The sequence below is a fragment of the Mercenaria mercenaria genome, unplaced genomic scaffold (genome assembly GCF_021730395.1).
Source record: "Mercenaria mercenaria strain notata unplaced genomic scaffold, MADL_Memer_1 contig_4574, whole genome shotgun sequence".
NCBI classification, from domain to species: domain Eukaryota; kingdom Metazoa; phylum Mollusca; class Bivalvia; order Venerida; family Veneridae; genus Mercenaria; species Mercenaria mercenaria.
This window is the reverse complement of record NW_026462814.1, coordinates 4,192-76,280: the sequence shown is the minus strand read 5'-3', so window position 1 is coordinate 76,280 and position 72,089 is coordinate 4,192. Positions and strand designations below refer to the sequence as shown.

Below are 72,089 nucleotides of genomic sequence, written 5' to 3'. Positions count from 1 at the left end.
TTGAAATTATTTTCGCCTTGGATTTCAGAGTCATTTTGTAAATTAAGGTAATGGGCCCACAATTATTTCTAAAAAATTCTTATTCGATTGTGTACAATACCGAAATCGCATGTAAATCATTATATGTTATAATGGTCTCATTACCTTAAAACTAACTGGTTTGCTGGTTTGCAGTCTCATGGAAGACAGAAATTATACCTGGCGGAAAATAAACCTCATTTCCATGCCTAGACTAGAGCAAATTTCACCTGGAATAAATCTTAATTAGCGTTGGCCCTCTATTTTTAACGGGAATCGAGTGCCTAACCATTAGTTAATATACGAAAGCCTTTGTCACGCTCTCCTTTACACTGACAAGGGCCAGTATTGCATAATTAACAGTTGAATACTATTTATTAATCCATCATTTCGACGTACTTATTTTTCGTACTTGAAATTTTGAGATGCTTTAGTCAAAATTGTTCAGACTCGTTATGATAAAAATGAAATAAAATTATTTTATACATGAAACATTGCAGGCTTCTAATTACCGTTGAAGATATATGAAGGATATCAAGCGTTATGTATGTAGTTTCTTATTTTATTACTTTTCTGAATTCACTTGATATTGGCTAGCAACTTCTTACAACATGTCAATTATGTAGCTATCTAAAATTTAAGAAAACATCTTTAAAGAGCAAAACACTTCTCCAAAAAGCAATACCGACCAAGTATGCTTTACTTATATCCTGTTAAGGGGTATCTGACTTTGATCACCAAAAACTTAAAAATGAATAGACACTCTTCAGTTTTTACATTAATTCAAAAATTGGATTGAAGGTAAATGAACTATAGACACATCATATCTAAACGTTTAAGATAAAAGATCATTAAACAAACACGAATAGTAGCTGATTATGTTATTACAAATATCTACTTATTTGGGTAAAATTATCGATGAAACGTCAAGGGTTATGTAAATGTTATGACACAAATCGCTGTGTAGGTAAATTTAGAGACAGATCTGCAAATAAAATAAAAGTTATTGAATAAATTTATGGGATGATCCTTTAGAAATACTGACCGAACATTGGATTGCTCCTGATATCGAATTAGTTATGTTATGTGAAATATGCTTTAAGTTATCACCATGTAGAGATGTTTGAAACATTTCGGAAACATGCCTTATCGTTTGCTACGCTTTAGATTAACGTAATGTAATGCATGGGTTTAAAACGTAGCTGTCGAGTAATGTAGTTATCTATCAGATTCCATGCTAATATTTATTTTTAGCTCACCTGAGCAATGCTCAGGTGAGTTTTTCTGATCGCTCGATGTCCGGCGTCCGTCGTCCGTCGTCTGTCGTCTGTCACCATTTAGTTTGTGTATGCGATAGAGGCTGTATTTTTCAGTTAATCTTCATGAATATTGGTCAGAATGATAACCTTGATAAAGTCTAGGCCGAGTTCGAAAATGGGTCATCTCGGGTCAAAAACTAGGTCACTAGGTCAAATCAAAGAAAAACCGTATGTATGCGATAGAGGCTGTATTTTTCAATTAATCTTCATGAATATGGGTCAGAATGATAACCTAGATGAAATCTAGACCGGGTTCGAAAATGGGTCATCTCGGGTCAAAAACTAGGTCACTAGGTCAAATCAAAGAAAAACCTTGTGTATGCGATAGAGGCTGTATTTTTCAATTGATCTTCATGAATATTGGTGAGAATGATTGCATTGATGAAATCTAGGCCGAGTTCGAAAATGGGTCATCTCGGGTCAAAAACTAGGTCACTAGGTCAAATCAAAGAAAAACCTTGTGTATGCGATAGAGGCTGTATTTTTCAATTATTCTTCATGAATATTGGTCAGAATGATAACCTTGATGAAATCTAGGCCGAGTTTGAAAATGGGTTATCTTGGTTCAAAAACTAGGTCACTAGGTGCAATCAAAGAAAAACCTTGTGTATGCGATAGAGGCTGTATTTTTCATTTAATCTTCATGAATATTGGTCAGAATGATAACCTTGATAAAATCTAGGCCGAGTTCAAAAATGGGTCATCTCGGGTCAAAAACTAGGTCACTAGGTCAAATCAAAGAAAAACCTTGTGTATGCGATAGAGGCGGTATTTTTCAATTGATCTTCATGAATTTTGGTCAGAATGATTACCTTGATGAAATCTAGGCCGAGTTCGAAAATGGGTCATCTGGGGTCAAAAATCAGGTCACTAGGACAAATCAAATAAAAACCTTTTGTATGCGATAGAGGCTGTATTTTTCAATTGATCTTCATGAATTTTGATCTGAATGATTACCTTGATAAAATTTAGATCAAGTTCGGAAATGGGTCATCTCGGGTCGAAAACTAGGTCACTAGGTCAAATCAAAGAAAAACCTTGTATATGAGATAGAGGCTGTATTTTTCAATTATTCTTCATGAATATTGGTCAGAATGATAACCTTGATGAAATCTAGGCCGAGTTCGAAAATGGGTCATCTCGGGTCAAAAACTAGGTCACAAGGTCAAATCAAAGAAAAACCTTGTGTATGCGATAGAGGCTGTACTTTTCAATTAATCTTCATGAATATTGGTCAGAATGATAACCTTGATAAAATCTAGGCCGAGTTCGAAAATGGGTCATCTCGGGCCAAAAACTAGGTCACTAGGTCAAATAAAAAGAAACCTTGTGTATGCGATAGAGGCTGTATTTTTCAATTGATCTTCATGAATATTGGTTAGAATGATTGCTTTGATGAAATCTAGGCCGAGTTTGAAAATGGGTCATCTCGGGTCAAAAACTAGGTCACTAGGTGCAATCAAAGAAAAACCTTGTGTATGCGATAGAGGCTGTATTTTTCAATTATTCTTCATGAATATTGGTCAGAATGATAATCTTGATAAAATCTAGGCCGAGTTCGAAAATGGGTCATCTCGGGTCAAAAACTAGGTCACTAGGTCAAATCAAAGAAAAAACTTGTGTATGCGATAGAGGCGGTATTTTTCAATTGATCTTCATGAATTTTGGTCAGAATGATAACCTTGATAAAATTTAGACCGATTTTGAAAATGGGTCATCTCGGGTCAAAAACTAGGTCACTAGGTCAAATCAAAGAAAAACCTTGTGTATGCGATAGAGGCTGTATTTTTCAATTGATCTTCATGAATTTTGGTCAGAATGATTACCTTGATGAAATTTAGACCAAGTTTGAAAATGGGTCATCTGGGGTCAAAAACTAGGTCAAATTAAAGAAAAATCTTGTGTATGCAATAGAGGCTGTATTTTTCAACTGATCTTCATGAAATTTAGCCAGAATGATTACCTTGATAAAATCTAGATCGAGTTCGAAAATGGGTCATCTGGGGTCAAAAACTAGGTCACTAGGTCAAATCGAAGAAAAACATTTTGTATGCAATAGAGGATGTATTTTTCAATTGATCTTCATGAAATTTGGTCAGAGTGATTGCCTTGATGAAATCTAGGTCGATTTTGAATATGGATTATCTGAGGTCAAAAACTAGGTCACTAGGTCAAATTAAATAAAAATCTTGTGTATGCGATAGAGACTGTTTTTTTCAATTGATTTTTATGAAATTTGGTCAGGATGATTACCTTAATGAAATCTAGGTCGAATTTGAATATGGGTCATCTGAGGTCAAAAACTAGGTCACTTGGTCAAATCAAAGAAAAAACTTGTGTATGTGATAGAGGCTGTATTTTTCAATTGATCTTCATGAATTTTGGTCAGAATGATTGCCTTGATAAAATCTAGGTCGAGTTTGAACATGGGTCATCTAGGGTCAAAAACTAGGTCATATCTAAGAAAATGCTTGTTTTATCGCAAGAGACCAATTTTTTGGTCCAATCTTAATGAAAATTGGTCAGAATATTTGTTTCCATGAAATCACTAGGTCAAACATGTTTTACACTGTTATGGTGTGTTTCTTAGGTGAGCGACCTAGGGCCATCTTGGCTCTCTTGTTTTATATATTTTGTAACTAATTATTGACTCACTGTCAATAAAAAATAGGACAAAGTGAAACATTAACAGCCACATTGAAAGAACGCAGTCGCCCATATAGCACTCCACATGGAAATATGTGTATGTACAACTGTATAGACGCACACAGTAACTGAGCACATGTACACAGTAACACAAACGAACTCATTAATAACAAAGAAGTAATAACATACACAGAACATACATGGAAAAGGACTACAGCTGGTTACCGCATTCGACTGTCAACATTTATGTCAAGTAATATTAAAAATCCCTTCATGGATGGCAGAGTTATTGGACGGAAAGGAAGAAAGCCCTGATGAAATTTGACCTCCAATTGTTACCTTGACCTTTGAGGTAATTGTCCGGGTTTTTCACATGACAGGTCGTCTCATCATGCAGAACATTTGTGCCAAGTAATATTATAATCCCTAGGTTGATGACAGAGTTTATGGACCGGACACGAAATTGCGGACGGACAGGTGAAATGACGGAATGACGGGACGGATGGAAAACAGCCGAAACTGGTTTTCAATCAGTAGGGGAATAATAATAAAATTACTTCCCGACAGTTAAAATTCTAATACATGAAACTGTAGCCACAGGAACAAATAAAATATGCTCATGTAAAGACATATAAATCAAAACCCATGAAACTGTAAAGTTAACATAATTGCTCGATGACTTTACAGAATCCTGACCTTCAAGGGAAACACCATTAATGGCACGACGAAGCAGGGCAGGGGAAAGATTTTAAACCAGTCCGTCTCAGTAGGGGTATTTAAGAGCTACCTACATCGAGTCCTCCACATGTCCGTCCTTGCACAAACAAAGAGGCCAACTCTAAAGGGCTGAGCATTAAACATACATTATGTCTCAGGACAATACGGTCATAGCTTCATGTAAAAGAACGTTTGATAATTTTAGTAAACAAAAGCTGGAAATATCTATTCCCTAGAATTCTACGATTTTTTGTAGATCACATCTCCATAAAAATCATGTTATGAATTACCTTGTTGCAGAAAAGTTTTTAGATTACTTTTGCATTTAATCATAAATTCCGAGTTACGGTGATAACATTTTATCAAACGGTTTTCGAAGTTTATGAAGACTTTAGCCCTGCCGAAGAACGTGTCTGCCGTACGGATATACTCGCATGGAAAATCTATCATGCACGTGCCCGTAGAAACGAGATCCGTGTCACATTTGATCCAGTACTTTATTGTCCGTTTTGGTGTAAAGCTTTCCTACACTGTATGAAGCAGTTTGAACACATTATTATCAAATAAGTTTAAGGTTTAGCAGTATATCACAAAACAACAGATTTTTTTAGTAAATGAACAGCATCTTGACACACATCTTATCTGTCCAATACATGTTTTACTGTTCCCTCCCATAGAGTATGATACTTAAAATATTCTAAATGAGTTGTCCCCCCTTTAAATAAGAATGCCATTTGTAAAGAAATGAATGTAAACAATTGTCAAATAGGATGTTTTACCTAGTTATGTAAAGTTTAAACACTCGCACGATGTTGCAAATGCATCAAAACGAAGACATGTAACAGCTTTTAAAAAATGGTGAGTTTTTAAAGGCGATGAACTGTCCAGAAGTGTGGCCCCTTCGTGCAGTCCTATTCCGGAATTTAATACATATATCAGTAAATTGACAATGGTTTTGTAGAATAATATACTTGTTTTATACGCTGTTGAATTTTCATGTAAAACAATGCTTTCTTTCTATGATTTGATGACGTTCGAACTTTTTTCTCCGAAACATGGACCTATACCTTAATGCACGAGAAAATGGATATATCCGCTTTATTTTATTATTATTATTATTTTTTTTTTTTTTGGTATTTTGTTACTTGTTGATAATCTTGAAATATGATTGTGATATAGAAAAAAGGGGTTTGAATTTAAATTATTATTTCCTCGATTTATTTAAAGTCTTAGAACATTTTACATGTGTTTATGACAAGACTCACATCGACACTGTATTATAAATTACAGAAAAACATTATGAAATCAAACTAGATCAAACAGATCTAGTTAACAGCTGTGGTATTGTTGGGAAAAGTAATTTGATAATATGTAAGCAGACGTTTCGCTTAGTTCGAATTCCACCTGGGATTTCCTACAGTTTTTGTTTCTTATGGATAACACGACTTCATCAAAGAGATTCCATCTTATCAGTATTCGTAGACAATCAGTGCCCACTCGGCGAGGGAGCTATAATAATTCAAAGCAAAAAAGCAAAAGTTTTGTATTGCTTGATGACAATTCTAAAGCGACTGGACGTAAAGGAAAACGAAGAAAGCAAGGTACGTATATCTTTAAAGTTTTGCTAAGATAAGATTCTGTTTGATTCAATAGATTGGAAGCGGTGATTTATTTGAATAATTCATTGAGATAAAAATGAAATAATTGTTTTCTAGTATTAAATCACACTCTTTGTCGTAAGTTGTATAGATTAAGAAGGTCAGCAGCTTTTAAAGATAAAGATTTCTTTACCAGATACACTTTACCAAGAAACGATCTAGGTATAGATAAATTAGCTTCTGAGACATATTATCCCACGCCAAAGTAGTTTATTCTTCTAAGCTAAAAGTTCTATGTTACATTCTTCACTATCTAACACCCGCTCTCTACCTCGTGTTGTTCAGTTACTAGTTTCACTTTCTGTAATACATTTTCCTTCTGATTAATTTGATTAAACGCCTATTTTATATAATGAGGTATTCAATGGTATTGACCATTTAATTAAAAAAAAATATCAATAATGAAATTTAAAAAACGCACATAAAATCAAAAACTAACGAATGAGATATTGTGTATTATAGATCTGCTTTCCATATAATTTTATTGTTTTGAGTGCTTTTGTATTTTACATATATTGCATTCAATCACTATTTCTAGTGTTATGCAGTCTCTTCTGCGGTCACATCTTTCATTAGGCCCCTACTGTTTGAAAACCAGTTTCTGGGACTATTGGAATACGCTTTCCGTCCGTCCGTCCGTCCGTCCGTCCGTCATTCCGCCACTCCGTCGGTCCGTAATTTATCATCTGGTCCATAAATTTGTCATTCATTAAGGGGTTTTAATATTACATGGCACAAACGTTTTTTATGATGAAACGACGTGTCAGGACACATACCTTAAAGGGCAAGGTAACACTTTGCTGGTCAAAGGTCAACAGGGTTTTTTTCCTGTCCGGTCTGTAACAATCCATATTACTTGGCATAACTGTACCACATAATAAGACGCTGTGTCATGCACAACATTTAGACCCCAAGCTTAAAAGTCAAGGCCACATTTGACATTCAAATCTTTACTTGCCATGAAAAGGTTCTGTTTCGTGTCCGGTCCAGAACTTTGCCATCCATAAAGGAATTACAATTTTACTCAGCATAAATATTTTCGATATTTAGGCCTTGTGTCATGTGCAAACCCAGAACCCTAGCTCTGAGATCAAAGGTCAATGTGTTTTGTTTTTCTGTACAGCTCAAAATTTTATCATGCAAAACAGGATTTAAATAATATTTAGCTCAAATATTCCACTGGATGATATGACGTGTCATGTGCAATCTCCGTTCTCACACTTAGAGGTCAAAAGTAACTCGACAATCCTTAAAGGGATATTTATATTACTTGACAAAAATATACCCACAAAGAGACGACGTGTCATGTACAACACCCAGACCCCTATATCAAAGGTCAATGTAATACTTTTACTCTGCCGTCCGTAAAGGGATTTAAATTATACTTGGCACAAATGTACCTCATACTTGACCACAAGTTTTAAAATGAAATGTTATCATGTTTGAAAAATACTATTTTTGTATTTATATATGCTATAAGCAATCAACAGCTGAAGTTTCTAATAGATGCATATTTCAATCCAAATGTTGTATATGTATTGTGTACATTGTCCGATATCAGATCATTAAGTCCTGCAGCAGTAGAGAAAACTAGTCTCCTTCTTGTAGGGGACTTTGTATTGCATGGCGTTACTTCATTCACTTGTTTAAACTGACCTGTTACTTTGAAGCATGTTTGGCTTTGAAGTGGCATTCCGTGGTAGTTTAAACTTCCCAGTGATGTTTTAACACATAGATTTCCAAGTAGGTGCTGAACTGTTTTCCTTTATTTGTTTGTATGTCCTTGCCGTTTAATATTTCTTCTTGTACTTTTAGTGTAATTACCAATATTTGCACATCCATAGTTACACTGTCGGTTGTTTTCGTTTCGGAGAGGCCGTGTTTTCCTTATAGGACCTCTGGTCATGTGTATACATATACTGATGTGGGAAAACATTAAAAAATGCTGCTCTGACACAAAACAAAACTAGAGCTTAGATATTAAGAACTTAGCATTATTTAAATAACTTAATATTATATCAAATTTATTCAAATCATGACCCTGGTGTTACTGACCTCCAGATTTGGCTAAAAAAATCTGTCTTTGAAATTGAAGTTTGGTCATATTATGAACATTAGAATATGAAATTTTGTTTCTAAAATATTTAAAAAATTCCAAATCAAGAAAAAAGATGACCTCGTCGGGAATCGAACCCCGGACGTCAAAATATAGATATTTATAATCGAGACAGTTTACCTGGAGTAAAAGCGTGACAAACGCTTTCCGATTTTCATCGTAAAAAGAAGTAAAAACAGCAAATTATCATGAGTTTTTGTAACATAAAGTTTATCAGTAATTAAGTTTAAAGCCTTCTTAAGAAATATAACATTTATTTCAAGATATCTAAAAAAAAATTGGTTGTCGAACGATCTAGAGGCATGCCGCTTTAAAAGGAACACTTCCCTTTTTAGAAATATTTTCTTTTCGAAAACTACGATAGCACAGGCTTATATATTCTTTTTAGTGTAGATTTATAAACTGAATAAAACTGTGTCTATAAGTAGTCTACTAGACCAGCAAATAGACTGATAATAAAAACCTGGTTTAATATTTTTTCTTTTATTTTGTTTAATAGTAACAAATGCCAGTAGATTTTCACTTAGAAATGATAGTTATATCACCAGTCTTATGTCATCTTAAATGCTATGAGAGAATTAATTGGAACCTATAGCTATTAAATTAGCCCTAGATAATTCGGTATATCATGCTAGTGGTCAAGCATTATGTAGCTGGCCATTGATATGTTTAATTAATGGATTTTCAGTAGTTATGCAGTTTATTTACATGTAGATATTTTTCTCGGAAATAACGTTACATGGAATGATAGATAATTGTCTTTCATAAAAACCGACCTAACTCTAGATACTAAAAAAGGATTTTGATTGTGTAATAATTGCATTTTCGTTAAAAGGTTTACAATGGATAAGTTTCTATGCCAATTTAACACCATTCTTGGAAAAAAAGACTGATCTTGCGATATTTGCAAGACACATTGTAGCATTTTAGACATGTGTCCTAAATTTTATGATTTTATCAATCTTATTTTGAATAACCATGCAGTTAATCTGATTACGCATACAAAGAAATTACCTTTTATAAAACATATATATTTCTAATTAAAAAAAATATAATAGGATCTTGAAATCTCATTTGCAGCTACAAAAGCTTTTTCAATTATCATGTACAGTGTACCAGTTAGATAATTCACGCATTATACATCATTATATGTCATAATTTTTCATCCTAATATTTTATCCTTTTTATCGTAATTTATTGATCTGGGTCTACTAGTAACTAAGTTATTTGAAGGTTCTTCAGAGGCGAGAATCCACAGAGTGGACATTATTTTATGATGGACAAACGACTGGCCAAAATACATTATGTCTCCCCTTACTCTGCAAAATTAAAGACATTATTTCGGTAAGGTTTAAGATATTGACAAAACAACAAAACGTCTATTTAGTTGATTATATAGGTCAGTATCGACTCAAGTTATACGATTTCCTTTGATCATAGCAAACTTTATTTAAATAGATTGATTTTCATTATACCGTTAAAACCGATGTATTTGTCATTCATAAGTTGTTATACATTTAGTAAAAATGAACAAAAGCATAAAACAATAAAACAGAGATAATTTGACAACCGTGTATACGATACCATCGCTTTTAATTATTTGATTATTTAGAAGGAAACATTAGCTTAAGAGTTATTGTTATTGATCAAAGCCATAACCGTTTTTTACGAGTTGTCAAAAAATAACCACCGAATACTTACTGTAGTTAAACAATAGAATTTCAATAACGCCGCGCCACATTGTCTCAAACGTCGTTAATTTTGATCATCATACCATGGTGGATAGATAGCCTTCACTTATTGTTCTTTGTTAGCTTGTTTAGCGCAAAGTTTGCAATGGTTTTATTTCAGTACACGAACACGAATCTCACAGGTAAAAAACTTTCAGCAGATGTAATTCAGTTAGTATATTTATTAAAATATTATGTATTCAGAAAGATCGTCCATGTATTTTGATGTTTATGATCAATTTAATCCAAAAATGTATAATACACATTTAAAAAACTAATATTCGCTCATGTTCGGTTATTTATGGTGGTACAGGCCTGAAACAGATCGCATGTAAAAAATTACAATAATAACGTGCTTATTGCCACTATGATTTACTTCCAGAGTAAGTTCTTGCTTTCTTTTTCAGTTTGTTTATTAGATATTGGTAATTCTAAAAACCTCTATGATGGTGCAGCGTTTTGTTCCTCGGGCATCTTCGGTATTCGGGGGCTCCCTGATGGTTACAGCTCGACCTGAACATTCTTGTATGACACATCGCCAATACGTTTTTACTACTTTATCCTTACGACGTTTGTCCTTATTAAAAATATATCCATCAAACACAAGTTGTAACTTTCCTTTTTGTGAAGTAACGAACTCCATCACTATGGACGAAGATGAAAGTGTTCGTGAAAATCGACGTGAGTCTCCGTAAATCTCCGAGAGCCATATCTCGGACAGCGCTAAAATTAGAAATTAGCGGTCTCGCGAGAGCGCTAATTCACGTCCACGCATTAATTAGATATTTCACCAAAAATTGCGTTTGCGCTAAATATTTGCCGCGCTAATAAATGTACGCCTACAGTAACTAAGTTATTTGAAGGTTCTTCAGTGGCGAGAAGCCACAGAGTGGACATTATTTTATGATGGACAAACGACTGGCCAAAATACAGTATGTCTCCACACAAAATGGAGGCATAATTATTAAACACACTTTATAAACACTTTGAACTTAATTACTGTGAGATTGCAATGTTATATAAGTTCAACTTCTATATATATTTTTGATATATTAACCTGCTATTCAGAATTTTAACGGCTTCAATTGTTTCTAGATGATTCAATGTGATTTTTTTACACGGTAATTGTCTGCTAATCTAGTTAGTGCAGAAGACGTCTAATCTAATAATATAAATTTCATGTATTTGCAACTTTTCATGTACTAGCTAAATACTACCACCATCATTACTTCGAAAGGTCCACACCCAAACACACACCAACACCAACACCACTACCTATCCCCTGCAAATTATTTTAATATATTTTTAGATAACTTATAAGATTCATGCAATATTGGCAAATAAAACATAATGATCTCGATGCCACTGTAACGTATCCTGACTATATTGAGTTGTCCTCATTTTCCCCTCATCGATGTGGGTTCGAGCCTCGCTCGGGGCGTTGAATTGATCATGTGAAGAATCAATCCATCTGGCTTACGGAATGTCGGTGGCTCTACCCAGGTGCCCGCTCGTGATGAAATAATGCACGGAGGGGCACTTGGGGTCTTCCTCCACCAACAAAGCTGGAAGTCGCTATATGACCTATAATTGTGTCGGTGCGACGTTAAACCCAATAGAAAACAACAATTTTTCCGCTTTTGAGAAGTTCACATTTCAAAATTGATATGTTTTCCTTATTTCACAATGCAGAAAAATGAATTCCTTGCATAATTCATTAGATTGTTTGAATGTGCAGTACATCACTGATCTTTATCAATTAGGCTGCCGTCAAGATTTTACACGTATTGATTATACACTTATTTAACACCCCGAATATCCTCGATGTGAAATTTCGGATAGCACTAGACTATAATATTGGACATAGGATATAGACTGCTTGTTTTCAGAATTTTACAAATAAAATTAAAAAATGATATATCATAGTATTGGAAAAGTCTAGCAGCTTGCATGATAATCAAGATCTGGTTTGCATATGTTGTCAGTAGGTCCATGGTCAAGCTCATCGTTACTTTATTTTTGATATAGCACATTCCCAAATTACAAGCGTCACTGCGTCACTCTCAATGCGCTCATCACCCGCCCGCTTAGCTCAATAGGGAGAGCGCCGATTTCATAGAAGACATTGTGTCTGAAATCATTCGTCCTCCACCTCTGGTTCGTGCGGGGACATTGGCCGCTACCTGCAGAAAACAGGTTTGTACTCATACTGATTCCAGAAACACTGGTTAGGTTAACTGCCCGCCGTTACATAACCGAAGTACTGTTGAGCAACGGCGTTAAACCCATAGCAAACAAACAAACAAACTGCGCTAATCACTGTTATAAATAACACACATTCATGATACAGAGATCAAAGTTGAAATCTATTGCACTTAGAATTAATGATTGCCTGTATTGCATTTGTATATGCTAATTTCTAAGAAAATGATTTATTTCATACTAACTGATGAAATACTGTGTTTTATCAGTGAGATATAATCCATATCACTCACTGTAAATGCCGATCTACTTGTACATTGTGTATAAATTTTAAATTGTAATCGCACTTAGTTATTTATAGTATATTTCTCGATTCAAATTATTTTACTTAATGAGATTTTCATAACGTTATGCAGCAAAAAATAAAATAAAATGGAACTTTATGTTGCGTGCGTCTTTCTAACGTCACAACACGTCTGACGTTATGTCTGTTTACGCGTGTCTGTTTTCGCGCTGAGATAAAAATTTGTTGCAAATGCACATCTCGATGTTATTAAGCATAAAGTAAAAAGAAAATTTGTTTGTTTTATACAGTCAATGCAGGTTTATACCGTCAATGCAATGATGACTTTTACCATAAGAATATCTAACATACAATAAGAATAACGACATATACAATAACAATGGTAAGACTTAGAATATGAATGACACGACATTGAATAACAATATCAAAGATACAATAACAATAACGAAATATAGAATAACAATAATGAATTTTAGAATATGAATGACAAGACATTGAATAACAATAACAAACATACAATAATGATAACATACATATATAATTTAGCAATGTTTGACATGCCATAGGTTAGGTGTTTGGTACGTTTTGTTGGTATCTACTTTAATTGCACATGAATGCAATCTCCCTGTATAATTTATGAGACTTTTTTGTCAATATTTTAGTAAGTAAAGAACCATGTATGGAAGTTTATGTAATAAACGTGGTTTATAAGAAATGTATAGACGCGACGAATCTACTTTCGTTTCGTAATCTCATTTAAAGGCTAGCGCGTAACGAATACACACATGTACTTCCGTTTACCTTGGTGCAACCTTCGGAGCCTCGTTTTCATTAATGTAACGTGTGACAACAAGTGCTTTAATGAATACACAAATTTTACTTCTGTTTAGCGTTGGAAAACATCAACTTCTGGAGCCTCGTTTTCAGAAATGCATCATCTGACGAATACACAAAACTTCAACGCTCGTTATAATAAATGCATCACGTGATAAAAATCGCGCCGAAGCATGTGTCAGCCGCCGAAAAACAGTTCTTTGTTTCTAGTCTTTGTTTAGATCAACACTGCCGAGTAACAGCGTGCTTATTATACATTTTTAACTAATTTTAATATCCATTTCCGATTTTGAAGGATTTATTTAGTCTAAAACATTCCGAAATTTAATCGAGTAGATTTTGTGACAGTTCTGGATATTACTTGTCTGTTTTTTACAATTAAATTGGATATTATAATTCTTTTAATCAAAGATTATGGAAAGTCCTCAATCAAGTGCGAAAATTAGAGGAAATCGTAAACAATATGACATGAACTGTGTAGATAATTGGGGAGTAAAGGAATTTAGAGAGGCTTTGTGTAAGCGTGAAATTCGCATGCCGTCGTCCTTGAATAAGACAGCTCTTAAAGCCATATACAAAGAAAACGAAAGTGTTAATCACCCGGACGAGCGTGTGTCAGTGTCTAGAAGCAGGTCGCCTTCACATGAAAACATCACTTCGTCTCGGCCACAAAATGCCAAATTTCCCCCAGAATTTTCTTTCTGTTTGTCCACTCTGGCAAATACGATGTCTGTATTTACGGAGACTGTTAAATCTTTTGGACTGGCCTATTCTTCAAGACTGCCTTCCGATGCCTTAGGGAATAGTACTGGAGATGGAATGCCAACACTGGAAGACATTTGTCAGTCTCAAGATAGGGAAATCCTACAAAACGTGCAAATCGAAAACGCAATAGATAATCTACATCACATTGCATCTAGAACTCCCGGAGGGTATTCCTGCCAGTAAACTTACTAATATCTATATAGTTTCGGACTCACTAAGACGCCAAATTCAAGCAGGGCGTGACGTAAACCTGGCCTCGCTCCTTATCCCAGGTTACGACGGTGATATTAAAGACAACAAAAACGACCCAAGATTGTGCAAAATGTTAAATATAGAACAGTTTCGCTGCGCTTTTGGCAAGTTTAGGAGGATTATGTGCCATAAATGGCCCGAGAGAAGAACAGAACTCGAGGAATACGAGATAGATTTCGGAAGGATCCATGCTTTCTACGGTGAAAAAAATTATGACTATCACTTAGATTTCTCAAGCAAATCTGCCGAGGCTGTTAAAACTCGCATTCGAATTAACTGGGCAATAAGGGACGTGGAGAATTTCCAGCTCGTCCTTGAAGGATTACGTGCAAAACAATGCAACTTTTGCACTTCTACTCTACACGCATCAGAATTCTGTCCAAATAATCTAACCCATAATCAGCTTAGCCTCCAAGCTTCCAATATTGTTGCACCTTCACAAAGACACCACCCCTACGCTACTTCCAAGAACCGAGATACGGACAGGCAATGAAGAAAGATTTCATTCTTCAACGGTTCAAAAATCTGCAACAATTATAACAACGAAAGAGGGTGATTTTTTAAAAAACTGTCAAAGGCTTCATGTTTGCTCCACATGCAAACAATCATGCCATGAAAAATCTACATGCAAAAAGTTCGAAATCAGTCACAGAAAGAAAAGCAACGCGCAAAAAGAATGACTATTTAAGGCTACGACGCCTTTAGATATCATGGTTTTATGATATGAATTAAGGAACCATGTAGACAGGAATTGTGTACAATATTTATGCAACGGATTAGAACATGGTTTCGACACTATGCTAAACTCTACCTGAAGATAATAAGATTTGCAATAATCTCCTTTCTGCTTTAAAACAACCCGCGGAGGTTGACCGTCTCTTAGAAACCGAACTGAATAATGAATTTATAAATGGTCCCGACCAATCACCGCCATTTGAAAAGTACAGAATTTCTCCATTTGGAATTGCGGAACGTAAATATTCAGGTAAAAAACGACTAATTGTAGATTTGTCAGCACCACATAACTCGCAATGTCCTAGTACAAACAGTCTGAATGACAAAGAAATGTGCAGCCTAAGCTACGTCAAGATTGATGACGCAATAAAGTCAATAAAACGCCACGGCAGATGTGCGATATTATGTAAAACGAATATATGCAATGCGTTTAAGCTCTTACCAATTAAGCCAGAACAAATGCCGTATTTCTTGGTTAAGTGGAACAGACAATATTATGTTTATACCTGTCTAGTGTTCGGAAGCCGTTCATCCCCAAAACTATTTGACAATCTTTCGAAAGCGATATGCTGGATCGCTAAAAATAATTACGGCATAGAATCGATTTTTCACTTGCTAGATGATTTTCAGACCGTCCAGGTGCCAACCTCTGATGGAGATCGAACCATGGCACTGATTACTCTCATATTTAATAAACTAGAAGACAGTAGGTCCAACTACACAACTCGAGTATTTAGGAATTATTTTGGACTCTGAGAAATTACAAGCAAGGCTTCCTGATGATAAAGTTCAGAGAATTATTGAGTTTATCACAACCTTTTTGCAGAAAAAAACAGTCACTAAACGAGAAGTGTTGAAACTTTTAGGTCATTTGCAATTTGCATCAAGAGTGATACTGTCAGGAAGGAGTTTCGTGTCGTATCTTATTAACGTTTCAACTACCGCAAAGGAACTTCATCATTATGTACATCTTAGTAAAGACTGTAAAGAAGACCTATCAATGTGGTTGAAATTTCTTAAAAATTGGAACGGTATTTCCATGTTTTACGAAGATGTTTGCTCTTCTTCAGAAGATATGGGGCTTTTTACTGACGATAGTTCAACTAAAGGTTTTTCGGGTTACTATAAAAAGAAATGGTTCTGTAACAAATGGCCTGAACAAATTCCAGTAATGGCTTCTATGGCATTCCGCGAATTGTATCCTATTGTAACTGCGGCAGTGGTGTGGAGTAAACATTGGCAATGTAAAAAAGTTATGTTTTTATTGCGACCAAAAAACTTCGGTAAATATTCTTAACAAAGGGCGATCAAAATGCATTATGAAACTAATGAGGAAATTAACGTGGCTTGCTGCCATCAACAGTTTTACTTTCAAATCAAAACACATACCAGGAAAAATAAATGCAATCGCGGACTCTCTTTCCCGATTTCAGATGGACAGGTTTCGAGCAGCGGAACTTGATGCAAGCACGCACCCAGAGCCATGTCCATGCATTGCTCAAGTATTGTGGAATTATAAGCAGCAGTAAAAACTGTAGTTTCCTATAATACCCCGAGTTTTATATAAGACAAACGAAACTGCTTTCATGTATTCTAACGCAGCACAATAGGACCGAGAAAGTAACATGTTCCATGTTAAATAATTTACTAATGCCCAGCATTGCTTACTATTTTAGGGATACAATCAAAACTGTGTGGCATTCATTTAGGTCAGACCTCTCAAATAGAAGCTTAAACCTTGTGAAAATATTAATGCCACACAGATACACTTTCTTATAATCTTGTTTGCATTGTTTAGCTGCATATATATATATATATATATATATATATATATATATATATATATATATATATATATATATATAGTGGGAAAAAAGATTGAAGGAAATGCCTTTTTTTATATTGCATGGTTTAATTCAGTAAAATATATAAGTTAAAAATCTCAACCGGTTTCACCATTTATATGGATCTTCAGGAGAATGTTTATAACGTCGTCGTCAGCAACCTGCGAAATCAAGAATGTGGTATATGTAATACGCTGCTCTGGTTGTAAAGAAGATTATATAGGAGAAACCATCAATCTAAGAAACAGAGTAACACTACATAATCAACATATAAGACAAGCAGACGCGGCAATACTTCCAGTAAGCAGACATATAGCAAACTGTGCAAAAAACTGTACACCGAAATTCAACATATTCCCATTTTACAAGCCGAAAGAAAATAATAATACCCTTCGGAAGATGAAAGAAACATACTTCATCAATCTATTTAATCTCTGAATGCGAAATAATTATTACTACCGTGTACTTGTATAAATATTTGCAGAATCTACAAGGACGGAATTTATGCATTATTTTATATTTTTTCAATGATGCTAACGACAATTTAACAAATATTCTTCATTTCGTAAGCGACGTCAGTATTGGTAACGTCGATGCCTGACGACGACGTCATAAACATTCTCCTGAAGATCCATATTAATTGTGAAACCGGTTGAGATTTTTAACTTATATATTTTACTGAATTAAACCATGTAATATCAAAAAAGGCATTTCCTTCAATCTTTTTTTCCCGCTATATTATCCGTATTGTTCAACAACAGTACATTTTGTATATATATATTATCATTTATTATTATGCTAAATAATCCGTTCGTGTCACATTATCATTGCAGCAAATATGATATTGTAGTCTATCTCAGACAAATTATATATTAAATAACTCAGTTCAGCATGCTTCCACAGGTCAGCAACAGCGGTTATGGAAGATAGATAGCCACGTCATCACTATTAGGTCACAACGGTGTAAAGAGTCCACAATCACGTCATCACCCAGACCTACCACTAGGTCACGACGGTGTAACAGTCCGCAGCAATGTCATCACCTAGACCTACCACTAGGTCACAACGGTGTGATAGTCAGCAACCACGTCATAGCCCAGTCCTACCACGTAGGTCGCAACGGTGTGACAGTTTTCAGTCATGTCACTACCAGGACTATAATCATAGGTCACAACGATGTGACAGTCCGCAAACACGTCATAACCCAGGCCTACCATGTAGGTCGCAACGGTGTGACAGTTTTCAGTCACGTCACTACCCAGACCTATAACCATAGGTCACAACGGTGTGACAGTACGCAACAACGTCATAACCCAGGCTTACCACGTAAGTCGCAACGGTGTGACAATTTTAAGTCATGTCATAACCCAAACCTATAACTATAGGTCACAACGGTGTGACAGTCCGCAACCACGTCATAAACCAGGCCTACCACGTAGGTCGCAACGGTGTGACAGTCCTCACCACGTTATAACCCAGGCCTACAACGTAGGTCGCAACGGTGTGACAATTTTAAGTCAGGTCATAACCCAAACCTATAACTATAGGTCACAACGGTGTGACAGTCCGCAACCACGTCACGACCCAGGCCTACCACGTAGGTCACAACGGTGTGACAGTCGGCAACCACGTTATAACCCAGGCCAACAACGTAGGTCGCAACGGTGTGACAGTTTTCAGTCATGTCACTACCCAGACCTATAATCATAGGTCACAATGTCATAACCCAGGCCTGCCACGTAGGCCGCAACGGTATGTCGGATCGCAACCAGGTCATAACTCAGGCCTACCACGTAGGTCGCAATGGTGTGACAGTTTTCAGTCTTGTCACTACCCAGACTTATATCCATAGGTCACAACGGTATGACAATCAGCAACCATGTCATAATCTAGGCCTACCAGGTAGGTCGCAACGGTGTGACAATTTTCAGTAATGTCACAACCTAGACCTATAACTATAGGTCACAACGACGTAACAGTCCACAACCACGTCATAACCCAGGCCTACGATGTAGGTCGCAACGGTATGACAATTCGCAACCAGATCATAACACAGGCCTACCAGGTAGGTCGCAACGGTGTTACAGTTTTCAGTCATGTCACTACCCAGACCTATAACTATAGGTTACAACGGTGTGACAGTCGGCAACCACGTCATAACCCAGGCCTACCACGTAGGTCGCAACGGTGTGACAGTCTGCAACGACGTTATAACCCAGGCCTACAACGTAGGTCACAACGGTGTGACAGTTTTCAGTCATGTCACTACCCAGACCTATAACCATAGGTCACATCGGTATGGCAGTCCGTAACCACGTTATAACCCAGGCCTACCACGTAGGTCGCAACGGTATGACAGTCCGCAACCAGGTCATAACCCAGGCCTACCATGTAGGTCGCAACGGTGTGACAGTTTCAGTCATGTTACTACCAAGACCTATAACCATAGGTCACAACGGTATGACAGTCGGCAACTACGTCATAACTTAGGCCTACCACGTAGGTCGCAACGTTGTGGCAGTTTTCAGTCATGTCACTACCCAGACCTATAACCATAGGTCACAACGGTGTGACAATCAGCAACCATGTCATAACCAAGGCCTACCAGGTAGGTCGCAACGGTGTGACAATTTTCAGTCATATCATAACCCAGACCTATAACCATAGGTCACATGGGTGTGACAGTCCGCAACCACGTCATAACCCAGGCCTACCACGTAGGTCACAACGGTGTGACAATTTTCGGTCATGTCTTAACCCAGACCTATAACCATGGGACACAACGGTATGAAAATCCTTAGCCGCGTCACAACCCAAACCTCAAGTAGGTTGTAATGGTTTGACAGTTTTTCAAACAAGTCGTGATGTAAGACCTACCATGTAGGTTGTAATTGTTTTTATTATTTTCTATCATTAATGTATTAATTTTCGTTTTTGTATATAGAATACATATCTTTTGACTTAAGTATTGCTCAACAAGGATTCCCACATTCTTTCTTGGGAATAAACATAAGATTTTATGGAACAAGCTATTGCACCAAAATCCTTATGTTCTTTTGGGCGTTAGACTTTAATCTCAATCCTCTACTCACAAGAAAGTAGGAGGCATACTGGCTCACTTTCTACACCAGACTTTACCTGATTTAAGTTCATCTATGTATATACTTTGAAATATGTCATTATTCTTATCTAGCCACACTTTTCAGTCTGATGTTTGTTAAGGCCAGTTATGCCAAAATAAAAGAATATTTAAACCAAGTAACAACTTTGTATTATTCACTGATATAGACATTGAGTATAAATGGAAGTTTATGTAATAAACGTGGTTTATAAGAAATGTATATTAGGAAACGAATCTACTTCCGTTTCCTAATCTCATTTAAAGGCTAGCGCGTAACGAATACACACATGTACTTCCGTTTACCTTAGTGTAACCTTCGGAACCTCGTTTTCATAAATGTATCGTGTGACAACAAGTGCTTCTATGAATACACAAATTTTACTTCCGTTTAGCGTTCGAAAACATTAACTTCCGGAGCCTCGTTTTCAGAAATGCATCATCTGACGAATACACAAAATCACGTGATCAAATCCAGCCACTGAAACATAAGCTCTTTGTTCAAAATCGCGCCGAAGCATGTGTCAGCTGTCGAAACACAGTTCTTTGTTTCTAGTCCGTGTTTAGAAACGGGCAAGAAAGAAGGAGGCATACTGGCTCACTTTCTACACCAGATTTTATCTGATTTAAGTTCATCTATGTATATACTTTGAAATATGCCATTATTCTTATCTGGTCACACTTTTCAGTCTGGTGTTTGTTAAGGCCAGTTATGCCAAAAATAAAAGAATATTTAAACCAAGTAACAACTTTTTATTATTTACTGATATAGATAGACATTGAGTATTGATGAAAAGAGGTAGTTGAAATATATACATCTGCATAAATGAAATATATGCATCTATGGATCTAGGATCTTTGAGTTTTGAATACAAGAGAGTCAAAATTTAAAAATTACAAAAATTAATGGGTTGCATCTATTTCAAACTACTTCATGTAACAATATGTACCCTACAAATTTGTATTTTTATTTTTATTAACATAGATTTCAGTCAAATGGTTCTTTAAAATATCGTATATATAGGTTGCAATAACAGAAGCTTTATTTTGCCCTCAATGTAATTTGTAATTACTTTCATCAATGATAATATAGTATAGAATTATGTGATTTAATTTTATTCACTAATGTCATAATTCTCAGTATAGAAAATCTAAAATTCAACATTTTGGTTTGAAAGTTTTATGTAAAACATCACTGAAGTTAAAATTGTAACTTTCTTGATTTACGTAATGAACATTATGGAGCATTTCTGTAAATTATCATACGTTATCAACGGCATTGGTCTTGTGGAAAAAATGTCCTCGCCAATATTGTTTGCAAATTTAAATCGGTTCTTATCTTTTTCTTTAAAGTGTTTACTTTCAGAGAAGTTTCCGTCTCATTTAGAAACCATAAGACATGCTGATAAATTTACAGACCATTTGAAGTAAATTGGCTGAGCAGTATATTTGTCATATTTTGGTATATTTCAGGAGACTTTCGGTGGCTATAACCCTACACTTAAAAACAACAACAGTGTCGAAGACTTCCGGTAAGTATCCGGTGTTGTACAGTTTCCTCAATTAGCTCGGATCATCTTCGAAGCATCAGTCGTTCGGAATCTATATTACATTTCTTCTCGTTGTCAAATTATCAAAGAGTCAAGGTTTTGCAATTTTGCAATTTTTAAGCTTGCGAACTTGTTCGCTTGACTATTATTACCACAAATTGAAAGTCGCTAATATCAGCTTAGACTGACAACCCAAAATTATTTAATGCGCAGTGCAAATACATGTATTTCCGTCATGTATTATAACATAGTTTCACAATAAATTTGTTGAAAGATTATTAAACTTACCTGTTTCAATAAATCTTTTTTAACCATTAAAAAGGTCGGTGTGACGACACTCTGCTTGTTAATTCATTTTTGCATAGACTGTTACATAATCCATGCAACCAAATTTATTTCTAAACTTTCGTATTGTCCATTTTAAGTAGAAGTATTGCGTTATGTTCATGTCATGCACTTGAAATCTTGCAATTAGAGTTTTGACAACAACTTTATTTAGGAATCTAAAATATATAACATGTTTCATGGTGTTAGGATTAAACACTAACAGACATTAAAACAATGTCTCTTTATACCCCTTTATTCAGCATAGAATGTTCTTTCATTTAAAAACGGTCACGTAAATGTAATCACGTGATAAGAAAGATTGCGAAGATACTTTGTTTCCATTTAGATTATACACCAAAATAACTTTAAAAAGTAATGGAGTTTTCCCCAGGCATAAGCTATTTTTTTATTTCTTTAAATTATCAAGGTTTTAATCCATGTTCTATTTTAGACTATTTGCGACTCGTGATAAAAGCCGTACCGCACGTACATTTCTTCTACCTTACTATGCTACGCATATACATAAATATTTATACGAATTTATTGGTTTTGCATTCAATCCATCATAATTTACTAGAACTTGATAAAAAACAAATGCAAGTCTTTTCAACCTGAATAATATTTATACATAGTATTGAGGATGGCATTTCTAAGTATAGATGTTGAGTTTGTTACTTCTATTTTTTCTCTGATACTATGTCCCTTATAACTTTTTAAAGCGAAATATTATTACAAAAATCATACATATATTTACTTTCGCCTAATTTATCAATGTCAAAATATGCAGAAACCATATCAAAATTCAAGAGTAACAGCCGAGAGTTTATACATAGACGGAAGCTTAATTTTGCAGAGCAGAGTATTGTTTTCAGATTCTTTACTTCTTTTTAGTACCTATGTTCCTGGGTTTTTTTTTCTAACACCTCATTTTTGTTTGCAATGTTCCAAACCAGTAGGAGGTCTTGTTTTTGCTATGCAATACTGCTCTTGCCGCATCCCTCATGTTAGCAATTGCATTGTCCTTTGGATAGTTTTCTAAACATTGTTTTTACAACAAAAATATAAAAGCATATCTGTATGCAAGTCTATATTAAAGTCCACGACTCAGTTTAGCTTTTATGTGTTGACTTTTTAATCATGGTGGAGGCCAAGGATAAGGTTATAAAGGCATCATAAACCAGTGTAAATCTACCAGTGGGGTGTTTGCCACTGAAAGTTACAAAACGGTGCCCCACTGTTTTCCTTTCATTGTTCATTTTTTCCTCGTTGCTTATTCGTTTTACTTTGTATACATTTTGAATATGTTTATGTACACATATCCTTACATACACTGCTATGGGGTTGCGATTTATCGGGTTGCGTGCTCGTGACCTGACTTTTCCAGTTAGATATTAATCTTTGTTGTTGTTTTTTAGATTCCAAGGTGTTGTTAGTCTTACAAATTGTTTTATCCCCAATGAAGGAAACAACGTGTTTCTTCGCCATCTTTATTCTGTAATATCCTTATACTACCTTTCTCCAATTAATTAAGATGATTCCTCGCAACAATACCCTAAGCTTATAAACAACGACTGACTTCATTTTGTTTTGTTTTAGATGGTTTCACCCGTGTATTTCCCGTAAAGAGGCCACTCTATTGTTCGATGATCAACCGGAAAGACAGTATCTTGTTAGGCGAAGTGAATCATTTCCCGGGGACTATGTGCTGTCATATGCAAGTGACGGATTGAAACATATCAGGATTTCTATGGAAAGAGGGAAGTATTACGTTATTGGAGAGACGCCTAGATTTGATAGTCTCCAACAAATAGTAGCTGTAAGTATATGTTCATGTACAATAAACTATCATTACACATGTCATAACTTGTTGCTGACTTTGTTACTGTAACTTACAAAATATTATTCACAGTGAAACATAATATACTATCTTGCCGTTTTGAGCTCCTGTACTTTTGTTTAAAACTTGCTATATGCTTGTATCTTTGTATGTAATCTGTTTGTGTTAAGGAAGTAATTCTGGTTTTCTGTAAATTATATTTAAAATCATCCTCCTCTTTGAATTATCTTCAAATAATTTTTACGATTTTACTGCCAAGCTATCAAATTAAATGTGCAACTAATTTTGTATTACTAAATGAGGCACACTTTAGCTATTACAAAACGATTTCCGTAATTGATTCACAATTAAGTTCCTACTAGAATGGAAAACAAAACAGAACAAATATTACTTGCAATGAAATTGACCAGTTTAGATTATATTTATTTCTTAATGTGTTATATCAGTAATGTCAAGAGAAATGACGGAAAAGTTATGGTCCTCTTAAATGTATAAGTTATTCCGTGAGGATTAGGAATCAATTTCAAAATTCACAAAATTCACTTACATTTAGGACTGAAACTTTTCAGTATGGGATGTATGATATATTTGATGGCTCTTGTATATTAGCGAAATCTCAATCAGATATCAAGTACTACCACGTCCTTAGACAGTTTTACAGAAGATGGCGCGTACCTTGTGTTTCATGATTTCTTTTAAACATATCTAAAACAGTTAAGAGAAGTTTTGAAGCAGCTTTTACTTATTTTCTAAAAGTTAATCACTCGCCTGCTTTGAATGTACATTTATACAAATATGAAAGTTATTTTTTATCTCGATTAGGTTATGGCTGTTAGTTCCCTTTAAATAAAAATAGTATCGAATTTCCTCAGACATGGTTTCACCCAATTTTAAGGGGGCCTTCTTGGTCGAGTGTTTAAGTTCGCTCAAATCACTTGCTTTACACCGATGTGAGTTTTAGCTTTACTCGGAGCGTTGAATTCTTCATATGAAGAGGCCGTCCAGCTGGCTTACGGAAGGTCGATGGTTCTTCCCAGGTGCTCGCCAGTGGTGAAAAAATGCACGGAGGAGCACCTGGGGCATTCCTCCACCATCAAAGCTACAAAGTCGCCATATGACCTATTATTGTGTCGTTGTGACGACATACTCGTTTCAATTCCCTGTTATGTTACAGTTGTACCGGCAATTAATATTTTTCCATAAACATATGTCGTTCTGAGTCCATAAGGAACATTTTACTTATAACAATACGACACTTAAAATCTACTAAGGCAACAGGGCAACAGGGCAGCATAATAAGTTTTTTCTCTTAGGTTTATGGGATGGAATGGGAGTAACAGAAAAGCAGAAAATTTGGACGACTAGTTTTATGTTGATATGAGATAAGAGATATTCCAAAAATTATATTTATTAATCTCACGGCATTGCCGTTGTGTTTCAGGCATCTTACAAAAGGGGTCCTTTAAATTGGCCATAAGCTTCATGATTTCATTTCTGATTGCAATCTAGGTCGCAAAAATAGATTAATGGTTTGCTCTTTGATCAAACAAACTATACTGTTTTCCTCCTGTAGATACCGGATTATACCCAGAAACATGCCACGGTTATCATTCTATATATTTTTCTAATAAATAGAGTTAAATAATTACATACTCGTTTCAATTCCCTGTTAAGTTACAGTTGTACCGGCAACGTCAATATTTTTCCATTAACTGACGCCTTAATTTTATATCGGGTGTGTGGCCTCATTTAATGTGTGTCTCTGCATGAATTATTTTATTCAGCTCGGTATCCTTTGTTAATCTTATTCAGACTATTGAACAAGTTCATACTATTTGCATAACATTTATACGTGTAGATACGTATGTAAGAAAAGAATATCTTTGCACTAAGACATATTCAGTCGTTCTTCGCGTAAGGAGTTGGTGCTTCCGAAGCCGCGCACTATTTCCAGGGCGGCAAAACTCGTGCATATTTCCCGATACAAAGCTAATAACCTATACTAATTATTATTGATATTGTAGCTAAAAACGTAACGAAACTCTTCATCTGTATTTGTTTTTAAATACAGAAATATTCATATACGGACTCGAAAGATTATTATGCCATGATAATATTTTTCAGTGTTTTACGTCAATTCGTGTACATACGTTTCATGTATTCTTTTTTTTTTTATTTATCTATACAGTAACTGATTACATTTTACACTTGCAGCAGAAATGTAATGATTTCAGTCCAATATACAGAGACGACGATATCCATAATCTACCGTAAGTATGAGTTGTTCACACAGATATGCGGAATAAATCAAGTATAGGTTATTGTCTGTTAGGGTTATTTTTCGGCATTTCAGAACACTTTGAAAAACAAATGTATGAAGTCAGAATTTTGAACATTGGAAAACCTTTACAATAAAATCAAAACATCATACTAGTGTGTCCCACCAAGTCTAGTACTTATATTTTGAATCAAAATTTAACCGGAGGTTAGTTTAAGGATAACATGGTGTAATAGCCATATTTCATATCTTGTAACTGGATGGTAATATTTAAATGAAATTTAATCACTTTAAAGACATTCAAAATTAAAAACTTTTCACCGAGAGATTTTTCGAATTTTATCATTCTTTGATTATGAGAATCTGAACTTGAGTTTTGAGAAAATTTTGCGGTAGAAAGCTGCATTATATGATTCTGATACAAATATCAAAAAGAACTCTAGAATTCCCCGTAGGTGAAAGGAGAAAATCTTTTTTTTTTCTAGTTTTTAGGGGAGATAACTCATGAAAAACCAAAATTATCATGGGAGGTAATCTAACGGAAATTTTTGAGAACTTCTGTCACTATATAACTTGTCAATAAGCACCTTATTTCTATCGTTTGACATTTTTAAAGTTTACATTATCAAGTTGTATGTACGCTTTTGGTGAAATTTAGGCCTATTACACAATGTTATCCTTAACAGCCGGTTAAAGTGTCGAACAAACGGGCCCTGACTAGTTCATGGTGTGCACTTATCCTCTATTTTAACCCCCACGAAGTTTCAAAGTCGCAGAAAAGTGTAAATAAAGTTATCCCCAGCAAGGCTCCCATCAGAAGATACATCATGTTCTTACGACTTTTAGGCGTAACAGAAATAGAGGAGGATAGAATTCTGTTAAGAAAATTCCCTAGTGGTTGTGCCGGGATTCCCAGCCAGGTCGTTTGGTTGGACGTTCAATGCTCTAACCACAGAGCCAAAGAGTCAACTCCTTGACGCAGTTGTCAGATGTTAGTGACCGTAATAATGTAAATCACAAAAATGCTCCTCTTGTTTATCTATATAGAAAACAAACAAAAATAAACACAAAGCATGTTCCCAACGGCTTTAAAGTAAAACTTATAAATGATATTTTATTCATGTTTATCTATTTCTTCTGCTTATGATTCCTCGCGCAGACAATGTTGTTACCACCTTCATTGATAAAGCTGTGATAACAAACAAAACACAAATACGACAGCGGTGGTGCGTTAGGGAGACATATTGATTTTCTCCAGTCTGTGTGTCTGTATGTGTGTCTGTGTGTCTGTCTGCCACAAAGCTTCTCCGCGCTATTGGTCGAACATTCTCAACAGATCTTCACCAAACTTGCACAAAATGTGTCTGACCATAAGACCTCGGTCAAGTTCGATAACTAGCCAGATCGGTCCTGACATTTCGGAATTATGGCCCTTGAATTACCGCAAAAAACTTATAGCGCATGCGCATTCCTGGCCCCAAAAGGTACCCTATACCGCTTAATATTAGTAGTATAGGGTCACTTTTGGGACCAGGAATGCGCATGCGCTCTGAGTAGTATAAGACTCCTTTTGGCTTAACGAATGTGCTTGCGCTCTAGTAGGACAAGTCCGATAATGAGCCAACTCGGCCAAGCCAAATTGGCCCAGGCACTTTGGAGTTATTGCCCTTGAATTACCGAAAATCGAACTTTTTTACTCTGGTCCGCACTCTAAGTGGAACATTTCTTATCAGGACTTCACCAAACTTGAACAAAATGTGTTTGATCATAAGTCCTTGACCAAGCTAGATAAGTAGCCAAATCGGCCCAGGCAGTTTGGAATTATGGCCCTTGAATTACCGAAAATCAGCATTTTAACCCTTGTCCGCACTCTAAGTCAAATATTTGTCATCCGATCTTCACTAAACTTTAACAAAATGTGTTTGACCTTAAGTCCTCGGACAAGTTGGATAAGCAGCCAAATCGGCCCAGGCACTTCGGAATAATGGCCCTTGAATAACCGAAAATATGGCTTTTTTCTCTTGTCCGCGCTCTAAGTCAAACATTTCTCGTCCGATTTTCACCAAACTTTAACAAAATTTGTCTGATCATAGGTCCTCAGTCAAGTTCGATAATTAGCCAAATCGGCTTAGGCATTTCGAAATTATGGCCCTTGAATTACCCAAACTTAGCCTTTTTACTCTTCAAAGGTATATTTTAAGTAAGTAAACGATATATTAAGACTGACTTACTATTTAGATGATTAGGCAGTTTTGGGAGACATGCGCTTTTCCTAAAAGCAGCTCTAGATTTAAATTTAAAGTTATACAAATGTATAAAAAATCTTGTCATTGTCTTTTCTCAAAGAGCTTTAGATTTTTACGGTATGTTTCAGATGGTTTCACGGAGTAATGTCCCATGCAGAAGCCTATCATCTGTTAAATGGCCAACCTGAAGGAAGGTTTCTTCTTAGGCAAAGTGAGAACTATCTCGATAGATATGTGTTATCGTTTGTATGTACCGGATTGAAACATATCAGATTTTTTATAAAAGATGGGAAATATTATACTGATGACGTTACTAGTTTTACCAGTTTACAGCAACTAGTGAAGGTAAGCAGCTATAAATTATAAGCCGATTGTATTACATGTACTAGTAATAATGTCAAAACCTTTAACTAATTTCAACTTAAATTTTCATTGATGACATATCATCTTTAGTTACTTACACAATAAAGGAAGTAATAAACTCTGGAAATTAGGTTATATTTAAGGGCAGGTTTCTTTAGATTTTAATTTTATATGAAATATAATCAATTAAACGAAATATTAGTATCATTTCTTTATTCACATACATGTATTACGTTAAAAAGCACCTCAAGAAGGATTTTATGAATAATTGAAATAAAATTTACGAATGAATGTAATCAAGTACCCCATCCATCTACAGTCTACAGATACATTGTGAATATATTTTTGCTTTACGAATCCCCTATGAATGATTTTGCTTGTTTCTGACGTTGTGATTCACACGTTTGGTGTTCAACCACTTTTTATCTTCAGTGCCGAGCAGTTTGTTAGAAATATTTTACAGCACGTAGCTGCCTTCATGCAAATACGCAAGCATGCGGAATTAAATTTGCTAATCCATTTGGTTGCAATAAGGAGCTTATATCTTGCAACGGAGATTGCTTCATGTTAACTCCGGTTATAACGAACTCATCGGGACAAGCAAAATGCGTTCGTTATACCCGAGTTTGTTATAAATATAAAGCGAACGTGTTCCTTATATGCATTATTTGAATGTAAACTAATTAAATTGTTAGTTGATTTACAGTGCATTGAAATTCACCAGTTGTCTTTAAAGTTTTATAACAATTTAAGTATAGTTTTGCATCTTATTGCGTTATCCAACTATTTGATTGCTTATTTTATTATAATCCTGAACATGTGAAATATTACAATCATACTTCGTCTATGCTAACGGTTTTGAAAGGCAAATGTCTATGGTTAAATTTTAAGACAATGTCAAAAATGATATCATGATGCTTTACAAAAAGGCACAAATACATTCACAAGCTTAAAAGCTTTTGAATATGACAAACTCCTTTTAACAACTATCGTATATATATATATATATATATATATATATATATATATATATATATATATACTTATAGACATATCTCTTGAATGATATATCCGATCATAATGATAATTTGAATGTGTGTTACCATAACCATCTGTTTGAATAGATACTTAAACACATAAAAAAGGACAAATGAACAAAAAATAGCACGTGCAGTATTACGCGCATATCTAGCAAAATAATATATTTCATTCAAAAAAATAATTAAGAAACAATAAGGTTGTTTGTAATGATTATGCTGCAAGTACACGCCCGAATGCACCATTTAAAACTCTCAAATTAAAAAAAAATTCATGAGGAGTATACCCTGAGCCTCTGCCTCCTTACTACCTCTGCGTTCTATGAAAAATGCCCCCAGCTACGTGCCTTACGTATGTGTATAAATTTGGATAGAAATCCCATGTTCTGAATTTTGACACCTATGTTCTGAATTTTGACAACATGAACTTTTTGGCAAAGATGGTAAAATGCTAAACATACCTGACCATTACTTGCTGGAAATCTTAAGATATCTTTTTTCTCATATTCGACTCAAACATTTATGCTAAAGTACACAAATAGTAGAACAATACAGCATAAGGTCCACAGTCACGGCCACAATACGTATTACTTACATCAGAATTCCAGAAGCAATACCTACAAAATATGCCAAGATATTTTGGGGACCTTTTTCTGTGTTTCATTTTCTCACAACTACTTATTCCACACCAAAAAGCTTATCTTGGAATTAGTTCAACCACAAAAGTTAAAATGACAGACCTACTACTCTTTTTATTTTGATAAATTTCATCTTCAGTGTGCCATTACGTTCAAACATTTTCGTCTTCTAGGACGTTTTCTATAATTATAAAATGTGTTCATATCTTGGATATGTTGGAAGACAAAGAATTTAGGAATGAGATATCTTCTTATCTCTATGAGATAAATACAATGCTGGCTGCGTCAGAACAGCAAACATATGTCAAGTGGCAATAGTTTAAAATTTAGAAGGTAACTGTCAGAAGTAGAACGTGAATACAAATATGAAACAGCGTATTCTTTTATAGCGTAGCGCAAAAGTTTGATGGCGGTCTGCATTTATGACAGGACAAGTCATTATACTGACTAGCTTAATGGAATACAGTAAAATTTCTTTGTGTTTCTACGCAGTACATCAAAACTGCATTCTTTTCGTATTATTATCTAAAAAAGTGAATCGTTTATGTTACACTTGTGAAACTTACACATAGATAGCAACAGTGCGTGGAGAGCGTGACTATTTTCGACTTTTCCATCCGCCTTCAACCCATCTTCTGCTGCGTATCTATTACTTAAAATATGGTATAACTTCATAACATATATGATGCCAAATACAATGAGTCAAGTCTGCCTTCTTTACTTGCCCTTGCAACACATTAACACATTGACACATTTGTCTGCATATTATTGGTTATTGGTTTTGATATAGTTTATCCAAGATGATCTGTAACGTCAATATTATAAATATTATCAAACTGACACCACCTAATATCATGGAGGGTCCTCAACAAACCCAACGGTTGATTTTTGAACACTTTGGTACTTTTGTACTGTTACATAAAATCCGCAATTTGTTTATAAAGTTAACGTAGTTGGATGTGTCTGAACTCAGATAAGCTAACTCGTCATTTGAGGATAATTCGTTGAAATAATGTTAATATATAAACTCGTCAATATTTATATTGTTAAGGGTTTGAAGAGCAATGGTTCTAGTATACATCTTTATATATTTAGGTACCGGTGTTATATGTACTTAACAATATAAAGCTTAAATTCATATTTACTTGTTTGCAGAACTGTTCAAACAACTTGCAAAGTTCAACTACTGGTGAATGGCAGTTGACAATGCCACTTAATAAAAACGGGAGTCCCAATGGACAAGGTAACTTGCAAATGTATCTAGATTTAGTATTCAACAACCATCTATAATGTGACACGATAACAGTTTTTCCTTACTGAATTCTAATTTCGTTTTGTTGAATGTTTAAAATCGCCAAGCGGTATTACTTCAGTATTTTCAAAATGGCCTTGTCATTATATCGAGGATAATCGTATTGACCTTTTTGAACTTGATTAATCACTGACCATTTTATGAAGTAACTGTATAATATTTATGATTTCAATTATGTTGATCCAAAAAGTGAAAGAAATCATAGTTCTTTTTACAGGAACGATATGTTAGATATAGTTTAATTAAAAGTACATTTTCAATGATGACGTGAAACGACTTTGATTAAAACTAAGCTGAGTAACATGACTGTCTGACTTTTGTTCTTTTAAGTTTAAAACATAATAAAAGTTACCATCTTTTTATTGATTCAGAAAATAATACCCGTCTTCTAAGTTCCTTTTCCGCTAGCGCAATGTGAATTCAGAAAAGTCGCTCCATTATGAAATGTCTAATAATATCATTATAATACATACAACACCTCCTATAGATGCGTTCTGTTCGTACCTCACTACACCTGCACGTTGTGTAAAAGACAAGATGTTGTGTAAAGCTAAAGTTTTCATTACATATGCCGTTTTATATAAATAAGGAAGTAACTCGTATTTTAAATAATATCTAATATTAAAGAAATTACCATATGTAAAGAAATGTTACACTTTGTTCGCTCTACATGTTTGTTTCATGTTACAACATTTACAGAGTCCCTCGGGATTCTACAGATGTTGTTTACCGGAATAAAACTTGCGTTAACCCCTACTGTCCAGTCAAAATAGGTATTACATAAGTTGTTTAATTTGTCTTTGAGGAATGAATCGAAAACTGCGAAGGTGTATCCAAAAGAAAAGGTGTAAGCTATTGACTGTTTTTTTTCTTCGGTAGAAATCACGCTATTAAAGGCTATACATGAGAATAAGAAAACGAATTATTTCAGTTATTCTAAAATTAAGTTATCGCATATTTAATAATTATTTAATCAGTTGGCCTTGGTATATCTTTTATTCATTCAAATTGTTGTCGTTGTGAATCTATTATTTCTCGCCTTGAAACGAAACTTTCACAACAAAAATGAAATAGAGTTAGATGTGCGTTTTAAATGAAAAAGAAGACCATTAAGTCATACAAAGAGACTTTTGTTAGGCCAACAATTAAAAAGCATATAAAACAAGCAACGTTTTCTGCGAAAGAAGTGTTATCTATTTGCCATGCCCTTTGGTTTTCTTGGCTGGGGATCAAAACTTAGAAAAGTGGAACAACACAAAATCGTATCAAGGAAACATTGTTTCATACTGAAGAAATGTGCAAAAAAAATCGATTCTATTATCTTTCCTTGTTTATTGAGATCAACGCTATACCTTGTTGTCTCCCTTCGACCGTCTAGCTAAATATCGATCACTATCGGATATTTTTAGCGAGTGTTGCAGATCGTTATGGTTCGGCTATCCCCGCTTATCGTATCACGGGAGGTGCCGATCATAAAAAACAAGGATTATAGATTAGAGATCTACTGTAAAAACGTACTGGGAAGGGTGATTTATTTTACACCAATTTTAAATACTGGTAAAACAACAACAGCAAATATAGTCATCAACTTGGTTTAATTCTGTTTTTCAAGAACGGAAGAAAGAAGACACTACGTTATTTAGTAATAGGCGAGCATAACATACATGTAGATGAAACTACTATTATCTTAAAAAAAAAGCAGGAAAAAGTTATAATTTTTAAAAGTACTTACAAGCTTGACAATTTCATTTTCAGTTATTATAAATAGATGTGAAATGCGTTTTTTTATCATTACATTCAGTGGAGTGAAAAGTTAAGTAATTAATCAATTTATTGCGGAGTCGAAATTTAAGTAATAAATCAATTGATTGCATTTAATCATATTTAACTTGTCAAAATTAATTTTGCTATGTAATGGACATTTGAAAAACATATTGTCACACACTAATGAAAAATGAACAGAAAAACAAACTAGCAAACATACAGGGTATCTTTTTATGACACCAGAGCCTGTTAATTGGAAGTGTGACCTATTTGCCCCCGAGCCAGTCATTGTGTTATAAAATATGTGCGAATTATGACTTCTCAAGGTTTCTCAAAGGGACTGACTTGAACTGATTTAATAAATGTCAGATTTTTAAAATAAAAAGTGAAAACCTAAGAACAAAACAAGCTCATCATAGCAAAAAGTATTTTAGGAAAGATTTAGGATAATGTGACACTAAAGTAGTGTAAAGGTTATTCATAATAATTATCACGAATATTTTTACTAAATGAACAAGGGATTACAGGTTTTTCTTATTTTTTAGCGCGTGCTATACCTTCTTGAGATTAGCTGTGCATACATTAAGTTCAATTCAATTTCGATTTATTGCATAAATATAATGCCTACAGCAAGTGAAAGCATTATATAATATGGAGCAGAGAGAGTACATAATAATTTTCAGGAGGGACAATAAACCAAAGAGCTATAAACATGTTTTTTATACTTCTTTGACTAAACTAATAAATCAATAAACGACAATTTTTCACAATGTTGTCACAAAAATTTTATAGTATGATATTTTCACTCTAAGGCGAACCTTCGAACCTTTCAAACGTGTTTTTAATAACGAACAATTAACCTGTAATTCAGGAAAAAATACTGTTAATCAAATACAAGTAAAAACACAATCACTGTCACATTATATTATGTATCTAACAACATTTGTACTTGAAATTAAAAAAAAAATATTTATTGTGTATTTAAGTCTCGTTCATTAAACATGCTCTTACGCAATCACAGAGAAGATTATTATCTGTGTAATAAAAAGACCTGATCGTCCCTAATCCCCTAATAAAAAGGTGTCGATAAGCAATAAACTTGCAAAAAGCTGTTAATTGGCAATAAGCAACTATCGAAAAATGCTTTTATATGGCTGTTTTAGAGGCTCCGAAAACAATTTATTCAAAATGTTGCATCATATAAATTCTTTATAACATATTTATGGTTAAAACTTAAACTTAGGGGTATTAGTATAATTAAGCGAATCTTAAAAATACTAGACAGTGGCTATATCTTTCTTTCAATTATAATTGATCACATACCGCTCCATTTGCACAATATCTTTGTCGTTAAACCAGATTAAAGAAATAATCATTTGAAATTATAGATAATTTACATACTCCAGCTTCTTTTCTAAATGTGTATAGCAAACAGTAAAATATAGACCATTTATATACTTTAGCTTCTTTTCTAATTGTGTAAATTTAACTCATAAAATTGTTATGACTTTTCTCTCTCTCTCTCTCTCTCTCTCTCTCTCTCTCTCTCTCTCTCTCTCTACCTTTCTTTCTTTTATATTGATGCATGCAGTAAGAATTACCAATTGAAAATAATACTCTGCTCTGTTAATCAGCTCTTTCTGTATCATCGGCAGCTAAACTTCGGGCGAGTTCGTGCGTTTCCGCACGTTTTCGGAAATACCACGGACACATGCAAATAAAGAAATAATACAAAAATCACCAACTTTTAAACGTCTAGGGAAGCAAGAAGACATTAAAATAATTTCAAAATAAAAACATATATAAAAAATTTATTGTCTGTAGAATACTTCAATAGGATAATAAATATTCTCAAATTATGAATAAAGTGGCTACAGGGGAAAGAATAAGATACGTATCACAGGTTTTTGCTTATTTCTTCAGTAACTATATGCCGTAAACAGAGACTGATAGTGATGTTTTTTAATCGCCAAGGGAAGCATTAATTCTTCATTTTAGATATATAATTTTTATATCTTTGTAAAGAGAAAAGAATGACGAACACTTCAATAGGATAATAGATATTGTGTGTTCATTCTAATTAAAACAATATTTGTTCAAACTTTCTTTCCTTCTTTGTTTCTATTGGAAAATATCAACCAGATAAAAATCGATATCGCATAGCCAAGTGATTTAAAGGGGGATAATTTTACCGATAAGACGGCAAATTTTACCTAATTGTTGATCATGAACGAACAATTGAACTTTATATAGATTCTGTGTGATTTTAAATGCGTCCTTATGTAAGCTAGGATTTTCTCTACCAGAGGGACAAGCGAGCGTTTACGAGTTTTTTTCATCCATGCTGTTGTGAAGGATATGAAACCAGTTGTCGTTCACAGGCAGGCAGATCAGATCATTGTTCTTGCCTATCACGTTTAAAATAAAGTTCCATGACAAAAAGTTCGGGTTTTTCCGGGTATAACTTATATAGTTTATGACGTCACAATAGTGTTACTGTGTGCCTTAAGTGTTCGCTACATTAGACAAGGTTTCTCCCTATAGAAACATAGGAATATCTATCTCCTGCGCGTGATCAGGCAAATGTATAGCCAAACATTGCCTTAATTATTGCTTTGTGTGATCTAAGAAAATTTTGAAAACAGGTCACTTATTAATTATAAGAACTAGATCATTACGACAAATCTTTCTAATTATGTTTTACGTAGATTGAACAGAAAATATGGCCTGAAGAGATTTTTTGTAGAATTTTATCATGATTTGATATAGTTAGAGACCTAGTTTCTAACATGAGCTAGATTATAGAAAGTCAAGTACCCTGATCTGATTACAAGTAGATCAAGTAGGAATGCGATATCTAGAGTTTTAAACATGTTTAACTTATGTATGAGTTCACAAAGAGACCTTCTTGTCCTTCCGAGTAACTCAACTACTAAATTCTACAGACAGTTTATATAAAGAATTACTTCACAGGGTTTCATTAAGATTGGACCACATTTTCCCCATTGCAATTCTTGCCTTTGTCACGCCACGGAAAACGACAACATGATTGTGATAATAATCCGGTAACAATGTCAGTATTGGCATCCGCAAAAGACTTTCTGCTACGTTAGATAGCGATCGAATCAATCATGTAAACACACTCAATTTTTCTCTGGAAAACAAATTATATTTGTTTTGAGCGAATTCAATATTACATAAAAAGAAGTTTTGACATGTGAAAAAGATGTCTCATCAATATATCAACAAAGCTGCTATCTCATTAATGTAAAATGAATTAAAGTTTTATCGTACTGAATATTGCTAATGCGTGATTACGCATTAGAGAAATTTCCTACTTATCATAATGCTTAGGCTTAGGACTTGAGTCGATATTATTTTTAATAAATTAATAAATGTAATACCATGTGCTTAAGGTAGTTCTGCACGCTTTGATCATTTTTTCTTCTTTAATGAAGACATTGATTTAACCCTGATTTTTCAAATCTTCAGAATATGCTTTGAAAATAAGGTAAAGAAATAGGATTGAGCTGTCATAACATTCTGCAACAGGATTACTAGGCTGCATTTATAGCATATTTCAAACAATTATTCACAATATTCTTTACAATGAGTATTCTTTTCTACAAACAAATCAATTTGCATGTTATTTCCATCCGAGCTTCAATGGGATTGTTAATATTGCTAGGTGCAAAGACTTAAATTTGATTTATTCTGAATCAGAAGATCCTTCTTCCATTTGTTTCCTATCATTTCTATTCTACGTCGAGTATTCTTTTCGAAATACAAATCATTTTGCATACTATCCATGCTTCTTCAATTGGATCGTTGATCTTTCAGTTTGTTTTTGCGTAAAATTAATTTTTTTCTTATTTTTTCACATGAATAAGAAAACTTGATGGCAGGTTACAAATATTCACAGTTATTTCTGAACTGATATTTGTTAAAGAGTCGCTTTAAATAGGTAAATAGTTATCATCAAAATCCAAACAAAAATTTCGACTTACTTTACTTTCATTTTCAATTTCAGCAGTATTAATTAAAAATTGCAGTCATTGTTACATACTCAAATTGTCTGAAGATTTTTTAAATTAAAAACTTCGAGCGGTGATACTTTAAAACTTTTTTTCTTGCAAATAAAGGGAATAAAACAATTATTTAATATGATATATAATTTAGACATACGTTATCTTTCAATTAGCTGAAGCTATACCAGATGAGTTAGAAGATGATCCATTCACTAGACAACTTTACGAAAACGCCTTAAAAGAAGGAACAGAAATAGACAACACCATAAGAGTCATGGTCGTTGGTTGCTATGGCCAGGGGAAGACGTCATTAGTGCGGAGGTTATTGAAATTGCCAATTGAAAAAGTTGAATCAACTGATGGAATAGAAGTTCAAAAATGTGTCGCAGTAAGCGATACTGAATGGACACCTCAGGATGTAGTAGTTTCCGAGGATGAAGAGATTCGGCGTTTAGTTAGTATTGCAAAAGGTTCGCCCACACATGAGTCAGATATTGAGGAACAGTCTCCATCTCTGCATTTGAAATTAGAAGATAGCGAGATAAGCGGACCAGATGAAGATAATGACTATCCGTCAACTGGAAAGGAGATTGAAAATATTGATGAGCAACATATTTTGCAGGAAAATCTGAAATTGTCCAACACTGATTTAGATCAGGGTCAGTTTAAATCAGAAAAATATCAACCACTCAAAGCAAGCTCTCCCAACAAAAGTATAAGTTTTCAGACTTTGCGTAAATTTAAATCGGAATTGATAAAATACGAGACAAACGATAACAGACCTGATGTGCGTACAACAATACGTATATGGGATTTTGGAGGACAGTTTGCTTATTATGCAACCCATCAGATATTTCATTCGCGACAAGCTGTTTACATTTTAGTATTCAGTCTTGAAAAGGATTTGGATACCATAATCAAAGATGACGAATTCCCTCTGCACAAGAAAACGCTTCGAGACTACATGAAATTCTGGGTGTGTTCAATAGATTCTTTTGTAGGGAGCGTGGATGGTCATGACCCACCAATCATTTTAGTTGGAACACATATGGACAAATTAAAGGCAGGAACAAACATTGACTATTATTTTGAAGACATCAGACAGACTTTCGAGGATAGATTATGCCTTAACCATATTCAGCCTGCAGATTTCGCAGTATCCAACACAGATTCGACAGACGATGGAATTGAACAGCTACGTAGGTCAATACTGGACATCAAGAAGAATCAAAAGAAACGACACTTGCCTGCAAAATGGATACCTTTAGAAAAAGATTTGCAATCCCACAGAAAAAGCATCGTTAGCTTTGACGAAGTTATAGAAATAGATAGCAAAAATGAATATCCAATTTGTTCAAAAGAACATGGCGACAAATTTGACCAGATCAAGCTTTTCCTTTCCTACCAACATGCCATAGGCTCAATTTGCTATTTTGATGAGGGGGATTTAGCTCGGTATGTGGTTTTAAAACCTCAGTTTCTGATCGACGCATTCCGCTGTATCATTACATCCAAACAATTTTGTAAAGTCCGCCCAAGAATGCGAAAACACTTGAATAAGCTATATGACACAGCAAGACTTGAACCGGAGTTGCTTGAAGAAGTTTGGATGCACAGTGGCAATGAGGAGTTAATGAAAAACAAAGAAATACTGGTTGAGTTCTTGAAAAAACATCGCATCATTTCCAACATGGTTAGCTATGATGAGTCTACGAACCAGGAAGTTCATGATTATATCGTTCCGAGCTTTCTCAAGGTGCAAGCTGACGATAGTATGTTTGAAGCTTTTTGCGAGGGTAAAACATCATCTCAAGTCGCTCTAGGCTTCAAGGTAGTTAATGAAAGTATTCTGCCAGTACTTTACCAAAAATGTTTGGCAGCTGTAGTGAGCAGATGGCCGCTTATCAAATTCGACGGACATTTTATCATCTATAATGATGTTGTTGCGTGCGAACTGGATTTTGATCATGCCGGACTGTTGATGATGAACGAAAATAGACTTGAACTTCTGGTTGTCTCTCTTTGCCCTTGCGACGGTGTCAGTGCCAATATTTGTGACATGTTTCGGAGATACATAGAACTTGTCATCAGCACAGAAATGAATAGATATCATGGAAAAGAAACAAAAGAATCACGCTCTGTGACGAATCTTGTTTTTCGATGTTTTCATATTGAACACGGTTTCAAAGGAAGTAGAGAGATCTGTGATTTCGAAAGTCTAAACTTAAGAGACAAATGTCCTTGTCCTGACAAGATAAGTCATTGTTTCAAGGCAAGGGACATTCAGAAAGAATGGTACTCGAGTGATACAGAACCCGAGAAGGTTCCAAAGAAAAGGTTAACAAGGAAAGAGTACAGCACACTCTCAATGGCGATCGGACAAGGATGGAAACAGATTGGTTTACAGTTAGGTCTTAACGAAATAGAATTGCAACATATCGTGATGAATAACCAAACTGTTGATATGCAGATTTATCAAATGCTTCTTAAGTGGGATAAGAAGGAAAATGATAAGGCAACTCTTGATGTCTTAATCAAAGCAATTGCAAACTGCTCTCGTGAATGTGTTAATGTTAACTGGGATGTGTTAAGAAACGTAATTAATGGATATTAGACTGGCATTCAGTTCTTGATACCAGCAGCATTACGTCCATTATCCAGTAATATTGGTATCTACTTGGTTCGTAATTGATCTCAGAGTCTCACCTTTTGACGATTTCATTTGGAACAGATCAGTCAGTTATTCTGAATAACTCTGCCATGCCACTTGAAACAAAATAACGTATGTATTGCATAAGCCGATACTACATCAATATGACTCCATATCGCAGAAGGTAAAACAGACATATTTCGAGTGCTATCTTCTTTGCAGTTTGTTTTCGGTTAAAGCTTGAGCGAGAGATGTTGGAAAGTCTAGGCGTTTGTTATGGCGCGTTCATGCAGCAGACGACTTACCGGCGCGTCGACGCACGTTACGTCATTGTATTGATTTGTATCACTTCCGCCAGACATTGTTGGTGCCGTGACAAAAACAGAAATGAATCTGCAGAAACTTAGACAGACGAGAGATGTACAGAAAGCTGTTATTGCACGCTAACTGCAGAAACTCAAGACCGCCGGAGAAAATACAGAAAATGCAATCAAGTTTGAAACAATACTTCAGGCGATAGAAGGAAAGTATAAAACGTTAGAAGCGATAAATTAAAAGATTTTAACACAAACAGACGGGGAAGATATTGACAGCGAGATGCTAGAAACTGAAGACTACATTCTTAATCTTTAAATTCAAATACGGAACTTTCAGGCGCTCATGAAACAGAATACCACGCCGCCACCGCCCACGCCGGAAGATCACCGCTTTGATGATCTCAACAGAAATGAGAGTAGCCGGAGCGCAAGTACAGGTACAGAAATTCAGTTTCATAACCTACCCAAGTTAAATATCCCTACATTCAGTGGTAGCATATTAGACTGGCAGACTTTTTGGGATTCCTTTGGGTCTAGCGTGCATCTCAACTCGTCACTTTCTCAAGTTCAGAAATTTCGCTACTTAAGAACTCTACTCCTCCATGAGGGTGCTGCACAAGTAATTGAGGGATTTCCACTTACGCATGGCAACTATCTTAAGGCTGTAGCTACAAGAACGCTTCGGACAAACTCACATGATAATAGATGCTTATATGCAAGCTTTGATGGATTTACCCAGACTGACTAACAATTTATCTAGTATGAGAACATTTACTGACAAACTAGAATCATACATCAGAGGTCTAGAATCACTCGGTCAATGCCAGGAGTCTTATGGCAGTCTACTTGTTCCAGTCATTAAAGAAAAACTTTCGGCGGAAGTTAGACGCAACATTACGCGCGACCATGGTGATAGCCACTGGCAGCTACCGACCTAAAGAGCAGCACTGAAGAATGAGATCACCATCATTGAAGCTGGCCAGCCTATTAACACTAAAAAATTTTATGATTCGACTGCTATGTTCCATACACGTACCAAGCCCAAGCCAGGCGGTATCCAGAGAAACCGGAAACAACATGATCGTAAAAATTCACGCACATCCTGTCCATTTTGTGGTGACCATCAGTGCCACTTTCTGTATCAAAGTAAGTTCTTTTGCTGAAAGAATAGACATTGTTAAAAAAAACACTTATGTTTTAATTGCTTAGGAAATCACCAGGTGTCCTCCTGTCATTCAAACTTCCGTTGTCGCCATTGCCGAAAGAAAGCATCATTCAAGCATCTGTAATAAGAGAACGAGTGAAAATTGCAACCTTGATCCTACAAACCCCCCTTCGAACCTGCTACTTCCGGTCAGTCTATTACCAGTTCAACAGAACTGTCAGCTGCTTTTCATTAAACCACTCATAACAAAAAAATAATGTCCATCTGAAGACCGCCATTACGAAAGTTAGTTCTAGGAGACGCATCGCCGATGCAAATATCTTGTTTGACGAGGGTGCACAGAGGTCGTTCATTACGGAAGAACTTGCAGACAGACTCGAGCTTCAGCGTACCGGAAGTAAAGTAATACATATAGCTGCCTTTGGTTCCTCCACACAGAAGGTCAAGCATATTGAAACACCGACAGTGTACCTGCTCACAGATTGCAATGACAAGATACCAATCAACGTCCTAGTGGTTCCTACAATAGCTGTCCCATTACAGAATCTGCAGCGTTCTGTGTCCTCACTTCCATATTTACGAGATTTGAAGTTGGCTCACCCGGTAACAGATGATGCTACATTTGATATTTCGCTTTCGATTGGAGCCGACAAGTACTGGGACATCTAAGATAAGATACCTCCTGTCCGGTCCACTTCCGGTCACCAGTAGTGAGTCATCAACACAGTACATCATGAATGTCATCACCGCTCCGCCAGATCTTTACAATTTAGAGAGGTTCTGGAAGATTGAATGGGTGTAAGTGTACAGGAAGAAACAGATGCTACTTCAGATATACTTAAGGCTTACCAGAAGAACAACATTGATTTCAAAGATGGACGATACATAGCTAAATTACCATGGAAAGAGGATCATAAACTTCTCCCTGATAATTACAATATAACATTGAGACGTACACAAAACAACATCAGACGTCTTCGTGAAACGCCAAAACTTTTACAGAAATATGGAGAAATTATTGCTGATCAAGAGCAAAGAGGCTTCATTGAAAGGATTAACGAGAACCAGTCAACCAGCCAAGTACACTATATACCGCATCATGCTGTTAAAAAAGAATCCTCGACGACTCCTATCCGGATTGTGTTTGATTGTAGTTGCCGCGAGTCACGTGATTCTCCAAGTTTGAATGATTGTCTCGAAAGTACACCACGGAGTTAAATGACCTAACAGGAATTTTGATCAGATTTCGACTAAACAAATTTGCGGTTTGCACAGATATTAAAAAAAGCGTTCTTACACGTGCAGCTGGATGAAAGTGATAGGGATGTGATACGTTTTTATGGCTGAGTGACACCTCAGACCCTAATAGTCAACTGATTACTTACAGATTCAAGACTGTGTTGTTTGGTGCGACATGTTCCCCATTCATTTTAAATGCAACTTTATTGAAACATCTCGATGCCAACGCTTCCGTCTAGGTTAGTGCCGTATTACGAAGAGATTTGTATGTTGACAATATTATTTCCAGTTTCGCCACAGAAGCAGATGTCCTTTCCTACTTCCATGTGACACGTGATCTGATGTCGTCTGCTGATTTTAACCTCCGGTCCTGGAACTCTAATAGTAGTCGTCTACGTGAAGTTGCCACTACACAGAAAGTACTTGATACAGATAGGCCGACAAAAGTTCTGGGCCTGCGATGGGACGCTGACGTTGATGAATTATTTCTTCAACATACTATTTTTCCTAAAAGTGACTTCATCACGAAACGAGAAATTTTACAACGGACGGCAAAAGTGTACGATGCACTTGGGATTTTGAGTCCAGTCACAATACGCGCGAAGATTTTACTTCAAGACATCTGGCAACAGAAATATGACTGGGATGTGTCACTTCCGAAAGAACTGCAACAGAGATGGAATGAGTTATCAGATGACTTTAATACAGTTTCAAGTCATAAGTTTCAGCGTTATTACTTCTCGCCAAACGACATATCTGACACAGCAGACGACATACACAATGTTGACGTCCACACTACATTGCACGTGTTTGCTGATGCCAGTCTACGAGCCTAAGAAGCAGTAGCCTACCTATGTAGAGGAAACCAGTCTGCATTTGTTATGTCAAAGACCCGAGTCGCACCTCTTAAGGAACTTACATTACCCAAGCTAGAGTTGATGGCAGCATCATTGCTGCACGTCTTGCAAATCACATCTTACAGTCAATTGCTACAGAGTCCGTACATTTATGGTCGGACAGTCAAATCGTCTTACATTGGTTAGATACCTCAAAACAGCTAAAGAGATTTGTCCAAAACAGAGTATATGAGATACACGAACTGACAGACAACCGGAAGTGGAAATATTGTCCAACTAATGACAATCCCGCTGACCTGCTTACACGTGGCGTAACATCTTTAGAGTATTTAAACAGTATACTTTGGATTAAAGGTCCTTCATGGTTACATGACCATTACAGATGGCCAAAGTGGGAGATAACCGACAGTACCGTGTTAACGACAACAGCAGAACTGCAATACGATAACAACAGCTGTAACATACAAACATGCTCTTCATCAGAAAACACCATCGTGGGAATTAATGGAATTAATAGCATCATGGATGTCAACAGATTCAGTAACTACAGGAAACTGCTACGAGTCACAGCATACGTTATGCGATTCATTGACAAGTGCAGATCACCACGATGCTCAGCCAACCTTGAACTACTCACCGTTCACGAATTACAGCACGCGGAAATAATGTGGATCGGAAGCTGTCAGAGTGTAACATTCCACAATGAAATAGATAATATGGACTCCAAAGGAACTCGATTACCTTTAGTCAGACAGCTACGACTATTCAAAGATGACACAGGAATTATTTGAAGTGGCGGGAGAATCCATAATGCACCACTCGATATGTTGACCAAATTTCCCTATCTACTTCTGGCTAAACACCCCTTCAAACGGCTACTCATTCAAGATGCACCTGAGAGTCAACTACATGCTGGGATTAGTGCCACCATCATCCACTTACGTCAGAAATTCTGGATACCAGCGATCCATCAGGCTGTGCATTGCGTAATCCGGAAGTGTGTTACATGCCGCAAGGTTACTGGGAAACAGTATACAGCACCTGACCCACCACCGCTACCAAAGAATAGAGTAGAAGACACTCCGCTGTCACAGGAGTTGATTTCACCGGGGCATTGTATGCAAGAAAGTACGACGGAAGTGAGTCGGAAGCTTATGTTTTTCTTTTCACGTGTGCTTCTACTAGGGCTGTCCACCTTGAATTAGTACATGATCTATCAGAGGAATCCTACATGGCGGCATTCAGACGATTCACCAGCCGGAAGTCACTCCCACACATCATGATTTCAGACAACGCCACGACGTTCAACGCTGCGGAACGTAATATAAGAGAGCTGACGCAATCCAGAAATGTTCGTGAAACCCTCAACAACAGAGGAACTAAGTGGAGATTCATACCTAAACGAGCTCCATGGTTTGGTGGTTGGTGGGAACGGCTAATTGGACTTACTAAAACCACCATAAAGAAAGTTCTAGGTCGTTCATTTGTCACCTTCGAGACACTACAAACGTTGGTTACAGAAAAAGAAACCATTATGAATGACAGACCACTCACATATGTCTCATCTGATTGTACCGACCTACAACCCCTGACGCCAGCCCATCTACTTTACGGTCGGAGAGTTAGTTCCCTTCCATACCAAGAGATTGCGGAAAATGTTGAAACCGACATTAATTTAGGTAACTATACAGGAATCACGAAGCGCACCCAAGTACAAGCGAATCTGATTCGCCACTTCCGGGATAGATGGCGCCACGAGTACCTTACCAGTTTGCGAGAACATCATCAGAAGGCAGGTAACAACAAACAGACGATCAAAGTTGGTGATGTCGTACAAATTCAGGATGACGCTCCGAGAAACCAATGGAAGCTTGGAATTATCACAGACCTAATCACCGGAAATAATTATAATGGCCTGACACGAGCACTGATGTTGCTTACCAAGAACAGACATGACATTGTGACTTCAAGACCTATAGTGAAGTTGTATCCGTTAGAATTAATTTCACACGATGAACCATAACGTTATATCAAGGACATTTCACACAATTAAACAGTATAAACTTTTTGCGGCCCGGAGAATGTTGGAAAGTCTAGGCGTTCGTTATGGCGCGTTCCTGCAGCAGATGACTTACCGGCGCGTCGACGTACGTTACGTCATTGTATTGATTTGTATCACTTCCGCTAGTAAAGAGAGCAAATACACAACCCATTATTCTTCAATTCTCCAGACAAGAGATATCTTCGGTTCGACCTTCTTCCCATTGTATAGACATTTTTGTTTGTTTGTTTCTTTTTTTTTATTCGTTTCACAAGCACCGTCAGCTGGACCTACTTGAAGATTATACTTTACGAAATTGTGCTGATTTGACGGAGGATTTAATTATAATTATCTGTAATAGGGACACTTTGTATGGTTGTTATATAGACAGAAAAAATATTTGTTGACTCATTGTTTACAAAATAGTCGAAACTTTCATAGATGTGGATAATTTTAGTTATTTCTTGCACCATCACCTGGACCTACATGAAAATATATGTTACGCATTGATGTGGACTTGATTGTAGATTTTTATAATGTTATAATATGATGATTATATAAACAGAGAATAATAATAACTCATTTGTTAACAATATTTAACATATTTGAACATAGCATAGAGGGATTCGGAAATAGATATTTTATGGGTATGTTTTAATTGCATACTTACATCAGGGCTTACCAAATAGTAAGTTGATATTTTGTTGCACGTGTGTATTACATTTACTATAACCAGAATTGTCATAAGAAAGTGCAATCACGGCCCTATTACACAGTAACGACTTATAACTTCATAGTACTTATAATTTAGGAACATATGGCAGTACTAGGAATACGAATAATGGTTGCACGAATTAGATGTCCATAACTCCCACGGTTCTGTACGTTTTGAAACAGTAGGCATAAGTTTCAGATGCTTTAGCTTTCCTTAACAGTGAAAACTGTGCTTTGGTTTCTTTGTATCTAAAACATTTTATGGTCTTAACTTGTCAAACGGTTTCAAGATTCAACTTTATTTGAATCAAGGTCAAGTATGGTACCTACGATTTTGATACATATTTCCGCTTTAGACGTAATGCTCAGCTAGTACACAAAATTTAAAGAAATTATGTCCGTAGGAAAATGTTTGCCTATATACATATAGGAAGAAGTCAGGTGTGTCTTTAACTTAATACATGAATTCCATAGAAATAAAGTTCTATTATAATCTCTAAAATACATTAATACCTGTTGATGATATCTTGTTTTCTTTATAAATTCAGGTTCATTGTTTGGTTGGGGAATCAACGATGTAAATATCAGTTGTTGTCGTATTTTTCTGTTGTTTTTGTATTTTTTTTTTTTTTTTGCGAAGGGGTGGGGACTCTTGGACCACTACATTCAAATTACTATACAACTTTGGTAAACGTTCACTAGACTTTTTCATTTTAACAAAAGTTTTTAAATTCTAGTCAATAGTGTGAACAGTTTTGATAGAGAATAGTCCTGAATAGTACTAGTGTTTTGTTTTTACAAGCGTCGTGATCATCGCTGTTCTTGTCTTCGGTTATATTATCATCGTGTGTCAGTGGGCGTTATACTGATTGTTTGTGTACAGATTCTTCCAAAAATGATGCATCTATAACGTCAATGTTCTGCATCCGAAACTGATACGCTCTCGACATACAGCAGAGACATAATAAAGCAGGACTGCATAACGGACGATAAAGGCCATTTTTAGTTTCAGGTTTAGATTTATTGGAATATCGGCATAGACATTATACCTTTTAAGAAGGCCAGTTTTTGTTCTTCTGTGCTAAAGTTTCTACCTGGGTCATATTTCCTTCTCAAATTTCTAAAAATGAAATATTAAAGCAGTTATTATGAGGTATTTAAGAAAGTTGATAAATGTGTCTTACATTTAACGGATGGCTGTTTTTTCATTCCTTCTAACCAATGTATGTTAACGATCAAATTGATACACTCATCTTCGGCTGCTTCATCTGTTTCAAAACGTGCAAACCTGAGACGTTTAATACCATCAAACCAAATCTTACCCGTCGTTTAATAATTCCTCGTGTTACCTAGGACTGCCCTGTGAGTTGAGTTGATAGAGATAAAACAGGTTATTAACTTTAAGGTAAAATATGGTTATTGCTATGGAAGTTTGATATGGGATGCTGTTTTTGGCTCGAGTGAATTATGCTATGTTAGTGTAATAGGAGGCGCGCAAGCGCTGAGTGATCCAGCCTGGAAAAGTCCACGACAGTCGAATACAAAATTCCAGATCTAGGTACTGTTATGATGACCCTTTCAATTAATACTTCCATCGTTTTGTCTGTAGTTTATTATCGAAAGAAATCTTCAACGTTTTGACAGTATATCGATGTTAAAATAGAATTGCGTCTAAATTGTGTGTGCTTTATTTATAGAACTGTGTCAATTCATGTATATTGAATGGAAATAGCGCAGCAAAATGCAATACAAAAGATGCAATTCGGATTGTTTCTTTCTGTACGTATTTACTTGAACAATACTAGACGCTTTGTTGTTGTTTTTTGTCCACATAATTTGTGTAGGTGTATATTAAACACATTTGTCATATTAAAATTAATGAGCACATATATTTTTCAAGTACTTATCTACCTGTAAATAGAATGTAAACATTTTCTTGATAAGAATTTGTATCACTCCTATCAAATAACTTTTAGCCTGCTACATTTCTAAAATTGACTGTTCCATTATTCAATTTGCGCAGTACCATTTATTTTTCGAAGGGGTGTTTACTAAATATTTTATGACTGAATAGCGAACAGTACAGACCATGATCAGCCGGCACAGACGTTTAGGCTGATCTTCATCTACGCTGGTCGCAAAGGCAGAATCAATTGCCGCCAGCAGGATGAAGTTTGAATAATAATAACAATAGAAAACATCCACTTTATCATGCCCCTTTGATATTTCTGCTCTAGTGGTCCGAAAGGAGTTGCATTTATTGTTCTTCTAAAAATCAAATGTTAATAACTATGCAGCTTGGTTTTACGCTATTATTAGTAGTTGTTTTGTAGAAATATATTGACATTTGTGCGCAGTTAATTTCATACCAATCACATTTTCTCCCTTTGATATAAAGGTAATAAAGGCTATGACGTTAATAAACTGTATTCTGTCCATCTTTGTTTAATTGAATTTTGATATTCATTGAAAATATTGATTGCATATTAAATTTTGTATGTGACAGAATATTTATACAAATACGTATGTGATAGAATATCTATACAAGTACTGTTTAAAGCATTGAATTCATTGAAAGATCTGAAGTAAATTTGATTGATTGTGCGTATGTATATGTTAAAATATTTTCAACAGTGTTGTTATGTAATGAATTCATTGGATGAACTGAAGTAAATTTGATTGGTTGTGTACATGCATGTGAATATTTATACCAGATTTGTTTTAAGTACTGAATTCCTTGAAAATAATGAAGTAAATTTAATTGATTGTTAGTATGTATGTGATATAATATTTATACAACTGTTTCTTTAAGAACTGAATTCCTTGAACAAAATGAATTACATTTAGTTGATTGTGAATATGTATGTGATAGAATATCTATACAATTGTTGCTTTAAGTACTATTTTCCATGAAAACTGAAGAAAAATAACAGAACATGGTATAAAAAAAGAACATGCATGTGATAGAATACTTATACATGTGTTGTTTAAGGACTGAATTTCTTGAAAATAAAATAAAGTAAATTTTATTGTATGCTATAGAATATTAAACAAGTTTTGTTTAAAGTTACTGTACTGAATTCATTGAGGAAATTAAGTAAATTTAATTAGTTCTGAAAATGTATGTTATAAAATATTTATACAAGACTTAGTGTTGTTTTAAGTACTGAATTCCTTGAAAAGAAAATGAAGTAAATTTAATTGATTGTGAATATCAATGTGATAGAGTATTTATACAATTGTTGGTTTAAATACTGAATTCCTTCAAGTAAATGAAGTAAAATAAATTGATTGAGAACGTGGTATATGATAGAATACTTAATATACAAGCGTTGTTTTAAGTACTGAATTCCTTGAAAAAAAGGAAGTCAACATTATTGATTGTAAATATGTATGTTACAGAATATTTATGCAAGTTTGTTTTAAGTACTGAATTCACTGAGAATATGAGCAAATTTTAATTGATTGCGAATATGTATGTGATAGTATATTTATACAATTGTTGTTTTAATTACTGAATTTCTTAAAAAAAAATGAAGTAAATTTAACTGATTAAGAATATGTACTATGTAATCGAACAATTAGATAAGTGTTTTAAGAACTGAATTCCTTAAAATGAATGAAGTAAAGTTTATTGATTGTGAACATGTATCATACATACATACATACATTGTATGTTACAGAATATTTATTCAAGTGTTGCTTTCAGTAGTGAATTCATTGAATAATGGACTTAAATTTACTCGATAGTGAACATGTTTGTGACAGCGTATTTAGTATTGTTATTAGCTCTGTAATCATTCATTGAATCATGCATGTCATAGAAATGCTTATAATGTTACAAGACTATTTTTATTCATTTCATCTGGAGTAAGAACAATGTTAATTTAATTATCACATTTTCCGAATATTTAGAGACGAAAATGTACTTCTCTGTCAAACTGTCTTTGCTGAAATTGGCACAGCAGTTAAAAAGAGAAGTTAAAAGAACATAAATGTTCGAAAGTGTCACACTTTCCTGTTTAATACATTTTATGCGTTATGTCATTTTTATCAGATCAATTAATACCAACACTTGCTGTGATTTGATTTTGTCAGTAAACATGTACTTTGTGACTTACGAAGTTCTGATGCCTGGAATGTTCCACTTTTCCGTCACGTTATAGTCTCGTGCGTTCGTTAAAAAAACAAGTCTAACAGATTTATCTTTGCGCATGCGAAAGTATTGTAAATATTACAATTATTGTTTGCGAGTCTTTATATTGGTTTATTCTTAATACCATGAAACAACTACATGTTACAATGAGATTTTCTATACTACTTCCTGTTTCACATTTTGTTTTATAAATTATTAGCACAAAAAAAGACCATTATGAAAAGTGCAAGTTAAAATTTGATAAAAAAAATCTCATATGATATAGTTAAAATTCATATCAACATATATATAAAGAGGTGGAATTGCTTGCACTGCATAATATTATATTTACTATAGATGTGTCTGTATCGTCGATATATTTTCTAAATTATGTCTTCAAATAATATGCTTTAGGCGTAACTTAAAACTGTGATATATATTCGACCGCAATGAACTTGATTAAACAATTTTGCTCCTTTATTCTACCGACCTTCAAGGAAGAGTTATCAATACATGAAGTATTGAACGAAGTCAAATCGAACAGCTCTCAACAACACAGAAAGCCTTTCAAAGCACAACATTGTCAATTGGTTAAACAAAATTGAGCCGTGCCATGAGAAAACCAACATAGTGGGTTTGCGACCAGCATGGATCCAGACCAGCCTGCGCATCCGCGCAGTCTGGTCAGGATCCATGCTGTTCGCTTTCAAAGTCTATTGGAATTAGAGAAACTGTTAGCGGCCAGCATGGATCCTGACCAGACTGCGCGGATGCGCAGGCTGATCTGGATCCATGCTGGTCGCAAACCCATTATGTTGGTTTTCCCATGGCACGGCTCAAATATGTTATGTTACATGATTGTAAAATATTAATAGTTAGAAGAGAACACTATATTTTAATAGATAGTACTAAGAAGATCTGTGACGGTCTTTTGTTTGTTTTGTTTTGTTGGGCTTAACGTCGCATCGAAAACAAGTTCAAGCTTTGATGGTTGAAGGAGAACCCAGCTCTTCCGTGCATTATTTAAGGTAGTTCTGCACGTTTGAAAACCCGGAAGTGATGGCGTTACGTTATTTATTCGGAAAACGTAGAAAAAAGCCTGGATTCGGCCTACGGGAATGAAAATCAGTTTATGAATTAATTGAAACCTGTGAGTAAATTTATTACAATGGCACTGTTGCTATATTTCTAAAGTCAAAAAATGGTAGTAAAACATCCGGGACGTTAAAAAATTCAAAATAATGTGTCAAAATTAGCGTGAAATGTCCGGTTCACTTTAATCATGGTCAAATATCTCAAAAATTAGCACACGGACCTAGACATTTTATTTCATCAAATTATTGTCCATATGTTTATTAACAACTATGGGAAGTTTCATCAAAATCCACATTGTAGAGAAATTTCTATTCGCGAAAATGTTATGAAAGTTGTGGTTTTCCCATAGACTTCCATTATGAAATAACGGCATTGCATGAGGTCCAAATTTTTCAAAACAGTCTAACAAAAAAAATCAAGAACACGACCTTATCATTTTTATTTGCTGAATTTTCAAGGTCTATTCTGAAGTTTTGAAAAATCAGAGTTTAATCAAATTCTACATTGTAGAAAAATTTTCGATCCAAACGTGCAGAACTACTTTAATTAAAAGCGGGCATTTGGGTAAAACCACCGACCTTCTGTAAGCCAGCTGGATGACTTCCTTAGATAAAGAATTCGACACCTCGAGTGAGGTTTGAACCCACATCGGTTAGGAGTAAGTAATCCGAAGTCTTCGACGTTAACCACTCGGAAAGTAGCCCCCCAAGATTATGTTTTGGAAGCATGAAACACATCATAGCAAATTTATGGCAGACTCGATTAAATTGAATCTGTTCATGAGATGTAATAAATTGTACAACATCTCTTACTTCCCTAGCACCTCCATATGCGGAACTACATGATAAAGTTACATTTAACCGAATCTTAAATCCCAAAACACTGAGTCTATATGTCTCTGGCAGAATGACATCCAAGATCTAAACTTATCTGCAGTTGCTATAAAAAGACATTTCATTAATTATCAAAACCTGCATCAACTGTCAATATTAATTCTATTAATTTATTTTAAGTATAGTGCTTTTTCCTGCATGCAAGTAGTATCATAAATCTTGGCATGGTGTTCTAAAGTCAGTTCTTAAAATTTTATTTAAAAACATATTTCATACTTTATAATACTCACATTTCACTTAGTCAAAAACCGCAAAAGGGTGACTTTAGTGTGCACATTTTCAACGCATTTTTTGTGCAATAGTTTTTTCCCAGCGATATTTTTTAAACAAACGTACTTGTTTTCGTAATAACTTAATCATGTAGAGACTACCATATTTAAAATTTGAAAAATTGGGCATTAATACAGATTCTAAACCAAGAGCCTCCCCATAAAAAGACTTTAAGAATATGGACAATAACTTGGCTACATACAAACAAGTCTTAGCTATAAATTATATATACCGTCCCATGAGAAAACAAAATAGTGGGTATGCGCCCAGCTGACCCTGACCAGATGCGCATCCGCGCAGTCGGGTCGGGTCCTCTGTTCGCTAAAAGTTTTTTTTCCTTTTAAATAGGCTTTAAAAGCGAACGCAGGACCCTGACCAGACTGCCGGATGCGCAGGCTGGTCGGATCTTTGGTGGTCGCAAACCCCTAGTGGTTTTCTCAGGGCACGGCTATTACATTTCTAATTTTTCATCATTTTGTCTCATACTAAAAAAACCAACAGATCCATTTAAGGAATTCCACCGAATAAAAACGTGATCAGTGTAATTTAAGGTCCGGGTTTTCTTTTCATTAAAGATTGGCCCAAAAGGGAAAAACTTTTTTAAACTTCTATTTGTCCAAAAGGGCCCTTTGACTCTGATAGTGCTCAGATTCAAAAACCCCAAAGGGCGGGAGAAAAAATTTCGTACAAAAAAAAAAAAAAAATCAGAAAATAGGACAAAAAATAAAAAAATTTAATCAAACAAAAAAAGAATTTGTTTGGGTCCTTGAATTCCGCAAAGGTCTTAACTTAATGTTAAAAAACGGTTCAAAATCTAGCAATAATAACAAAGTTACGGTCCAGACTAGAAAGTGCAATATCCGAGAACTCTCTTATCCCGCCCCAACCCACCAATCACCCAACCCCGACCCCTTATCTATGATCGGTTTCGAACATAGCAGTGTTACAACCACATTTGTAATAAAAACCAGATTTGTAATAATTATAACATTTCTCGTTTTTATTACAAAGGGTTGCAAAGGGTTTCAACCAATTTGAAACAACCGTTTTGTAATAAAAATCCAATTTTTTTTTTTTTTGGGAGATTGTTTTTTCCCGGGATATCAAGCTTACCCTGCTTATTAACACGGCAGGCAATTTAAAAACGCCCCGGGGAACTTTTAAGAACCCCAAATGTTTTACCTAAAAATCCTGTTCGGCACATATTTTACTTTAAAAATTTTACATTCTCGTTTTTATTACAAAATGGTTGCAAAGGTTCAACCACATTTTTTTAAAACCCAATTTTTAAAAAAAATGCAAACTTTTCTTTTCGGGAGATGTTTTTTTCCCACGTGTTTCAGTTAGCATTCGTTTTTAAGCGGGGGCAGGTCAAATTAAACGTCCGGGGTCATTTAAGACCCAAAAGTTTAAAACCTAAAACCTTTGTTCATGGACAATTTTATTTTAAAAAAATTTTACATTCCGTTTTTTATTACAAAAGGGGTTGAAAAGGGTTTCCCACCCAAATTTTTTTAAAACCCAAATTTTTAATAAAACGAAAACTTTTTTTTTCCGGGGAGATGTGTTTCCCCCACGTGTATTCAATTTTGCATGGTTTTAAGCACGTGCAGGTCGAATAAAATGCCTGGGTCATTTAAGAACCCCAAATGTTTTACCTGAAACCTTGTTCATGGACTTATTTCATTTTAAAAAAAATTATTACATTTCTCGTTTTTATTACAAAATGGTTGAAAAGGGGGCAACCCCCTTTTGTAAAAAACCCAAAGATTTTAAAAAAAATCGCAAATTTTTTTTTTTTGGAGATGTGTTTTACCACGTATATTCAACTTAGCAGCGTTATTAAGCACGTGCAGGTCGAATTGATTCTACTGGGTCATTTTGAACTCCAATGATTTACCTAAATCCTTTGTTCATGGAAAATTTGTTATTTTTAAAAAAATTATTACATTTCTCGTTTTTTTTACAAAAGTATTTGGAAAAAGGTTTCACCCACATTTGTAAAAACCCCAATTTGAAATAAAAATTCGCAAACTTGTCAGGGTATTTTTTCTACCTTTTTTCATCCAAACTTTTAACTGCTAATTTTTAAAACTTGTTCTATTTTAACTTGATTACTACAATTTATTTGGTTAATTATAGCCCAAACCGTTAGCTGGAACTAACTTGACAATAACGGGGATTTTAAAACCGCGAAAAGAATTGACTTAGGGTGTTTAAAATCCGCGTTACGTCGCAATTAAACGTAAGGAATTTAAACGAACTTTATTGTACGTAAAGTATTCCTCACCCTAAAATTTCGGCAAAAAAATTTCGCGATGTGAATTTTTATGGGTAAAATCAAAATAACAAACTTCGCCTTTTTGGAATTAAAGTACAGGCAGTCGTTTAGTTGCGAAAATTTTAAACCACTCTCCACACCACGTCGGTGGTTTAATAACGCATTAGAATCATCCCAAGTACTTGAATTCCCGAAGTACAGGGTGTTTTTTTTCTTTAAAGAATTTTTACGTACACGATATTTGTTGTTTTTTGTTGTGTAATTTTGCGTTATTTGTGTCAGGTCTTTAAAGGGTCTAAAGGTTTAAAACCAAATAAATTTAGAAAACTCTTAAAAAACTTGTTATTTGTTTATTTCCATACCAAATGATCTCTGAAGCCCAATATTTGCCATTGGTGTCCGTGTCTATGCCGGTCGGGTAAGCGTAAGAGTAAGATTTAAAGGTAGTTTCACTTTAGATCGAAATTTTTTGTACAATGTAGAATTTGTTTAAAACCCGATTTTTCAAAATTCAATATACTAAAAAATTCACAAAAAAAAAGATGGGTCGTGTGTTTAAATTTTTTGCTAGCCTGATTTAAAAAAATTTCGACTTCACGCAATTTTTCATAAGGGGAGCTGGGAAAAACGCAATTTTTCATAACATTTTGGAATAAAAATTTTTTTCAACAATGAAATTTTTAATAAACTTCCCAGTCGTGAATAAACATTGGCCTATAAAGGGGAAAAAATGCATAGGTCCTGTGCTTATTTTTTGGATATCTGGTATTTTAAAAGTAAACCCGCCTGTTTCAAGCTAATTTTAAAAAATTTTTTTGGGGAATTTTTTAAAAGTGTAAATTTTTTTAAAATCTTTTTTTTAAAACTTTAGAAAGATAGTAACAGTGCCATTTTAATAATTTCCCGGGGGTTGCCCTTAACTTATAACGGGTTTTTCGTTTCCGACGCCGAACCCCGGGCATTTTTCTCGTTTTCCGGATAAATGACGTTACGCATCCTTCCGGTTTATCAAAGGGAGAACTACCTTAATCAAAAACGACCTTAACTAATAAACAATGCCATAAACAAGATTTCATAAAACTTTTGGGATTTCAAAATGACCGGTAGAACCATTCGACCTGCACGTGCTTAATAACGCATGCAAAGCTTAAATATTAAAAAGAAAAACATCTCCCGAAAAAAATTTTTGCGTTTTTTATTACAAACTGGTAATTACAAATTGTTTGACCTTTGAAACCCAATTTATAAAAAAAAACGAGAAATCTAATTTTTTTTTTAAAAGAAAAATAGGTCCAGAACAAAAAATTTTCAGGTAAAACATTCGGAGTTTTTAAAATGACCCGGGACATTTTTAATTCGCCCTGCACGGCTTAATAACGCAGGCAAAGCTTAATACCCGGGGGGAAAACACACTCCCGAAAAAAAGTTTGCGATTTTTATTCAAATCGGTTTTACAAATTTGGTTAAAACCTTTGAAACCATTTTTTGTAATAAAAACAGAAATGTAATAATTTTTAAAGTAAGTTCCCATGAAAATGATTTAACAAAAACTTTGGGGATTCTTAAATAACCCAGAGTGTTCAATTGCCCTGCACATGCTTAATAACGCATGCAAAAGCTTAAATATCCGGGGGGAAAACACATCTCCCAAAAAAAAAATGCGACTTTTATTAAAATCGGGTTATTACAAATGTGATGACCCTTTGAAACCCCTTTTTATAAAAAAAAAGAGAATCAAAATTTTTTTTTTAAAATAAAATAGCCCCATGAACAAAAATTTTCAGGTAAAACATTGGGAGTTCAAAAGACCCAGGACATTTAAATTCGACCTGCACGGCTTAAAAACGCAGGCAAAGCTTGAATATCCGTGGGAAAAACACCCCCGAATAAAAAATTTTGCGATTTTTTTTAAAAATTGGGTTTTTAAAAAATTTTGTTTAAAAAAACGAAAAATGTAATAAGTTTTAAAGTAAACTAGTCCATAAACGATTTCAGGTAAAACTTTTGGATTTTAAATGACCAAGACAGTTTAATTCGACCTGCCGTGCTTAATAACGCTGCAACGCTTGAATATCACATGGGAAAAACAAATCCCCGAAAAAAAATTTTGAAATTTTTTATTAAAAATTGGTTATTACAAATATGGTTGAACTTTCCAACCATTTTTCTGTTTAAATTAAAAACGAAAAGAAATAATTTTTTGAAGCAAATATGCCCATGAACAAGGTTTTCAGGTAAAACATTTGGGTTTTTAAATGACCCAAAACATTTTAAATTTGGGCCTCACGTGCTTAAATGATTCATGCATAAGCTTAAATACACGGGGGGAAAAAACACATCCCCCGAAAAAAAAAGTTTGCAATTTTTTTACAATCTGGTTTTACAAATATTTTTTAATTTTGCAACCCCACTTTTGAATAAAACGAAAAAATTTATAATTTTTAAAAATCGGGTTTTTTTATTCAAATGTGGTTGTAAATAGCAGCCTTTATCAAAAACCCCATACATTTTTAACACAATTGATTCTGTTTTTGTGACAGTGGGCATATCACCCTACCATCTGGCAGTCTGTTCAGACTGCCTGTTCAATATCAATTAGTTTTTTTTGGAAAGCCCCCCAATTTAAAACATCAATGGTACTGTCCAAATTGAAAGATGGACAAGTTTTTTATAAATTCACAGGTTAGGTAAAGCTGAACCATTCTGTGCAGTGAAAACCCAACAATTATTTTGATAAAAACCCTACTTTTAAATTTTAAGGGTTTATCTCTTAAGGTGGATTGCGCCCAATTTTTTTTTGCCGATTATTGCCTAAAAATTTAACTGTCAAAATCAGGATAATCATTGAGTTTAGGTTTTACTTTTTCGCCTATTGCTCATTTTTTCTTGCTATTTGTCACAAAAAAGGCCCCTGACGTCTTTTTTCGTGCAAGGGGCGGTTCCGAGTCTTTTCGGCTTTTTTCCCTTTCCTGCGCTTTGAATGCTAAAATGAAAAATAAAAAATAATTCACTTTGCATCAGAAAATGCTACTCAATGGTATATAATTCAGTGAATTAAAATTGACGTTTGGGCGTCAGTGACGATTTTGTGACGTCAGAAGGGAAAAAAATCACATCAATTTTTTACAAAAAATTTTTGGGCCTTAAAATTTCAGTTAATTTAAAATCGGCCGATAAAAAAAAACGTATATTTTTGGGGTATGTTGTTTGGGCAAGTGGTACGTCTAGTAACACATAAATACTCAGGGTCAGGGGCTTCAATCTTTGCAAAAAAGAAACTTTCCCCTCACCCCGAGGGGTTTTTGGCTACAGATAACGTTAGAGTAAAAAAAATTTTTTTAAAAAAACCCAACTAAAAAGTTTTTTTAAAAGAGATGTATTTATTAAAAGAAATTTTTCACAAATTCGTTTCCAACTTCAATGCCTGTACAGTGGAAAACTTTGAAAAAAATATATTGTACAATTGTTGTAAGTTTTTCACCTGGCAAAATAATTTCGCAATTTAAGCGAATGTATCCTGAAAAGATCTAAATTACAAAAATAAACTATATTTAAAACCGCTGATTTTCCAAAGCCGTTACCGCGGGTACAAAATTCCCAAGCCAATTTCTAAATTCAATAAAAGTAGTCAGACTATTTTCATTATAGCAGATTACCATTTTCTATAAATAGGCCACAAAAAAATTCATAAGTTCCATAAAATATCGAAAAAAACCTTTAAAGATTTCATTCAAGAACAAAATAAAAAACAAATGGCAAAGGTATAAATATAGAATATTTTTTGTTTCAGTGAAATATCAATTTTATTTCACAATGTGCATCAAAAACTGATATTTTCCGAGTGGCGTGCCCGGGATCCATCTGGAAAATCCACGAGCCGAATACTGCACCCCAGATCAAGCTACTGTTAAAATAACCCTATTTCCCTTTTTTCGGAACGGGCCCGTAATCACCTGATGTTATTACATTTTTTTTTTTTTTTTTTTTTTTTTTTTTTCTTTAAAAAACGACTTTTTCTTTAACCACTTTCTTAGCAAATCTTGCAAATATCCCCAAATACTTTCATGCGTTTTTTCAAAATTCATTTCGAATTTACCTTAATCATGCAGTTCGCATATTTTTTAATTTTTTTTGGGTTTAAAAAATGACGATAAACGTGTCATTTTTTTTAATGGGGGGGGTAAAATTTCGTAAATATTGAAAATTTAAGTCGGTGACCCCAAAAATTTTTTGTGCTACTAGCGTACCACACTGCGAAAAACTCCAAAATTTTTCTTTTTTTTATCGAGTCGTTTTTTATAAACTGGATTTTTAAGGGAAAAATTTTGTAAAAAAATTTGATGTGAATTTTCCGTTCGACGTCACAATATCGTCTCTGACGTCCTGGGGTAAATTTTAATTCCTAAATTTTTTTTTCCCATTAAGTACATTTTTGAATGCAAAGTGACAATTTTTTTGCTTATTAATTGATAGACTTTCAGACGCGGGAAAGGGCAAAATGCCGAAAACCCCCGGAACTGGGCGTTACACAAAAAGTGACGCGGGGGCCATGTTTGTGACACAATAGAAAAAAAACACGAACAATATTGCACAAAGTAAAACCGAGTTTAACGATATATCTTGAATTTTAAAACAGTAAAAATTTTCAGGAGAAATCGGCAAAAAATTTTGGGGGGCCTTTCCACCAAACACACTGAATCTGCTTTTGCCTGCAAAATTCTTTTCCCTTTTCACCACTCGGGTTCAGTAAATTTTGGTAACACCCCTTTAACATTAAAAGGGTTTTTTAAAGTTCATTTAGAAAATTAGTTACAATGTAGAAAAATCCATGCTCCCATAAGACCACAATGCTTTGTTAAAAAATCTTTTAAAAAAGATCCTTTAGAAGAAAAGAATGAAACCCAATAAAAAATAATCGACTCGGTTTGACTGAGTCGTTAGAAGGAATGAAATTGAAAACACCGCTCCGCCCCCCCCTAGCCCCCGCTTAAGCAAAACTCTAAAACCACATATTTTTTTAATCGATTCCTGATCTCAAGGCCCAAAGTAAAACAACACTAAATCGAAGTAAAAGAGACTTTTTCGCCCCCACCGGCACTTAAAGATTGCGCTGTGAAGTTAATAAAATCTGTTAAAAGACCTTTAGAAGCAAAGAAAGCAACCAATAAATAATAACAGCTCGGTTTGATTATTGTTCATGAGAGGTAATAAAAATTGCAACAAAAAAAATTTAAAAAAAAAAAAAATTTCAGGCAGAAAATGATTTCTCGAAAAGGGAAGTATCTGAAATTTTCTGCCCCTCTGACTGTTCATATTTCTAACGATTTGAATCAACTCAGGAAAAGGGAAAAAGAAAGTTAGGCTGGGAAAAGAAAGTTATACTAACATGTCCCTTGACATCCTTCCAGACTTTTGTACATTGCTTTCTGCGCTTATATAATAAGTACTTATGTCCGGTTACAAGTAAACAAACGTGTTTAGAATGTGGATTTGAAAGTTTAATTTTTTGAAATCCTTTTCCCTCCCCCAATACCCCCCCCTCACCCAAAACCCCACTCTTGACATTGAAATTGAGGATAGGATAACGGATTTTAGAATTCTATGCATTACACTCTACCAATATTGTGATATGTTCTCTCCAATGAAATCGGGATAGGATTTTCTAAATTTTGCCTGGGCACCGGTACCCGGGGCCGATCGAAAAAAGAGAACAAAGTTATAGCTCAAGGGTTTCTAATTTTCTTGCTCATTCAGATAGAATAAAAAACGTTTAGACATGTGCTTTGCAATTCTCCTGAAACTAAACGCAAATGAATTCAAGATGTTGATTAAATAAGTGGCGATTCCCCAGGAGCTAAACGGAAATCGTTTTGAATCAGCATGTAATTTCTATTGCTTTTATTTTTTTTTTATTCATTTATTACGTCTAATACTTGTCATAATCTAGTTCAAATCCTTTCTGCACCCGGTCTTTGATATCAATGTCCTCCATTTAAACCGCAAGGTTAAAAACAGCCAAATGAATTTGATTGTTTTATGATAGGTACCACAAACATTAGAACTATTTCAAAATATCACCAGGTGCTTGTGCCATATGGAATAAACGCTCAACATCGTCGTATATTCTCGGCCCATTGGGGAAAACCAAAACATCATCTTTTCCGACATTTTCCTAAACATTAAATTTCTCACACCTGTTGGGCTGAAAATAAAGTCTTCTCTCGTAAAGGTACCCGATCACCTTTCAAACATCCAGAAAATAACATTTTTGCAATGTAGGGCGTTCGGTTAAATTTTCCGCTTAAACACTTTTTTATTGCAGCTAAACTTTATAGGGGTACACTGAAAAAATAATCAAAAGTGTCTCTGCGGTGAAAAGGATGTTCTCTATTTCTACTACTCATAGCTACTTCATGCCAGCACTACAGGCACAACAAACACTTCTGTTTATATCACTGTATTTACCAAATCTAAGCTTTGGTGCGCACCATAAACCGGTTTAAGCTCCTCAGTGCCCTTTCCCAAAAGCAGTCCCTTACGGTTCCTTTTTTTTCTTCTTTTTTGTCTTTGTGTTTTTTTTTGTCCGTGCGTGTATGTGTGCGTGCGTGATGCGTGAGTCTGCGGCTGTGGGGTTCGTTTTGCGGAGGCTTTGTTTTTGGAACATGACATTTATTGTTTGATACATGTCCTTGTTGTTTTGCGACTGTGCCTTACTTGAGACCCGGAGCGCCTGTATAAATTACAGACTCTGTTATATGCCGCATTGAAGCAATTTGAAAGAAAAGTATCTCGAATGTTTATATTTCGTAACCATTGTTATACTTACCCTAACCTTTAGTCAGTATAGTAGTATTATACGTATTATACACAAAATCCGTGCGGAAATGCAGCAACTTGCGTATTTATGCCGTGCTCTCCATATGATATCAACGTCCGGACATGCGCAGAAGACCGCTCTGCAATGAGCAACATCTAAACTCGGCTAGCTACTTGTCCTCATACGTTGACGCAGTTCTTAAATACCGATTAATAAGAACATGCAAATGCCTGAACTAGGTCCGATAAATACTTTTCAAAAAAGGTAGTGGATACGTTGGGGTTTGACAGGCCCCTTTTGTTTTCCCAACAAATTTATTTGACTGAGCCTTCCCTCTATTTTCAACCTTTTTCCCCTGCAAACTTTCTAAATGGACTGGCCCGTCATTCATTTTGGGGCATATCACTTATTTTTCAAAGCGGTTTTCATTGAATTTTTATGACTAAATAGGGGAAGGGCCCCTTTAAACCCAGTCAATTCGGACCTTTTTGTTTCAAAATAACGGGCGGGATAATCTGACTATTGATAAAAAACCATGATTTTAGGGTTTCTTTTTTGAAAAAATAATTGTATTTAGAAAAACCCGTTGTAAAAATGTCGAATAAAACTTTCAGAAATTTTAAAGACTGAACAAGGTTGCCCATTAAAAGGCAATTTTAGCAGCCACGTCATAGACAAATGAAGAAATCATAAAAAAATGACCCCGCCCTGGGGAAAACCTCACCGCGCATCCGCACGTGTGGTCTGGACCATGCTAGTGCAAACGCACTGGTTGGTTTTCTCAGGCCGGCTCAAATAAATGCACAAGGGAAAAAACAATTTAAAAACTTTTAAATAGTTGCTACAAAATGTAAACAAATAAAAGCAAAATCGTTAAAAATTTCATGGAAATGAAGGGAAAAAATGGGCTGAAGGTACTTCGAACCCATAGTAACGTGCGTGAATGTCAGAGAGCTTACCCCTACACGGTGTCATCGTTTTAATTTTATCTAAAGGTAATTTTAGTAATAGAAATATTTTCAAAATACAACTATTGCGTATACAACTATTTCGTAAACTGAAAAAAAAAAGAAAGCCGACATATTAATGAATGTCAGTCCCTAGTATGAACAAAATTATGAAAGTAAATTACAGATCCTATTTCACAGAACTGCAGACAAAACAACACTGGAATTGCCACATGCACTTTAATTCTTCATACAATAATGACCCAAACGCTGAATTCTAAAGTCATTTATTACAATAAGTGATAGGCACAAATGAAATCAGAAATTATGCCGATTTTCCTTTGATGTCGAAAGTATAGTGAAGTATTAGATCATGGCATTGAGAGAGTTATGCTTGATGTGATATTGTGACACAAAGGCAAAACGGCAAAGCCAACACAGACGGGCCATTTGTAAACATTTTTTTCCCCGTCACCGACTCGCTCAGCATAAAGGGTCGGCTTGGGGTTTTAGCCGTAAGAAAAAATTTAAAAACACAAAACTTCATTTATTAAAATGCCATTGGTAGATTCAAACCAAGTCACCGTGTTATGGGTTACATCAATCTAAAAGAATTGGAAACAAAGGGACTAAATACATTATAAAAAATATGTGCTACACCCATCAAGCCCCCTCCCCCTCCACTATCTCCCCCACCCAACAAACCCCAAAGCACCCCCGGGGTAAGCGGAAATTTTAAATAGTATAATGTGGGGGAAACGATCCATGAAACAAAATGCTAAAAAAAATATTATCACGACTGAACTTCAAGTCAAAATAAAAGACAATATTTGATAATTTATTTCGTACAATAATGCAAAGACGTCATTAACATCACAATAATGGAAGCAAAATATTTTTACATGAAAAGACAGCGACAAGTTCAATTCAAATCTTTTGCCGAACTTCAATGTTTCGTTTCCAAGCAACAGTTCGGCAATTATGAGAACACGTGGTACCATTATCTAATCCTAAATTTAGATGTAAAAATGATTATTAGCTCGATACGTATAACCCCCTTGAAGGAAACGAACCCACCAAAATATGGACCTTGAACAGGAAAAAATTTTTGGGGATTTTCCGAAGCTTAAGTGTTTTTTTTTTTTTTCCTGTGCTTAAGAAAACTTTTGTTTATTCAAATGGAACTCTCCCAAATTCGTTCAAATACCAATTCATCCGTTCGTGGATGCCCCGCTTGTTCTTTTTTTTCTTTTATTTTTCGCGTTTTCTTCTGTGTCTAATACTGAATTATTCTTCCCAACATTTTACGGTTTTCTTTACCTAGAGTAATTTTACGTTCTCCCTTTGCGCCTGAAGAAATATCGCTATTTACACTTTTCAAACGCATCGCCTTTTTTCCGTATATGACATAGCTGTAGTTTTCATAACTCACTTTTTAGGTTCGAAGTAAATTGCGTTCACTTTTTTCCCCGTCGCTGACCTAACCAGAGAAAAATGTTTTTTACTTTAATCTTATGCCACGAAGTTTTTCTCTACTAATTCTTATTTTGACATGTTTTAATTTTTAAAATCTGACTACGTGTTTTTTTTTTTACTGTTTCACTTTCGAGACATATTTCTATACTTATTGTTCATGTCTGACATAACTTCAGTTCACAAATGTCTAATGTCTGACTATGATTTCTTTCCCTTTTTTTGCCACTCTCAATTTTATCAGTTATACCCCAGCTTATACTGTTTCCCCTCTTCCTGTATGTTTGACACAGTTTTTAAATTTTTCTTTTATTTCCTAGTCTATACGACCGTTAACTTTTTCCTAAATCTGGCATGGATTTTTCATTTTAGCAAGTCTTACATATAATTTTTATAATTGTTTTGCGAGGCCTTACTTGTCATCGTTTTTTCGTTTTGGCTAACAAAATTTTCTAGGTTGACCTCACTTGCCCGTTTTTTGATGTCAAATAAATTTTTTAGATCGACCTCATTTTTTTAAGTCTAGCATAATTTTGCTAGGGTTTTTCTCATTTGGGCAACGTTATTTTGCATTTCTAACATAGTTTTGCCTGATTACCTGATTTTCATCGTTTTTAGCAGTCTAACATAGTTTTGCCCGGGCTGACCTCACTTGCCACGTTAATTTGTAGTAACAGTTTTTGCCAGGGTTTACCTCCTTGCCCCTCGTTAATTTGTTGTCTAAATATTTTTCCCAGGTCTGACCCACTTCCATCTTAATTTGTTGTAAATAGTTTTTTTCTAGGGCTGCCGCAAAAATATTTAAAATTTGTATGTCTTTAAAGTATTATTCCCCACAGTTCAGTTTTTCCTAGGGCTTTAGGTTTTGGTGACACTATAGGTTTACACACACGTCTGTCACATGACGTGAGGCAACAAATCATAAACGGGCCACAATCCATGTCTATAGTACACTGGGGCCCGGGTTCCGGGGATTTTGGGCAAGGGTTTGCGAAAGGGAAATCCCCCGGACAGGGGCCCCTGAAAACAAAAAACAAAATTTGACAGGGAAAATATTTTTCACGTTTAAAGTCTGAAATATAGCTTTCAAAATGATTAATTTTCTGATTGTTCTATCACTGTTCCAACAGAACTGACGGGAATGAAACTTTGCACGAATAAGCATTCTTCCGCCACAGACAGCTCGGCAAATTGCCATGAGTATAATTTGGAAAAAAAAGTTATGAAAAATGCAATATTTGCCTTGTCGTTTTTTAACTTAAAACATTCTGAATAGGGGCCCAGCTCATCTTGCAAAGGAAATGTTTTAAAAGAATTAAATTAAAAGTTGTGAAATTTTTTGACTGTTACCGCTCTACTTTATAAATTCCAAACCCCGGGGAGTTTCTCGAGAAATTGTACTTATAAGGGAGAGTTTTACTGTTAATTTGACTAATCACTTTTAAATTTTTATTTTCATGGTTATAAACATTTTCCGGCGAGATTACTTTCGAACTTTTACTGTATTGAAAGGAAAGACAACATACCCAGATACCACTGACTTCCCGCCGGGCATCTGATACGACACATACAAACCAGGGGTGTACATTTCCCGGGGGCAACGGGGGGCACCCGAGGCGTGGAGGGCTTGGTGCAGAGTTACCGGCCCTTGGTCTGATTCACAAAGCCCTTGAAACAACGGCGGGCGAAAAGTTGAAATCAATGAAAGTGATGGAGATGGTGATCCCAAAGTTTGGAAATGGGGGGTTGTTTTCGTATAGCTTTTTGGGATACTGTAGGAGTGGTTTGATAATACAATGGTAACTGTGTTGTTATATTACTAACCGGCCATGTAATTGTGGATTTTGTAGAAGATAGCGATTTAGTACGTTGAATCCACAGGAAAACTATTAGATTTAAAAACCCGGGGGGAAAAGGATAAGCGGAACTGTGTATTATAGGGAAAAATGCCAGGGGTTTGTCTTTAAAGAACTTGGGGGCAAATAGGGGGCGGTGTAGGTTGTAACTAAAAGTTGTCGGGGAGATGTTGATGGATTTAAATTTGAACAGATGTGGGCCCTGAATTGGGGATTGTTGGGGAATTGTTTATACTTTGTTATTTCGGGGAAAAAAGTTTCGCGAAATTCCCAAAAATTTTTGGGAATTTCGGGAAAGGGGGTAAGTTTCAAATGTGGTATAATAGGAGGATGTAATCTTGGAGGGCGTGTAAAAAGGGGTTGAAGGCGGTTGGTAAAAGGGCGAAGGTGGGCGGAGTCGGTGAACGAAAAGGAGGAAATGTCTGTGGAAAAGAAAAATTTTGGTTGTTGTTAACCGGGGTTTGAGTACTCGTGGGGAGTCGGGTTTAAATGGGGGGGTGTTTTTGGTTGACCAGGGGGAAGTAGTGCTGTGTTGCATGGGAGGGTTTTGGGTTTTCAAGGCGGTGTCTGTGGTAAAAAAGGGGAAGGGGCGGGCCAAATAAAAATTTTTGTGGGAAAATAGGAGGAGTCTGCTTTTAAGGGGCGGGGTTTTGGGAAATAGGGAACAATAAATAAAAGAGGGGCTTTGTGGAAAAAATGGGAGAGGTTGGTTTAAAACGGAGGAAACGTTTGAGGGATATGGATTTGGACCAAAGAGTTTGTGGTAGCTAGTTTTTTCGAAGGACTAAATAAAGACAGGGGGTGGATTAACTGGCAATACTGGTATGGCTGGAGTAATTTTAGGTACAATTGGAGGCATATTGACAGGCACAGTTGGTGGATTAGTAGGTTGGTTTGTAGAGGGAATTGTTGGGGGTAGTGTAGAAATATTAGGTATGATTGGGGGCATATTGTTTGGAACTGTAGGCGGGAATGTAGGCGGAAATGTAGGAGGGAATGTTGGGAGAAATGTAGGCTGGCTAACTGGAGGCAACACAGTTGAAGGTGGGGAGGAATTTGATTTATGGTTTAAATTTTGGTTAAAGGGGACCGATGTGGTAACTGGGGTAAAGTTGATGGCAAAACCGTGGGCCCTTTCGTTTGTAAAATTTTACGTTGTATGGCGGGGAAACATGAAAACTTCCGGCTGCGTGGGTACTACTACAGGGGAAGCGTTGCTGGTTGAATGGCGGGAAAGGTTTTGACGATTGGGGGAAAGTGGAGGGGTTTTGGGGGAAAAAAGGGTTTCATGTTGGGGGGTGGGACTGGATTAAAAGGAATGCTTAGTTGTTTGTGCCACAGGCCAAAATGTAAGGGAGCAGCGGGGATTTTGGGACTGCGGTTGGCTAAGGTTACCGGGATAAGAAAGGCGGAAAAAGAAATATTTGGGGAGGCTTCGGGTTTGGACAATCAAAAGGGGGTAAAGACGGCGAGAGGAGGAACCGTTGGTTCGAGGGTACAAAAGGATAAACGCAGTGAAGTAGGAGGAAATACAGACTTGGAGTTGTTGTGGGTTTTCCAGGAGGGAATTGGGCCGAAAAGTTGTCGGAGCAAACCCCTGCAGCGAAGTGTTTGATGCAAAGGTTTTTGAAAGAGGCAGTTTTTTGGCGAACCCGGGGTCTGTGTTGGTTTTTTGTGTCGGTGGATGAAAAATTTCCCCGGGTTGCCCCGGGCGAAAGCAGAAATTTCAAGCAGTTTTTTGGGAGGGTGGTACAAAAAAAATTGAAATATTTTTTATACGGAAAATAGCACTGAGAAAAGAGAATATCTTAACACAACATGCAAGCATGAAATCTCACACCCCCACTATATATTTTTTACAAACTGAACAAAAGTAATAAATTTAATTACAACCTTGACCCTACTGAAAGCATTTTCACTTTTTTGAAAGAAAAAAACAGCATGTTGTCAAAATTTTCGCTTTTTTGGGTTTAAAGGGGAAGCGCAACAGGTCCATGGATACACAACGTCTACCGGGCAATGACGTCAGTCTGACATAGTCTCTCGCGACCCTTGGTAACCATCGGCAAAAAGGCGGGAAAAATCCCCGAATAAATGATGATAAAAGGGGAGGGGTAAATTTGTGTTTCTGGGAATAAAAGAAACACGTCGAGGGGGTGGTATTTACTATAAAATAAAACGTGAATTTACGGGTGGGGTCTCACTGTAAAGGGGGATGAGGCGAAAGGGAAAGAAAACAATGTTTTTTGGGGGTGGCACTGAGGAAAATTTTTCAAGGGAAAAAAGACATTTTTGGAGTGAGGGGGCCACTTTTTAAGCGAGATGATGATAATGCAAAAGGAAGGGATATTGCGCGGGGTGAGTTTAAAATTTTTACAGTGATTGTGGTTTTAAAAAAGACATGTTTTTTACGGTGGGTTTTCGTGGTCGGCGACTAAAAAAGAGATATTGCGGGGGGGGTGGGGTTGATATGGGCGATGATGATATGATTATGATGCTGATAATGAGATGAGGTAATGGGGAAAATTTACGGGGGTGGGGGTTCGATTTTTATTGCAAAAGTTTGTTAATAAAGGAAGGGAAAAAAAACACCAAATAGAGCTTTGTGGGTTTTGAAGAAATGGTTTTGGAATCTGGTTCAAAAAGATTGATTTAATGAAAAAGATGTTACGCGAGTTGTTAAGCAAAAATAATAATCTTTTAAAAGGGTTATGTCAAAAGCTGGGTTGTTATGCTGTTTTCATCTGCTTCGGAAAATTGTCTGCGTTAAAAAAAAATTTTTCTTATTTAAATTTGAGTTTATAAAAGAAGGTCCCTAAAAGTTGCTGCCGAAACATACCGTACAAATTTTTCTTTTTTGTACAGCAAATTCCAGAAAAGCATATATCACTTCCGTACAAGTGCCAAAACCAAGACAATCGGTATCGGGGGATAGTTTTTAGGACATCTTGGAATCATTGATATCACAGTCGTCGGCGGGGTTCTAGCTCGGCAACAGATGCCAGATACGCATCGGCTTCCACTTGGACAATGTTGTCTGAGACCACAGTTGATGTTAAGAACAGGAATGTGGTCAACAGGGCACTGACGAATAGAATCTCCTGAATAAAATAGAAAATAAAATCGTCCGATTATCTCCCTTTTTTTTAAACCCATTTGCTTAATTTTTGGCTTGGACTTCTCCCCAAAAATACAAAGTAACTCATTATTTTCCCCAAATTTCCCATACCTATCAACTTTAACCAAATAGAGTTCAAAGTCATTTTCATGATGTACCCCCCGAATTAAAAAAAGAACTTCCGTTTTGAATACGTTTGTGCGTGCGCGAGTGGCTAAAGGTATCAACCTTAACGGAGTTTTGAAAATAAATTTTAAAGTTACCCGTTTTTTTGCAAAACAATCCAGAAAAACACTGACTTTGCCCGGGCAAACCGAATGTCACATTAAAACCGGGCAATTCTCTAAAAAACGAGGACTAACATGTGAAGACGCGGGGGTACTGTAAGAAATGTAAAAATGTCTCAAAAATTAAAAAAAACTTTCTCATTTATGTCCCTTTTTTATTTGCATTTTTTGTTTTTGATTTTTATTAATGAGATTTATCTAATAACGGAAGAATGGAGAATCTTAATTTTTTATCAAAAAGGCGCCAACTAAAATTTCCCAACCAAAACCCGGACACCCCTTTTGATAGGTCCCAAAGACAGATTTGTACGGAAACCCGGTGGGTTTTTTCTTAATAAATATTCCTTTTACCCGGGAACTTCAACTTTTACTTGTTAACAAAATTAAAGAGTTAAAAAATTTGTATGGTTATCGTTTTTTTTATAGGGACACATTTTTACTAACATTTAACGGCAAATGGTTTTTGTCTTTTAAAAGACTGATTGGCCGTTGACGAAAAATTAAATTTTTCTAAGTCATTTTACTTACCAAAGTCTGGAGCTGTTGGGTTTTGTTTAAAAATTGGTGTTTTTTTTGCTGAAGGGGGGACACTGTCTTTTAGGCGATTTTATGAATATTGGGGCGCGCTTTTGGAATTTTCACCGGTGGATTTTTACGGGAACGTTTTTGGTGGGTTTTTTTGGAGGGAAGGCCCACCGGGGGTCTTTCGGTGGTAATTTGGCGGCTTGAAATAATTTTAACTTTTCAGGGGACAAATCTTTGTTGAAGCAACGGCTTTTCCCGGACAATGCAAATTTAAAACCCTTTTCACCTTTTAGTGGGGAAAATTTTGGTGGACAAACGCTTCATCCTAAAAAAGAAAAGAAATTTGGGGTGTATACATTGAATCGTACCATGTTTGTCAAAATAAATGCTTGTTACTTTTTCGAAAAAAAAATCGGTCACCTACACTTATACAGTTTCATAGGACGTTGCCCTTAATTCATCATCTAAAAATACGTCTTATTTATTGGGAAAAAAAATCTTTCCCAAAATTAAAAAAGCGAAATGTTTTTCAAAAAAAAAAAAAGACATTCATAACAAAATCCTAGTTTGCAAGGTTGAATACTGTATATGGTTGCATATGATTAATCGTAAATTGTTGATTTTTTCCCTTTATTTGATAAGTTATTTTTGAATTGTACTTTTTAGTGACTTGTTTACACGAATAATTAAGAAGCGGACTCAGAGTGGTTAAAAATAAAGCTATAAGCTTCCACAACAATCGAGCCAAAACAAATTAGTATAAATCAAACTAAATACAGTACAACCTCCCCAGAGCGTACCCTCTTAACAAAAACCCCTCTATAACAACCTCATCAAAATTTTCCCCCCCGCTAAATATACTATCAAAAATTTCGTCTCAAAACAAAAAACCTTTCCTAAAAAAGTCAATATTTGTATCTCCCAAAGTGTGTTGCTCTACAGAGGTTGCACTGTAGCGATAATAATAAAATAATCATGATTTTTTCAAACTTTCAAAAGCATTGAGCTGGCCAGGGTATATTTTTATAAGAAACCCCAAATAATCTAGATTGTTACAAATATTTCGTTATATCATTTAAAAGTTTAAATTTATATCTGGAAAAGATTTCTGTCGAAACCTGTTTAAATGGGGGTTCTTTTAAAGCAAAAACTAATTTTTATGGAAATGCGGGGGGGAAAAAAAAACCCTACGAGACCCCACCCCCCCCCTTTCCCCCTACCCCTCAAAAATAGTTCCGAATGACAAAAGCGGAAAAAAATCTTTATGAAATTTTTTATTAATCCTTTTTTACTTCAAAATTTACGACAGTTTTTCTGATAAAATTTTCTAAGTTTTAATGTATTTTTGGATAAAAATGCTTGACAATAAGTAAATTTAATGAAAACCATCCCCAAACCGTTTTTAATTTAAAACGTACCCCTCCTTTTAAAAAGGGATGCCATGTGATATTTAAATGGGATTTAAAAGGGGGGGAGCGTTTGTTGTTTTGGACGTCAATACACACTACTGAAATTCTTTATTTAGCAACTTTTTAGATAAATATTTTATATGGGTTTTTTTTGCGTGTGAGATGTAAACATGGTAATTTCTTTCATTATAACTGGAAAAGTAGATAAACTATTTCATTTATTTTACAAAAGTAGGTAAATACAGTTCAAAATACACCTTAAGAACTATATATAATGTATTTGACATTTTACAAAACTCTTTTTTATTATATTTTTCATTTTTTCTATTTATTTTAAACTTTTTTTGGTTTTGATACAACAA

General features: G+C 35.2%; 2 protein-coding genes and 1 long non-coding RNA gene across 3 annotated transcripts; all 3 read left to right on the top strand.

Annotated features, from left to right (window-relative positions):
* Positions 1-21,622: 21,622 nt before the first annotated feature.
* LOC123541867 (uncharacterized) lies at positions 21,623-28,817 on the top strand. Its single transcript, XR_008369488.1, has 4 exons — positions 21,623-21,790; positions 23,732-23,951; positions 26,187-26,242; positions 28,625-28,817. It is a non-coding gene; the product is annotated as an uncharacterized LOC123541867 (long non-coding RNA).
* Positions 28,818-31,709: 2,892 nt separating this feature from the next.
* Positions 31,710-50,737, top strand: LOC128553975 (uncharacterized). The gene is made up of 2 exons (XM_053535171.1): positions 31,710-31,777; positions 37,812-50,737. Exons 1-2 carry the CDS (start codon positions 31,741-31,743, stop codon positions 40,250-40,252), a joined length of 2,478 nt encoding a protein of 825 aa, XP_053391146.1. The 5' UTR covers positions 31,710-31,740; the 3' UTR covers positions 40,253-50,737.
* LOC123541866 (uncharacterized) lies at positions 45,098-45,889 on the top strand. The gene has a single exon (XM_045327489.2). It carries the CDS (start codon positions 45,098-45,100, stop codon positions 45,887-45,889), a length of 792 nt encoding a protein of 263 aa, XP_045183424.2.
* Positions 50,738-72,089: the final 21,352 nt, after the last annotated feature.

Excerpts from the sequence above, each read along its gene's own strand:
- LOC128553975 (XM_053535171.1), top strand. The coding sequence starts at position 31,741 with ATGCCACTTAATAAAAACGGGAGTCCCAATGGACAAG. Across the intron at positions 31,778-37,811 it reads CGGGAGTCCCAATGGACAAG|CTGAAGCTATACCAGATGAG; the intron begins GTAACTTGCAAA and ends TCTTTCAATTAG.
- LOC123541866 (XM_045327489.2), top strand. The coding sequence starts at position 45,098 with ATGGCGGCATTCAGACGATTCACCAGCCGGAAGTCACTCCCACACATC.